Raw genomic sequence first — 64625 nt, forward strand, 5'->3', positions numbered from 1 at the left:
GCATGTTAAGTACACATTCTAGCACTGAGCTCCACCCCCAGGAAAATTCTGTTCCTCTGAGCCACTCTCAATACCAACTTCTGTGTCCGCAAAGCTTAATCTCAGCTGGCTCACACACACACACACAAAATACACAGACACATACACACTTAAATATGCACATATTTATGTGCGCACACCTATATATACATACATAAGTGTATATACATATACACACATAGATACGGGAGTGTGTATGCATGTATGTATGTATGTGTGTGTATATATATAATACACACAGACCACCCAACATATATACATTATACACACATACTCATAAATACACAGTATACAAATATACACACTGTACACACGGATATACACATACACACACGTGTATATACACACTCTACACACACATACACACAATTCAGCCTTGAACAGGGGCTGAAGCTAGTGAGGCTCTCTTTAAAGTCACGGTCCCTGGGCCTGATGCTGGAAGTCAAAGGCCAGGGGCAGATCGGGGTGGGTATGTAGAGGTGGGGTCAAGGACAGTTAAAAAATGACCAGACCCCAGAGGGCAGGCTGGAGCCAGCAGGACGAACAGAGCCCATCATTTGGGTGAGTTTGTGCTGCCTTCGACCTCGGGCTGTTGAAACAGGTCTGCTAATGCACCAGCTGTGGTTAGCATCAGAGGAGGCATCTGTTTCTCAGACATTCCCTTCTGCGCAATGGGTCTGGTGGGTCAACGGTCAGTGACTGGAATCAATATCCCCCCAGGCAGTGACCACATTCTTATGTTGAAAAGGTTACATATGTAACCTCGTAACTGCAAGACTCTTGTCAGGCTTCTGAGGACACTTGTGCTGGTGAACACTCTTGTCCTGGACCATTCATTATGTATTCCCCGCTGGTTTTCAGAGTCAGAAGCCAGACCTGATTCCTCTGGAGCCACGGTCGGGTCCCCGGCCTATGGCACTGATAACAGTGTGAGTGCCTTGCTGAAGCCCAGGTCCCTAATCAGAAGGCCCAGCACAAAAGTTACACTCAGAATTGGATAGGCTGAAGGAGGAGCAAGGGAAAGAACATCATGTGGGTGGAGGGAACTCTGGGGAATGTAGTTTTAAAAAAAGCAAGGTGAAGTGAATTCTGGGGAATGTAGTTAAAGTAGCCAAGTTAACACTCGGAAGCCGTCCCAGATTGGTTTCATTTGCTTGCTTGACTGCTTTTTGGGATGTGTATGTATGTGCATACACACACACACACACACACACACACACACACACACACACACATGCAGATATACAAGTGTATGTATGTGAGGATGAAGGTCAGGTCAGAGGACAGTTTTGTTTTATTTTTCAAGTACCCTCTACCCATTTTTGTTTTGTTTTACACTGTATCGTGATGTGAAAATCTTCCCCTTAACCATATCATGGAGCAGTCATGTATGTATGTGTGTGTATGTGTGTGTATAGTGTGTGTGTTTATGACTGTGTTTTTACTACTTCTCTATTACTGTGATGAAACAACACCAAGGCAACTTGGTTTATTTGGGCTTACAGTTCCAGAAGTTAGAGTCCATCACCATGACGACTGGGAAGTATGGCCCCAGGCAAGCTTGCGACTCCAGCCCCAAGCTGAGAGTTCATATCTTAAACCCCAAGCAGGAAGCAAAGAGAGCAACTTGAAATGATGTGTGGCTTTTGAAAGAACAAAGCCCTCCAATCACGTACTTCCTCCAACAAGGCCACACTTCCTCGACCTCCCCAAACAGGGCCATCAATACTTGGGGACCAAGTATTCACATGCCCACTCTCACCTACACGTGTGCCAATGGTGGCCAGAGGTAGGCTTTGGATATCTAACTCTATGGCTCTCGCTTTTTTTCTTTTAAAGAGGGTCTCTTGCTGAACCTGGAATTCACTATTTTAGCTGGGCTGGCTGGCCAGGAGCCCCAGGAGTCTCTAGCCTCCACCTGTCTGGTATAGGGTTTGCAAACACACCACCACCACGCCCATATTTTTCTTATGGGTTCTGGGTTTTGAACTCCTGTCCTAATACTTATGCGGTAAGCACTTCCCCAACTGAGCTGTCTCCCAGCCTAGGTGTGAGCCACCACACCCAGCTTACACTGCTTCCAATCCTGTTTAACCTATCTCCCATCCCTGAGAGCCAGAGCCATCCACTCACCAGCCTGCAGCACCCTTCACCAAAGTGGGCATGGGAGGTGCACACATACATACCCCACTGCAACATCAAGGCTCTTGTACCTGAGTCCTGAAAGCCCCCAGAGCCCACAGTGTCAAGAGCTACCTTTCCCTTTAAACGAATTATCTCCAGCTAATGCGATTTGACCTCGATTCTTCCAAAGCAAAAGTCTTGACAGCTCTGTGCAGGAGGTTGGCTGAATGACAAGACCAATTCCATTAACTTTTGGAATCTGTCCCATTCAACGTGCCTCATCTCAGAGTGGAGGAGGAGGACAGACCACAGGGCGACAGACATAAGAGGTGTCTTATATCCAGAAGCATTCAGGTAGCTGGTGAGCACCCTCTTGGGAGCCCAGGAAAGATTTCTGGAAGTTTTCCAAGTTGGAGATTCCCTGTGGCTGAGCCCTGAAGGTCCCAAGAGCTCACAGTGTTGAGTTACCTTTTCCTTTTGCATTTAATAAAAGGGTAGCCCCCATCTTTTACACATACAGATGAGCATATACATGGAAAGAGAAGGAGAAGGAGAAGGAGAAGGAGAAGGAGAAGGAGAAGGAGAAGGAGAAGGAGAAGGAGAAGGAGAAGGAGAAGGAGGGAGGGAGGGAGGGAGGGAGGGAGGGAACGAACATGTTTCTGCAGACCTGCACACCATACTTCAGTTTTTATGGTGTGGCAGAGAAATAAGGGGCCTCTCTAAGTCACTGTTATTTCTGCCTGAAGAGTTCTCCCATAACACGCTAGCTTCTCTTACGGTAAGCTGTACTATTGACCATCAAGGTCTGTTTTTCTACATACAAGAGAGTTCTATTTCCCTGCTGTTATGGTTTGAACCTGAGATGAGATGTCCCCACAGGCTCACCATTTGAAATGGTGGTGGGGCTATTCTGGGAGACTTTGGAACTTTTAGAAGGTGGAGCCTGGCTGGCAGAAGTAGGTCACTAGAGGGAGGACTTGGAGGATTATAGCCCGTGGAACATTTGCCTCGGGTCCCCTGGTGAGGGGCTGAGCAGCGGAGCTCTTGCCCAGCACCTGCAAGGCCCGAGGTCCATTCCCAGCAACACACACACACACGCGCGCACACACACACACACACACACATGCATACACACACATGCGCATGCACACACACACACATGCAAGCATGCGTGCACACACACACACGCACACACACACCCTCAACAATTCTAGCCTGGCCGCTTCTTCTGCAGCTGCTTTCTGCATCACCTCCCTGTGAACACTCACTGCACAGACCGAGCCACACTGCCATACTGACCCACCATGTGGGCAGAGATCCTCTGAAACCATGAACCCCAATAAAGCCCCCTGTCACTTCTGTCAGGACTTTTTTTTTTTTATCATAACCAAGAGAACATAGCTAATATCATGAGTCTTAACAAGAGAACCAGTCGTTAGAGCCACACTGAGGCCAAAAGACATTTTTATTTCCGATATGAACTGACAGGGTGCGCCAAGAAAAGGGAGAGCAGTCCTGCCAAAAAGGGGGAATTTGGGTTTATCGGATGGTTTAGACTGTGTGGGAGAGTGAGGGAGAGCATCAAGGAAAAGGACAGACAAAAGGGATTGCTGGTGGTACCCTGCGTGAGAACGAACCACAAGATATACAATGAGACCCACCTTAGAAGTTGGCATTAACAAAGAGGAAGGAAAGAGGGGGTGCACAGGCCTGTCTGAAGGAAACGTGGCAGAAGAGAGCGTGGGGCGGGCATGTCTGCTTTTTAGAGGTAGTTCAATGCATGCCTATAGGGGCTAGCACATGTATAGATTATGTGGCCACATTGCACATGCGCATAGATTACTCAGGGCTTAAGACCCAAGGCTGACTAGGCTGTTGGCCTGAATGCTGATGGTGCATGCGCAACCGTGGGCCCCTGGAAATGCTAGCCCCTAGGGTGACTAAGCTTTTTGCCTGAATGCTGATGGCTCTGGGGCCCCGGATGTGATGGAAATGACAACAACTACTGTGTATAACTTCCCAGGACCTCTGGCCATTAGGTAGCAGGAGGCTGTGGTCAAGCTGTTCTCCGGAGATAAGGGGTCAGCACACTTCTGAGATGTACAGAACGTTCAACTTCCATTCCCTGAAGGGACTGGGTCCCACACGGGCCACCATTTTAGTGTCTTATGCTGTGGAGTAATCTTTCTGTACACTGTGAATATGTATCACTCTCATTGGTTAATAAAGAAGCTGACTGGCCAATAGTGGAACAGGATAAGGGTAGGCAGGAGAGCCAAACTGAGAACGCTGGTAGCAAGAAGGGCAGAGTCTGGAGTCACCAGAAGATGCAGAGAGAGAGAAGCAAGATGGGTGTGCTGTACTGAGAAAAGGTACCAAGCAACATGGCAAAGCATAGATAAGAAATATGGGTTAATTTGTGAGAGCTAGTTAGTAATAAGCCTGAGCTATTGGCTGAACATTTATAATTAATATTAAGACTCTGAAGAGGTCATTTGAGAACAGCTGCCAGCACGGGAAAGCTGCGCTCACAGTCACCTAAGACCAATATTTGTTGGATCAGCCTAACAAATATTGAACTTGCATGTGGCCCCATGACTTGTGGCCACTGAAAGGGTGAGAGGAAATGAGGCATCTCTCTTCTTGGTGGAGGCTGTCTCCTTGTTCTTGATTTTCTCCATCACAATCATAAACATCTCTAATAGTGATGATCCTCTCAGCTCTGGTTCCATCGTAGCTCCTGGCTGCCCATGATGGACAGACAAGGTGTGTGGGAAACCAGCTTTGAGTATAAGTCATTAACATTGTGAGATGATTTCGTGGTTATCAGAGCAAGAATTGTCTGACCTATTAGTGGAATCTGGAGACTGACAAGGTCTCTGGGAAGGATAGTAGGAGCAGTGCCAAGCTGCAATGATTCCCAGGACTCCACCAAACCAACCCACTAAAAAAATCTTCTCTTCACCAAATGCTGGAGTACACAGGTCACCTTCAGAACCCCCATTATGTCTGCAAGCCAGGGTCTGGGAATTGCCCCCACCCAGAGAACTGACGTTGTACTGTGGCTTGCATGGGGATACAACATCTACAGAAAAAAAAAAACTTTAAGAATTTTAAATGTACACTTACATCTCTTCTAGCCAACACAGACAGTAACACACCCTGTTTCTTTGTTAGTTCCCCTGTCCTGAAATATCATCTCTTACAGGGAAGCACTTGAGTGTTCAGAAACAAAAGCAACTCAGAAGGCTCAGGAAGCTCCTAAAAACTTACCAGATTCACAGGGTCCCTCCCCAAGGTTAGAATGCCTATAAGAAGAGCTGGAGAAGGGTTTCCTCCAATGGCTGGAGCAGCCTACAAGTCAAGAGGGCAGCTTCAAGGATACAGCTTTCAGTAGTTGCACCAAGGTTGGAGTGGCTACATGAGACCCCAACTTGAAAAAAAGAAAAAAGAAAAGAAAAGTGACCGTTGTTTTATTTCTTAGGTCCCAACTTATCTTTTGCAGCCATCCCAGCCCTACAGACATAATACAGACTGATAGTGAACATAACTAATATTCTGAAGAGGGTTTTTGTTTTGTTTTTGTTTGAGACAAGAGTATCACTACATACCCCTGGCTATCCTGAAACTCATTATCTAGACCAGGCTGGCCTCGAACTCACAGAGATACAACTGCCTCTGCCTCCTGAGTGCTGGGATTAAAGGCGTGCACCACCACACCCAACACTTGCGGGTTCTGCTTCTGTTATTTCCCTATAACAAAGGTTACTCTAAGCACGTGTGTTATAAGGAATAAGCCCCTCGTGTTGCTCTTGGCAGCTGGACAACCATCTCTCAGCCCCTGGAAAACTCCACGTTAAGAATGTCCATGTCAGCTGGGAATGGTGGCCCACACTTCTAATCCCAGCCCTTAGGAGGCAGAGGCAGGTGGGTCTCTGTGAGTTCAAGGCCAGCCTGGTCTGTACAGAAAAACTCTGTCCTGAGAGAAGAAAGAATGTCCATGTTTCTGGTCATACTAGAGGGTGTATAACAGTGTGATTTGTGGTGAGTGTCACACAGTCTCAGTGCCAGCTCCTTGGCAGCTGGAAGCTAATGTCACCTATGGTGATGATATCAGACCATCAGATGTAAGGTATCCCCAGTTTGAAAAAAAAAAAAAAAAACCTCAGATACCAGGACAACAGTGGGTATCCCTGGTTCGTTAGTTTGTTCTGTTGCAAAATCAAGAGTACAGGAAGGATGATTTGGGATCATGTCATGATTTCAGAACATTCAGTCTATGGTCACTTGACCCAATGGGCTTGGACATTCTGATAGTGATAGCGTGTAAGAGAGGCTGTTCACTTCACGGTAGCCAGGAAGCAGAGAGATCAGGGAGGGACGAGAGAGCACATATGCATATCCTAGAACCTTTAAAGGTACACCTGCCCCTGGAACCAACTTCCTCCAGTGTGGCCCCATGAGTCTAGAGACATCCAAAGTTAGGACACCACTGGCTAGACAAGAACGATTCTGTGGAAGACAGACATCGAATATTGGGACCAAGACAGCTGGCAAAATTCCATGTTTCCTGTCGCATTCTGTTGCTTGAAGAAGTTAACACTGTCCACAGATAACCACACCAGGGAGGCGGGCCATTCAGAAGCATTGTACGTGGACCACTGGAGTCTTCCCCCAGGACTCTGTCTCTCTAGTGGGTTTTAAGAGGTTTCTTTTTTGCTGTAAGAAGCGATGACTCAGAGGTTAAAAGTGCTGGCTGCTCTTCCAGAGGACCAGGCTGAAATCCCACGTGGTGACTCACAATCTCCATACCAGGAGATCTGATGCTCTCTTCTGGCCTCTGGGGACACGGCACGCATGTGGTGCACAGACATATATGCAGGCAAAATACCCATCCATGTAAAACAATAAAATAAAAACATCTATGACCACGACACTCACAGCACCCAGTGGGTTTGGTGAGTCCTTCTGGGGGATGATTGGACCAAAGGAGGTCAGCATTCTGTTACTGGAACAAACTACCCAAGGGTAGCAACTCATGGGAGAAAGACTGATTTTGACTCACAATTTCAGAGGGTTCAACCCAGCATCCGCAGCCTCGCTGCTGTGGATCTGTGGCAAGGCAGAACACCATGGAAAACCCAGTACAAAGCTGCTCATATCTCTGCGGTCAGGATATGGAGAGTAACAGGGAGGATCCAAAGGCAAGCCACATCCTCAGTTATCTGCTTTCTCCAATCAGACCCCACCTCTTAACAGCCCTATCCAGCCCTGCGTACACCAATGGGCTAGCCCATCAGTGACAGCGCACCCTCGTGGTCCATTACCTCTCAGCAGTATCACTACCTGAGACCCAGCCTTCAACCCATGAGCTTTTTCGAGCGACACTTCAGATCCAAACCACAGAACCAAGAGTCACCTCAGACACCTTCAAACTTGCAACTGGTGTCAGAAATGTGGGTGTTCTTGAACCTCCAAAACTCTGCCGTCCCTTTGGGGGTCAGGGTGACAATCATGCCCCTGATATTTGATGGTCCTCATCCAACAGAGAAGAATGGCACTGGCTCAGAGCCCTTGGTCAGCAACTTGATACTCAGCTCCAAGGCAATATAATACTTCGTCCCCATGTGTTTTCACTGCAGTTATCGTAATGGCTATCTTCTATTTATATCAAATAGTATCGGCTTCCCACAGGACCGGCTTTTAGAGTAAATTTATTAAGTTAAAAGAAGTTGGTCCTTACATGAAAGTAGTGTATTGTACAGGTGGAGGAAGATGCGGCAAAGGCTGGAGGATGCTGTGTTTGAGAAAGAACACCCTAGGGACATCCTAGAGCGTCTGTATTCTGGTGTGACTGCCCAGCCAGGGGCAAAGACCAGCTATTTTTCCTATTCTAAAGGGCACTTTCCCTCCCTGCAACAGTCTTTTTGCTTCTTCCCCAGCGCTGTGCGATGTTTTATAGGATAGGCAGGGCTACATTTTGAGACCCTGTCTCAAAAATAAAATAAAATAAAATGAGTCATAGTTGCCAATAAACTTCCTATCATTGGCATTCTGTATTAATTTTTTTCAGGTTATACATATTTAAATCAGAAAGACATGGTTGGTGCACACCTATAATTCCAACAGCTGGGAAGTTGAAGCAGAGGGCATTGAGCATGAGGCCAGCCTGGGCTAAGTAATGAGTCTGTCTCAGAACTTTAAGAAGAGACAATAATACCATCAATGATAAGTAGGGCTGAGTAGGTAAAGTGATTGCTAAGCACGTGGGGGACCCTGGGTTCAATCCCTCGCACCATATGAAACTGAGTGTGGTAAGTGGCTGAAGTACATGTCTGTTATCATTCAGGAGGTGGAAACAGGACGGCCACAAGGGGCCAGCCNATAGAATAGTAACATTTTCAAATGATTTGATTGTGTGTGTGTGTGAGAGAGAGAGAGAGAGAGAGAGAGAGAGAGAGAAAGAGAGAGAGACAGAGAGAGAGAGAGAGAGAGAGAGACAGAGAGAGAGAGAGAGACAGAGAGAGAGAGAAATAGATTTCTTGCTGATTGGTAGATTTTGCTTGCTTTTCCCCTGAGATGTGAATAAGATATGTTTACACTGACATGTCACTCTGAGTCTTCCAAGGCTGCTTCAACTGTGAGGAAATAGCTCCCAGCAGTTGCTCCTGCTCTGATAAGGTGGTCAGTGTCAGTAAAGAGTTTGCAGCCCCCTCTCTTCAGACAGAGACCATCTATCTCCCTCTGTCTTCCGGAATGCCCCAGAACACCGAAACCCGTGGGTGTTCAGGTCCCTTATATGAATGATGTAGTCTCTGTACATAGCCCCTCCATACACCCAGAGCCTCTCTAGGTCGGTGTCCATGGAGACCAGAGGCATCTCATCCCTCTGGAGCTCGGGTTAGAGATGGAGACACCCAACATGGACTTCTTGGAATCGAACTGGAATCCCCTGCAAAAGGATTCCATTTTCTAACTGTTCTTAACTGATGAACCAGATCACCAACCCTTTTTATTTCAGGTGTGTGTGTGTGTGTGTGTGTGTTTGTGTGTGTGTGCAGGGACTACAGAGGCCAGAAGAGGGGGTCAAATTCTCTAGCAGCTAGTGTTACAACCAGTTGTGACTGGTGCCAGAAATCAGTATGTACTCTTAAAAACTGAGCCACCTTCCCAGCCCCTTCATCTTATTTTTTGAGACGGGATCTTCTTACTGAACCCAGGCTTCCTCCCTGCCTCCTGTAGACTAGCTTCCACCTCCTCCCCAGTGTTGGGCCTACAGGTGTGAGCTGCTACAACTGACTTTTTTGTTTGTTTGTTTTTCGAAAATAGGGTTTCTCTGTGTAACCCTGGCTGTCCTGGAACTCGCTCTAGACCAGGTTGTTCTCACACTCACAGAGATCTGCCTGCCTCTGCCTCTCCAGTGATGGGATTAAAGGCATACGCCACCATGCCAGGCTCACACATGGCTTCTTATGTGGGTGCTGGGGATCCAAATACAGGTGCTGCAAGCACTCTCTCACCTACTGGGCCATCTACCCGGTGTGATTTATTATATGAAACACTCTGGCATTTTCTCTTATATTATTTAGTTTTATTTGTTTTTGCCTGTCAGTGAGACAGGGTCTCACTATGTAGCTCTAGCTAGCCTAGAACTTGCTTTGCAGACCAGGTTGAATCTGAACTCACAGAGATTCTCTTGCCTCTGCCTCCCACCAGCTCTGGGATTACAGGTGCACACCACTGACACCCCACAACACCGTGAGCCTGAAAGGACCAGCCTGGCTGGTTTTGACAGAGCGCTCCTCTTAGGTAGAGTCCAAGGATCCCCAGGAAATGTCTGCCAGAGCCCACCCCTCCTCCACTGTTTACTCCTACCCTCTGCTCAGAGCCTATCCGACAGCCCCACAGCCTCCCTGGTGGGCATGGCCTAAGCAATGTCCTAAGGCCCCTCATGTGGTAGGAGACAAAGCTTGGGGATGCAGCATACTTATGCATGAGGTATCCTGAGGGGCAGAGGGACAGGGTTCCCCAGTTCATCCTTATTTGTGCTCTGACTGATAGCCAGGTATGCTGGTCCTAACCCAAGTTCTGAAAGTGGGCTGGACCAGGGTCCTGCCTCACCCCCAAGGACCCTGGCCATATCCTCCTTCCCTGCACATGCCAGGTTTTCCCTGTGGAGCGTGTGGCACCCTTGCCTACACCCAAGGACTCCGAGCCCAGGCCAGACTCTTCCTCCCACGTCTGTGTTACAAACTCACAGAAGACAGAGACCTTGGAAGAAAAACCACTTGGATTTATCTGAACAGATTAGATAGGGGGCAGGGCAGGGCAGGGCAGGGTATGCCTGGGGAGCCAGGCACCCTGGGGGGGGGCAGGGGGGGAAGCCACCAGTCTAAGGCCTGGCTCCCTCCAGTGGCCTCTTCCTTCGAGAATCATTTTGTGTTGGCCACTCTGTAGGCTCTTGGGGCAGAGGGAGGCGGCAGCGGGTGGTGAGCTGCTGTGGCGTGGAGGCTCCAGCTGGGCTGCCCATCGGGGTGTCAGTCCCCACTCACCTGTGGCGATTCAGGCATACTCGGGACAGCTGTCTACACTTCCCACCTGGAAGAAAAGAGACCAGTTCTCCCATGAGCTGGAAGCTATTGATTATCGCATGCACTCTGGGAAGCACCTGGGGGACAGGTAGGCCAGTCTTGGCCCACAGGAAGCTCCCAGTCCACTTCATAAACATGAGAAGGGGGCCCGGTGAGCTGGCTCAGCCAGTAAAGGTGCTTGCTGCTGAGCCAGCCGGCCTGAGCTCTATTCCTGGAACCTGTGTGGTAGGAAGAGAAAACCAGAGGCGGAGGAGATGGCTCAGCGCTCAAGAGCACAGGCTGCTCTTCAGGACGTCCTGAGTTCAATTCCTAGCACCCACGTGGAGGCTCACAGCCATCAATACCTGTGGTCCCCTGGGATCCGATGCCCTCTTCTGGTGTGCAGACTTACATACAGACAAAATGCCCATATACATAAAAAAAAAAAAAAAAACTTTGTAGTTTTTTGCTTGTTTTGTTTTTAGATAGGTTTTTCCTCTGTAGCCCTGGCTGTCCTGAAATTCGCTCTGTAGACCAGGCTGGCCTCAAACTCAGAGATCCACCTGCCTGTGCCTCCCGAGTGCTGGGATTAAAGGAGTGTGCCACCACCTGATTAATCTTCGTTTTAAGAGAGAGAAAGAGAAAACTAACTTGTGAAAGTTGCCCTCTGATCTCTGTATGTGTACTACATGCACACACACACACACACACACACACACACACACACACACACACACTGAAGTAAATAAATGCAGGCAGGAGTGGAAGGGCCTGGGCAAAGGCCCTGGGCTAGAAGGGCAGAGATGAGTTCAAAGAATAGGAGAGAGGCTGGGACCTGGATCAGAGTCAGCTGGGCATGGGGGAGCGATTTTAAGAAGCCCCAGGCACATGGGAATACAGCAGCCCACCTGCCTCTGGCCTCCTGTCCTGCCCTCCCTGCCTGCATCACCATGGCCTCGCCTCACTGTTACCTCAGTGCCCAGCTCTGTTCTGCCCCTGGACCTCTGCAGACGCTGCTCCTACTACTCAGAGAGGCTTTGTCACCTGGTCCTCAGGACAACCTGATTTCACCCCCACCTCTTGCTTCACCGACAGGGGTTCATCCAAGGCTCCACCAAGCTCTGAAGCCCCCAGAGCAAGCCAGCCTTGTCAAGGCCTTGCGCCAAGTGTCAAGTGGTTTGGTCGGTCCCTCCAAACGCTCCTCTTAGAGCTGGGTCCTCAGTACTCGGTCTGGGAGGCAGGGTATGGGCACCCAGGAAGTTATAGGTTTAATCTCTGTCAGTTAATCCTCAGGAGAAGGAGTTGTGGTCTCCTCCCTGTTCTCTCACTTCCTGTCTTGTCATGTGACCTCTTCTGCTACCCACCCTCCCCCACCAGAGGTGGACATGGAGTCCTCCATCACTCTCCACTTTATTTTCTTTGAAGGCGGAGTGTTTTGCTGAACCTGGCACACACCGATTCAGCTAGGCTGCTTGGCTCTTGCTCTTCAGCAAGGGGTGGGGGTGTCACGGACACATGCTGCTTCCCCTGAGGGGGGGGGCTGGGCATCTGAATTCAGGTTCTCATGAGCACTTCACCCACTGATTAGCTCCCAGGCCTCGTGGGTCCCTTCTTAAGTTATAAAGTAGAATAAGCACTACCACACATCGCTCCCAGTATTTGGTTACAGCAGAGCTTCCAGCGATGAATAAAGTCGGGGGAGGGGGCGGGGCGGAAGCGAGGCTGGGGGAGGGGTGGGGATGCGGTTTAGGTGGTACAAAGCTTGCTCAGCACACTCAAGTGATGGGTTTGATTCCCAGTGGGGCATTAACCAAGTGTGCCTATAAGCCTATAATCTAAGCACTTGGGAGGTGGAGGCAGGAGGATCAGAAGTTCGTTAGCCACTTCGCTTTTTGGGGGAGAGGATCCAAGTTTGTTTCCCAGTACCCATACCCATATAGGGAGGTTTACATCTCCTGCAACTCCAGCTCTAGGGGATCCAACACTCTCTTTTGACTGCCATGGGCATCGGCATTTACACACGCACACACGCACACAGACACACACCTATACACATAATTTTTGTTTGTTTGTTTGTTTGTTTGTTTGTTTTTCGAGACAGGGTTTCGCTGTAGCTATCAAGCCTGTCCTGGAAGTAGCTAATATAGACCAGGCTGGCCTCGAACTCACAGAGATCCGCCTGCCTCTGCCTCCCAAGTGCTGGGATTAAAGGCGTGCACCACCACCGCCCAGTTTACACATAACTTGAAAACAACAATAAACGCCCCCCCCCTTTTTAAAAAAAAAAACTATGTTCAAGGCCATTTTTGCTATGTAGAAAGATCAAAGCTAGCCTGGGCTACATGAGACCCTGTCTCAAAAAACAAACAAAAACAAAAACTGCTGAGCTGCGTGGCACACACACCTATCTCAACCCTCAGGAGGCTAAGGCGAGTTTGTGAGATTGAGGCCAGCCTGGGCAGCACAGTGAGATCCTGTTCAAAAAGAAAAAAGTAAAGTCTGTTTTCTCATCTCCCAAACGAAGCCGGCCCTTGGCTTGCAGTGAAGCAGAATGTGGTGGACATAGCCGCCAGCTGAGTCTGCTTGTCTTCTCTGTGTCCCCTTGCCTCTCTCAACCGGACACCATGAAAAGCCCAGAAAGACTAAGATGGTAAGGGGAAGCGACCAGCGCCCTGGGAACAGCGCCCCCTGCTGACTCAGTCCCATTGCAACCCAAAGAACGGGCCCCGTGGTGCTTGAGAGGAGCTGAGTCACAGCTGTGGGGGACCTGAGTTTGCACAGCCTCTCCCAAGGTGGTTTTAAGACCCTGACCCTCAACCTCCAGAGCACCCCGCCCCGAGTCCCGGTGCCCCGTCTGCCCAGGCCCCACTCTCACTGGTGAGGATGATAATGCCGGTGATGAACAGTACTGCTGCCACCAGGAGTCCCCGCTTCCTGAGAGTGAAATCATCTGTGGAGACAGAAGTGGACGAGTCAGGTCAGGAGGTCTTTGTCCCTCCTCCCCTTATCTCCAGTGGTATGCGCTTTGGAGTAGGGGGCTACTTACCATAGTAGAAGGGGTTGTTCTCATCCGAGGCTAGAGGGAACAGACAAATGTGAGTCAGAGCTGGGCGAGGACACCCGAGACTCAGGCTCTAAGGCCTTAGAACGAAAGTGGAAATCCTCCCTGTGGACGTGCCATGTGGCTCCCATGATCCTTCGCCACTCACTCTGCCTCACTATTGGCATCCGCTGGCCTTCCTGCTCTTGAGTCCAAGCAGACCATCCCACACCTTAGGTCCTTTATAGGAACAGCCTTCCCCTAGACACCCGCAAGGCGTCTCTGACACTTCCTGCACCAGGAAGCCTTCCTCGGTGCTGTGTATGAGACGCTCTGTTTTTCTTGATAACAGATGAAAACTTACCCGATATATAAGAACCCCAATTATTTTTTTTTAAAAATATCTATTTACTTATTATATTATGTGAATAGCATTCCTTCCACGTGTGCCTGTAAGCCAGAAGGGGGCGCCAGGTCTCATTATAAATGGCTGTAAGCCACCATGTGGTTGCTGGGAATTGAACTCAGGACCTCTGGAAGAGCAGTCAGTGCTCTTAACCTCTGAGCCATCTCTCCAGCCCAAGAACCCCAATTATTATATGCTGTCCTCTCCCACTAACGTGTCAGCTTCAAGGGGGGGGTCTCGCTATATAGCCCAGGCTGTCGTGGAACTTGCTGTGGAATCCAGGCTGGCCTCAAACTTGCAGGCATCTTTCTCCCCTGCTCTCCAGGTAAAGATTACAGGGCTGCACCACCATGCCCAGTAACAGCAGAGATATCTGTCTGTCTTGTTGGTGGCTGCCTGGCACACACATGACTCTGAGATGAATACACAGGTGAATGGGTGACCTGGGCATATGGCTTCTATGTCTTCCGTTGGGGGTTGGTAGACAGGAAGTGGAGATCAGGAGGGGAAGAATCAAGACTACCAAATGGAGTCCTTGCTGGTCCACGAGTGATCTTAGGTGTGTGAGCCAGTCTCTAGAGGCTAGAAGAGCCACCCAGCTACACCCAGCCTGAACTTCAATTTTCAGAATTCAGAGCTCAGAAAGCAGCCACCCAAACGTGCTGAGGTGGTGACCTGGCTTGTTCAGCCATTTAGGCACACGCTGCCATCTGTCCGGTCAGACATCACCGCCTTCCTGCCCTCTGTCAGCCTCCTCTGGGGCATGAGCCCTTCAGACTTCCCCACACAGAGCAGAAACTAAAGGACACCTGTGAATGGTCATGGCAAGGAGGTACTAACCGTGTGAATTGGAAAAGTAGAACCTCACTTCATCTTTGGTTGGGCTTGGAGACCCCATCCCAGGGGGTGCTGTTGTACCTTCGGGTGATAGGCAGAAAAAAACGGTTAGAAGACAAGGCAGGAAGGGCCGCAGGGGCAGAGACAGGAGTGTGGATGTAATAACAGGGCTACATCTGTGCATCTGGGGGACGGCGCCCAGGCACCTTCCACCGACACTCTGGCAACAAGCATCTGCTGGCACCCGGAGGCAGGACCAGCTGCTCAGCCCCAAGCGTACCCCTCTCCTTGAACGCCAGTCATAACCCAAGCGCAGAAGTCAGGATTTTATGGACTTGGTCCCCACTGTCCTGGAGACATACTTATTGAAAATATTGTGAGCATTCCCTCTGATTTGGGACTAAAAATAGCAGGGCATTCTCTTTTTAATATTAATTTAATTAAAAAATTTGGAGACAGTGATGTGGGAGTGTCATATATCAATCTGTTGATTTCATTGGTTAATTAAATAAAGAAACTGCTTGCCCTGATAGGTTAAAACATAGGTGGGAGGAGTAAACAGGAGGAAGAGGAAGTGAGGTATGACTCCTCAGACAGACGCGAGATAGCTCTGCTCTCAGAGACACACGCGATGAAGCTCTGACTCAGGATGGACGTAGGCTAGGATCTTCCCGGTAAGCGCACCTTGGGGTGCTTACACACATTATTAGAAATGGGCTGGTCCAGGTGCGAGAGTTAGCTGAGAAGAGGCTAGATATAATGGGCAAGCAGTGTTTAAAAGAATACAATTTGTGTGTTGTTATTTCGGGCATAAGCTAGCCAGGCGGCCAGGGTGCTGGAGACGAAGCCCCGCCGCTCCTATTTCAACAAGACAGGGTCCTCCATGCTGGCCTCATGCTCTCTCTTCCACCTCTGTCTCCCGAGTTCTGACATCACGTGAGGATTAGGGGGTCATCTCCGGCCTCAGTCTCAGCTTGGGGGGGGGACCTGCCAGTCTAGAGGAAACTACTTCCTGATTCCCGGCTGGGTGAACTTTTCCAGCCTCAAGGTAGGGGAAACAAGGCCCCCATTGACCAACCAGAATGGCCCACTTTTCAGGCTTCCGTTGGATCAAACAAGGACATGTGATCTCAACCAGGCGAATAGGAGTCCATTCCAGGCTTATGGGTTAAGTGTCTCCTAGCTGCCCAAGTATGGGACATCTTTGCCACCAAGAAGGAAAGAGAATGTTGACAGCAGAGACCCAGGGGTAGCAATTCAGACACTGACAGTTCCTGGTCCAGCTGTGCCTGATGCTTTATCTTCAGATTTTACAGAATTGAGCCAATAACATCTTTTTTAAGAGAGATATTTTGCAACTGAAAAGATTCTGCTGTAACAGAAAAAAAAGACTCAAAGGAAACCCACAACTCCATTTCTCAGCGCCAACCAGCCCAGAAATAGGGAACCAGACAGCCAGTCAGCTCGTCTATTGCACAGAGTTGCTTGCTACAGAATGGCTTCTCAAGGATCTGAGAAGGTCTTCCACACAGAGGCATTGCACTTTAATTCTGGACAGCTTCACATACACTCACACTTTCATACACAAACTCACACACGGAGAGACACACTCTCACACGCATACACTCATGCACAGACACACTCATACACACACATGCACTCACCCCCCTCTCTCACACACATGCACACACTCATGCACAGACACACTCATATACACACACATGGACTCACCCCCTCTCTCATACATACAGGCATACACTCATGCAGACACCCTCACACATACATGCACAGATACACTCAAACACATGCATGCACTCACCCCCTCACACACACACACACACACACACTCATGCACAGACACACTCATACACACACACGGACTCATTCCCTCTCTCTCACACATACAGGCACACACTCATGCACAGACACCCTCACACATACACACATGCACACACATGCACAGACACACTCAAACACATGCATGCACTCACCCCCTCTCACACACACGCACACACTCATGCACAGACACACTCATACACATGCATGAACTCACATCCCCCCCCCCCCCACACACACACACAGAGCTTATTAGCAATTCCCCAGGCAGGCACTTTAAGAAAGGCACTCGGGGGGAATGCTGACCCAGAACGGAGGAAATTAAACAAAACCTAGAGGCTGCTGCTGTCAGCCAAGGCTCTACCTTTCTCTCTGCTCATGTGTGTCCCTGGCTTTGTCGCCAGATTCATGGTGTCCATTCCTGTTGGGTGCTGGATCTCGGTTTTGGCCGCTGTCTGGCTTTGCGTGGTTTCTACTCCAGTGAGAAGACAAGGACAGAAGTGAGGGGACGAGATGGCCACAGAACTGCCGAGCGGGGCTCCCCCCACATTGTAGTACACACAGTCTAAAATACCAGGTCTTCCTTTATTTTGATGGAGTGGGGACCCTTTGACCACTGCAGGATAGTGAAATGTGTGTCCATATTACTACCAGGACAACTGTTCTTTAAAAACAAAACCATGTAGCCCAGGCTGACTTTAAGTTTTTGTCCTCTTGCTGCAACTTTCTGTGTGCTGGCATAAAACAATTTATACTTAATTTTGGGGGGGATACTAAGAATTGAACTCAGAGCCTCGTACATGACTGGCATGCTATCACACCGCCCCTCACTGGGGGATTCTAGGCAGGGGCTCTACCACTGAGTCACACCCCCAGCCCCACACTGGGGGATTCTAGGCAGGGGCTCTACCACTGAGCCAACTCCAGCCCCTCACTGGGGGATTCTAGGCAGGGGCTCTACCACTGAGCCATGTCTCCAGCATCATTAATTGTTAACTGAAGAAATGATAAAGAACACTCTAAATTATGTTATACTCCAAGAAAAAGTACAATAATTACTTGAAAAACAACTTTTAGGGAGATACAGAGCTGAGTGGAAGCCACGGCAGAGCAGGCACTGGGAGTGTCTGTAAAGTGCAAGTGTTCAACTTTGAAAATGGGTCAATTTAAAAAAATTATTTTGTTTTTAAGTCAATGGAATCAGATGCCAAATAGGCACAGGGAGCTTGTCATGCCAGCACTCCAGAGGCTGAGGAAGGAGGATTGCCCTGAGTTCAAGGCCTAACTGGGCTACAAGGCAGTGGTTTCGGGACAAGATAAACATGGAGTGGAGCTGGCAAGGGTCCAGAGCTGTGGTGGCTGGTGAGCAAGGAAACTTCAGATGTCAGAGGAGGGGGTGCATCGTGGGCCCTCTCACCTCACTCACCATCAGTTTCCCAGATCGGAATGGGAGGGGTAGGCTGGACTTCTGGGTTGGTTTCATCTGGAACTGAGGTTAAAAACAGGGTCAGAGAGAGAAGTGGGAAGGGAGCAGCAGAAAGTTTCCTCAGGTGGAGACTGAAGTGTTTCCATAGCAACTCCATCTTTTTTTTTTCAATGCATGTATGCGTGCGGGGGGGGGGGGCAGAGGCAATCTCCACTGTCTTTCTGTGAGAGCCACCCACCTTCTTTAAGACAGGCTTTCTCATTGGCTCGGAACTCACCAGGTAAGTTAGGCTGGCAAGCCCTAGGATCCATCTGCCCCTACCTGTCCACCTTGGGATTTGTAGGCATTATGCCTGGCCTTTCACATGCATTCTGGGGATTGAACTTGGGTCCTTATGTCTGTGAGGCGAGCCTTTCACTGGACTGCCTTCAGCTCCATTGTGAGGTGATGAGAAGAATTCAGGGCCTTTGATAAGCACTCAAACATGATGCCCAAGTCTCCCCTGCCTCCAGACCATGAGTGAGACTCAGAAGCCCTTCCCAGAAAAGAGGGTTTGACTCAGTTTCCCAAAGCTCCCTGACCACCAACCAGAATCAGCTGCTCTAGTAAGAGGCCTCGGGCTGGGCACTCAGGAGGTGGGCCGTGCTGGGAGCATCCTCTTCCTGGGATACAAATGCCCCTCCGCCCCCTGCCAGCGTTAGATTCTTTTAGATGAGAAGCTGACTAAGGATGGACTCAAAACAGAGGACCCAGGAGCAAGAGTTGGTTGTTAGGTCCCCGACCATAGCATTTAAGCTACTTCAGGCCATGCCTGAAGCTCAATCCCTGACTTTTTCTTTTTTTTAAATCTTTTTCAGTTACATGACTGTAAATTTCCCTGTTTGGTCCAAGTATGTGGCGTCGTTACCCGCAGTGAGAATTTTACAGACCTGTATCACTTTCCTTACCTGGGACTGGAGTATTGACGGAAGTCTGGTCCATCGCAGAACCTAGTGTGGCCTTTGCTGGAGTCTGCCCTGGGGAACCAAGGCTGAACCGTCAGAAGGGGCCTCATACTCCCCCCCTGGACCACCGTGCCTGACCTTATGAAGTCTCCTGGAAGATCTGAAGGTCCTGACTCCCAGGGAAAACAGCCTTGCTGGGTGACTCCATGATCCTAAGAATGCATCAAGCCTGGCTATCCGTGCAGGATAGCCTCGTGGAGAGGCCCAGTGGTAGAGCCAGCCAGGTCCATCCATGGCTTCAGATTCTGCTCCCAGCCACCTCCTCCTTGCTGTGTGTCCCGAACCACTGAAGCCCCCCCTCTTTGCCTCATCTGAAAAGTGTGTGATATTAACTGATTATGGCCCCTGCCCTGTAGGCAGCTCCTCACCTAGATCCTGTCACCTCCCACTGGAGTGCCCAGAAGCCTCTCTCTGACCTCCTGTAGCCAGAAGGAACCTGTGAGGACACCCAAGTCAGGACAGATCCTGAAGGCTCAGAGCCCAGGTCAGCTGCACCTCACTCTAGGAAAAGCCAAAATGTTTACCTGGACCCCAAGTTCTGCTTCCAGCCCCACCACCTCTTCTCATTGACTTCACCGCAACCCAGCCTGCCACTGCGTCTCATACTCCCACAGGCAGCTCCTGCCCCTTCCAGTATCCCCACACTTGCTCACTGAGCGTCAGCTTCCCATCCATACAATGATCATGTCACCATGTAGAATGGATCTAACTAAGCATAAGTGAGCTAAGGCGCCAGACACATTGGCAAGTGCCACCTGGCCTGTTCCTTTTGACAAGAGCTTTCCAGGTGAGGCTCAGGGTCTCCTACTCTGTCCAGTAGCCCCACCTGGACCCCTTTGCCTGACTATTGTGTCAGAAAACCCCCACAGTTCTGCTTTCCTGGGAGCCTGGGGTTTCCTGGCTGCCGAGGAGAAAACTGACACCAATCTGCCAGCCAAGTCAAACTCAACAAGTCCTTCTCAGAGGTGAAAGGGAGGGCACTCAGCAAGGCAGGCTCCAGCCAGACTCTCTGGAAACAGGCACCAGAGGTGTGAAGTGTCTGAAGAGGGTTCAACCTAGAGCCCGCCTCACCACCCCCACTTCCTGGTGCCAGCTCACTGCGGGCCAGGGGCATGAGAAGATGAAACTGAGCATTTAGTCTTCAGTTACCCCTACCTAGCTGCCCACTGAGGCTGGGGGTGGGGGCCGTCTTACCTCTGCTGGGCAGAATCAGGGCGACAAAGGTGAGCAGACACAAACAACAGGACGGTGACATCTGTGGGTGAGTGGAGGCGAAGGAGAGTGAGGCATGGTCCCTCGGCAGCCTCAACCCTTCCGTGGAGCAGCCCGGCTCCCCCTCACACCCGGCCTCAAGGACCCTCTGATACCTGCCTCTGGGAAGGGATGCTTTCTAGAGCCCCAAGCCACCATCCCCTTCTTCCAAAAGATGATCCCCAAAGAAAACCAGAAGCGTCAGCTGAGCCTGGTCTCCTGACACCCCTGAGGCCGAGAAGCCGCTCCCTGCTCCTGCAGCTGGAGCTCAGCCTCCTCGCCGGTGGTTCCCTGGCAAAGGAAGCCAGGGGCCCCGCTGTGTCTGCTCCCTCGGGGACAGGAGCCCAGAGCAGTGGGGCCCGGAGGGGAAGAGGAAGGGTGACTAATGCAAGGCTGCACTCAGAGGAAAAAGTGAGCTGGTGTCCGGCTGCCTTGCAGGCTCCACCGCACCCATGCTGAGAATATCTCTGAGGGACCGGTCTGCCCGGGACCAAGACTCCGCTCTGGGGAGACTGAGGCAGGAGGTGTGCCCACAGAGGAACCAGGGTGAATGCGAGGCAAAGAGGCATCGAGGCTCCCCCTCCACCAAGACCCCTAAGCTGTTTCCCACCTGCATGCGTGGCCCTCAGCAATAGGGTAGAGCAAAGAAAGGACTTACGTCGGCGCCCAGGGTCTCTAGCCTGGAGAGTGAGAGTCCCGCGTGGGAGCTGCCTCGGGGCGGAGGGTGTGGCCAGGGGCGCGGGCAAGGGCGGGCGGGGACCAGAGCAGCTCAGTCATTTCCTCTCCGGCTTCCAGGCCCCACAGGCAGGGGTGGGAGCAGGAGCGGTGGAGGGTGATGGGGGACTGAGGGCGGTGGCCTCCACTGGAGGGTCTGGGGGGACACAGATGGGGACAAGGGTAAAGAGAAGGGAAGGCCCCTTGGGAAGGTCTGGAGGAAAGGATGTGGTGAGAAGAGGAGGCTCTTGAGGAGGAGAAGGAGGAAAAGAAGAGGAGGAAGGAAGAAACAGCACAACCACCTCAGCCTCCCACCCAGTCTTGGGTGCCCACAGATGACAACACACAGACAGAACGGGGAAAAACGAATGCACATTTATTAAGCTTAACACGTGGACCCTGAGGGGACAGCCGGGAAGGTCCTGGAGAAGACCAGGAAATGCAGGAGGAAGGGAAATGAGGACCCCAGGGAACTGGGGACAGACTCCTGGATCCCAGGAGCTGGAGGCCTGAGTCTCTGAGTCTGGGGAGCAAATGGGCTCTTTGGGGGATCGTCGTTGCCAAGGCCTGGGGAAGGACAGCGGGGTGCAGTGGCTCCTGCCTTGGGGTGGGTGTGGCGGCTCATTGGGGGCATACTCCCCGGCGCCAGGCTGGGTCCCCACCGCCTTCGTCCCGGGCTCCTGTGCTCCGGGCAGGGACAGCAGTGGAGATCTGCAGAAGGTCCTACACGCCGCCACCTCCAGGCGCTGGGAACAGAAGAGAATTTACGTTAGTGACCCAAGTGAGGGAAAGAACCAGAGTCTAGGGATGGTCTCTCTCTGGCTAGGCTTGGGGAATCCACATATCTTCCCATTCCCTGATATCTGGTCACTATGGGGACATCTTCATTGATGCTGTCTGCTCCATCCCGGGCCACAGAGTAAGGGAACCTTGCTGTGGTTAACACCTAAGGCTAACCTGGGTATTCCTGGGGGCTTAAAATCTCCTTGGCAGAAAGAGGCCTCACCTCACGCTACACCCACAAGCTCCTTTTATACATAGGCTCTGGAGAACCCGTACATCTAGCAGGCATCCGCCAGGCCTCCACTTCCCTTCCAAGACAGGCCATCTTTGTTCTCCTGCCTAAGCTAAGGCTGGGCCAAACTCCTGCCCCAGCACCACAGAGACACTGCTGATGTTCCTAACTCTCATTAGGAAGACATGAAACCAGATCTAATTTCTCCCCCAGCCTCCCCCGTGTAACGTGTAACCTAACTCCTCAGAGCACCGCCCTTTGTCCGGAGATGATGGGAAGCTAGCCTAGTGGCTTACACCTGCAACCCCAGCACTTGGGAGGCTGAGGCAGGAGGACTGCTATAAGTTTGAGGTTGGCCTGGGCTACACAGTGAGTTCTTGGATAGCCAGGGCTAAGTAGACATTGTAAGAGGTGGAGAGTCCTGCCTCTGATATTTTGTTACTCTTCTAAAGTCCTTATAAAGGAGGTAATTCTACTAACAAACACCCCAAAGCCTCCCTCTGAACTGCTCACAGTCTGCAGCCTCCCTTCCCCTCCCCGCTCCGCAGCCACCCCATCACCTTCCAGCCCATCTTTATCATCTTCCTGTCCCCTGCACTGACTCGCCATGCCCTCCTCTCCTCTCCTGCACACCGGCTTCCTCTTCCCTCACTTCCTTCCAGGTGGAATCTATTTTGCTTCTTCTTGTTTTTGAGACACAGTCTCGTGTAGCCCAGGCTGCCCTCTAGCCTTCTCTATTACTGGGAATGGCCTCAAAGTCCTCCTGATTCTCCTGGACAGGTGCTGCGCCCAGTTGAGGCAGTGCTTGGCATTAGACCCAGGGCCTCACGCATGGAGGCCAGCATCCCCAGCAGCATGTCCTTCCAAACCTCATCTTTTATGTTGTTGTCGTTTGGGTGTTGCTGTTGTTTGTTTTGTTTTTACGAGGCAGGGTCTCACTCCGCAGCCCTGGCTGGCCTGGGATTCATAGAGATGCACCCTCTTTGCTCCCCACCCAAGCACTGGGATTAAAGGTATACACCACCATTCTTGCTTTCCCTCCATCTTTAAATCTGTATTCCTTTTTTTTTTCTTTTGGTTTTTTTTGAGACAGGGTTTCTCCATGTAGCTATGGAGCCTGTCCTGGAACTCACTCCATAGACCAGGCTGGCCTTGAACTCACAGAGATCCACCTGTCTCTGCTTCCTGAGGGTTGGGATTGAAGGCCTGTGCCACCACTGCCAGGCTAAATCTGTATCCCGTGCTTCTTCTGATTGCCTTTACTCAGAAGCCCAGTCTCTCTTCCTTCGCTCTCCTCTCTCTCCCGCCCTTCCTCTTCCCACGGGCTCACTGGAAGGTAGAGGTGCCTGTGTGGCTTTCCCAGGCACTAGCTGGATGCTTCCATTCTCGTAGACTTCCCCAGCTCCACCCCACCCACCAAGTTTTCTGACTCCTGCATTTTCTTGGGACCTCCTTGAGATATTGCTGGAATCCCCCCTCTGCAGCTTTGTCCCGCGAAGGACCTAGAATCAGCTGCAGCCTGGTGGGCCCTTGGCTCTGGTCCTCCCAGGTAGCCGTCTAAGGACCCTGCTAGTGTCCTCCAAAGCCATGCTCACCTGAGGAGGGCAGTTCCGACTTACAGGACTTGCATGTTGGGCTGTGGAGAGAGAGGAGAGGGAAGTTTAGCAAGGTGGCTAGGCTCCCTGGGCCCTATGTTAGGGGTCTCCATCCCAGTTCCCCAGGCTGCCCCACCTCTCAGACCTGGAGTCAGCCTTCCTGCACTTCACCTTCTTGCCTGTTAGGAAAGAAATAGCAGGGAACAATGCGGGTAGGGTAGGAAGGTCTGGGCAGGGCAAGCAGAGGACCTTCACAGGTAAGGATGGGGAGGGTGGGGCCAGCAGGGAACCCTCAAAGGTTGAAGAGAGGAACTTTTGCACATGGGGATAGGGTGGGGGTGGGCAGGAGAGCCTCTAAGGTGGGGACACACGCCACAAGTGGGGAGCACTTACTGAGGATGATGATGATACCCAGCACGAACATGATAGTGGCCAGGGTCATCCCCACAGTCTGCACGGTGGCATAGTCTAAGGGAGACAGGGGTACGTACCTCAGGGCACGGCAGCTCTCAGCCCAGCCTGGGGCTCAGGTCAGTGGCCCAACAGGACAGGAAAGCTGCCAGCTGAGCCCACCAACTCCACCAGGGACTGGGGAGGACCCAAATTACCTGAGCTACCTAAGACCTTTGTGTTTCTCTACCCTCCACCCTCATTCCCAATGCTGCTCTTCTGGATTCTCACACTAGATACTCAGCTCCGTCAGCTGCCCCTTCTTGGGTCCTCATCTTGTTCCTGTCCTGCATAGTCAGGGCCTAGACTATCCCAGCAGACCTCTCTGTGATCTTGCTGCCCTGCCTCCACTCTCCCTCCCGCAGCAACAAGAACCTTATTACTCCCAGTCAGACCAGGGGCCAGCAGAGGCCTCCCAAATGCCTCACCCCCAGTTTTCCAATCAAAAACCAATGTAAGGCAAGATTCAAACCTCAGAGTCGTCTTATGACTCTTCCCAAGATGCTTCTCTGATTATTTCAGGGCATGAGCCCATAGTCCTGGTCCTAACCCATGGAGATGTTGAGTACTAATTGTTACTGAGGCAGGCAGCAGCCTCGCCTGACTAACACAGTTCATTTAGCACTGATGTAGATGACTTAGCCCTGATTCTACTCAGGATTCGCCGCCCCCCATATTCTCATCAGTCCTCTGCTTAGCTGTATAAACCCCCTAATCCTAGAGCATGCCAGCCATCCTGCCTCAGGACCTTTGCACCACCTTGCCTCCTCTACCTGAAGGCTCCATGCACTTGACTTCCTCATCAACCTGTGGGTTTACTTGAAATGTCCCATTTAAAAGCCTCGTGGTCTCATGAGGTCCCAGCCCCTCTTTGAATTTCTTTCATAAGAATTTATTCCTTGGAGACCGGGTCTCACTGTATAGTGCAGACTGATCTCAAACTCACCGTCCCCCTGCCTCAACCTCCTGAATGCTGGGAAGAATTGTTCTTGTCTGGTATACATGTGTGGTGAGTAGGTGAGCAGGAGGCTGCCAGGGCCCCATGGTGTCTCCAGAGCCAGGTACGGGGCCTAGCAACCACCCAGGGCACACAGGCTTCTCAGGGAGGGGACAGGGGAGCACCTGCTGTGTACCCCTTGCGTCCGCCCTTCAGCGGCTGGCTCCGATGCTGTGATCAAGCATTCAGCAACCAACAAAAATTGCTAACAGAAACAAAGCCACACACAAATCCCCAAGTCACGGCAGGGTGTGGTGTGGCTGCTCCTGCTGGGGACTCAGGGAGAGCCTCCTAGGGAGCAGTCAATATCTGATCCGAGGCCAGCAAGGAGAGGAGCCTTAGCTCACTGTGTGGGGGAGGGGGAAGGGGCCATGTTCCTGGCAGAAGAAACAGTAAGTCCAAAGGCCCTGAGGTTGCTAGTAAGGACCTTGGCCTATGAGGGAGTCTGTATTCATGAGTAAAGATGGAGGGGCTCAGGAGACAAAATGGGGGGAATTCAGGCTAGATCTCTGATCTGCCAGAGCCAGGGCTTCAGTGTCTTACGGATGAGAGAAAGGTGTTATTATGGCAACTCTTCCCATGGTCCTCATAAGTGGGAACCATACTGCACCTATAAGTGCATACTGGACTTTAGGAGAGTCCAGAGAGGCAAAGTTGCTTGCCCTCGGCCACACAGCTAGAAGTGGGTAAATTAAGACTCAAACCTCAGCGCTCTTCACAAGTGGCCCCTCTGCTTATTTCAGCCCACGAGCCCATAATCCAGGGAGGCGCTGAGTATTATTTGCTATTGAGGCAGGCAGCAGCCTCCTTCAACTGATGGAGTTCGTCTAGCACTGATACAAGGATTCCTTTGCCCTTTCCAGGTCTCTTCCTAGTCTCCAAACAGGCAGCCTTAGGTGGGTGCTTGCTGACCCCAGTTAATCTCTATCCTGAACCCAAGAGAAAACAGGCTTTACAAGGCTCACAGTCCCCATTGGGGGCTGGACGGGTAGGAGACCACCTCCCTTCCCTCAACCTGGCTCTGCCCTCCACAGACCCCTTCAGTGAGCCATAGCCACGTGACCACACAGCTGATGGCCCATGTCCTGCAGTCCCCGCTGAAGCTTCCCAGCACAAGATCCAACACTCACCATAGTAAAATGGATCTGGTTCATCAGGAACTGTGGGGAAGAAGACAGAGAAGAGGGGGAGACATGTTTCAGTGCTGGCTTGCTGGACATCTTTGAGGACTAAGATGGGCAAGCTGTTTCTTTATGGGACTTGGAGTAGGAAGCCCCTCGATTGTGGATGATACCGCCTCTCAGTAGACACATGGGATGCTCTCCAGACCCAGTCACTCTATCAGTGCCACACCCTGTACAGTGTACCACCTGCCCAGCTGTGCATGACAGTTCTGGTCCTAGACCCCTCAGTTATTCTGTGAAACACACACGCATGTGCACACACATGCACACACACATACATATACGCACATGCACACGTACATGCACACACATGCATACACGCATATATATGCACACACTTGCACTCATGGACAGTCATACATGCATGCATACACATGCACACACACGTGCACACGCTGAGCCCACCAGAGCCCAGTCCCACAAGAGGACCACCAGATGGATGCATTGGCTTTCCTTGAGGACTCCCTCAACCCTCCCAGTCATCCCAGGGTCCCTGAGGTTGTGAGGCTGCCCCCTGCAGGGCTCTCCCATTGGCTTAGGCTGTCACCAAAGCCCATATGGGCAACCTGTGCTGCTGACATATCTGTCACCTAAGATACCAGCAGTTTGGAGAGTTGAGATCAATCTTGTGGTAACTTTGTGCTCTTCTGTAAATGGATCTTTCCCACCACGTGAAACAGAAGGCCCTTAGGTCTCGGAGGTTGGGTTCCTCCAACCTCAGATAGTGCACACACGTGTGTGTGCATGTGTGTGCCTTTTTCAGTCTCTCGCATTTGCCCTAATCCCCTTTCAGGAGGCTAGGAGAGGCAGGCATAGTGGTCCACACCCATACCCCAGCACATGGAAGAATGAGACAGGATAGAGACATCAAAGGCAGCCTGGGCTACAAGAAGACCCTGCCAGGTAGAGAGGGAGCTCAGACATCCTTCCAGTGTAAGATGTCCACCCTGGACAGTCATGGTAGCATACACCTTTAATCCCAACACTCGGGAGGCAGAGGAAGGTGGATCTCTCTCTGAAAGTCTAAGGCCAACCTGGTCTACATAGTGAGTTCCAGACCAGCTGAGGCCACATCGTGAAACCCTGTCTGTAAAGCTTAAATTAAAAGCTGTCCACCCTATAGTTGTCAGCCTCTCCCTGCAACTCTCACCACACTCTGCCCCGACTCCAGCAAATTCTGCAGCTTTTGAAAGAGGGGCGGTGATGGCACTGGTATTTCTCTCCCCTTTCTGGGTTCTCCTGGAACTGGGAAGGGCTGTGTCTTCAAAGCCGACCAATGAATACTCAAGATGACGAGTGCTTTAGTTGACTCTGGGGTGTGGAGACCTCCTGCCTCTGTCTACATGTCCACAAGTTAGCAATGCTTCCTAGTGGCCTTCCTCCACTGAGACTTTTGGGACTGTGTGTTACCAGTACTACCTGGAGCCTAAAACTGACCGATAGAGCTGGTTTATCTGGTGTATCCTTCCCGGGTCTCTGTTCCCCCTCTAAAGAAGTCCTGGCTTGGTGCCTACGTATCTTTAGCATTTGTCAACTGAATTGTTGTTTGGGAAATGTGGTTTAGTTTTGCCTTTTTTGGACAGGATCTCACTATGTAGTACAGGATGGTCCTAAGCTCATATTCCTCATGCTTCTGCCTTCAGGATGCTGAGATGTCCAGCATGCACCACCACACCTGCCTCCTATCTTTCAGGGCAATAGAAAAAACAAATAGTACAAATTTTCCATTTGTGGTGGTGACAAAAAGAAATAAAGCCCACTGACGTTTGTTTTTTAAGAAGTTAATTCTCTGAAGGAAAAAATCTTAAATAAACAGCAATAGAAGGAACTTTCTAATAGGGCAAAAGTCGGATGCATACAGCTGGGACCACTGGGCTGCATTTTAGCTTCACCACAGATTGGGCAGATTGGTCTCTGCAGTTCAGTCTGGTTTCAAGAAGTTTTCTGGAATTAATGAATGAGTAAATGAGTGCTGAGAGGACCTCCGAGCCTGCAGGTGATTGCATCAAAGGCTGAGGATCTTTCCATCTCCTAGTTTCTCATACATCCCTTCTCCAGGTGCCTGCCTATCCCAACATCTTCCTGGGCTCCTCCAAAGATCCCCTGCAGTCCCTGACCACGGCAGTTCCAGTCTTCAGGGTGTGGTTGGGTTAAGGGTGGAGCCAAGAGGCAGGAGAAGCGATGTTCACTACTCTTGGCCAGTTGCCAGGGAGAGATCAAGAAGGAGGTGGTTGCTATGGTAACCAGGGCATCTTGCGAGGTGATTGGGGTCCTGGCACTTTAGTCTGGGTGGGGTTCTGTGTGAGGTCTGGTGGCTGGGTCAATCTTACCTCCCCCCTTTACTTTACCCCTGCAGACCTGGCTTCTGGCCAAGCTGAGTGTCTTTGCTCCCAAAAATAGGGACCTAGACCCAGGTGTGCCCACATCGCCGCCGTTCTGCACATCCCTGATTCTCCCTCTTGTTCTCTGGCAAGAACCGCATCTCCCTTCCCTCCCTCAACAATTCATTAATTTGTTTCCGTAAGCTGCCTGCGAAGAATGCACCGGAGCTTTTCCTCCCCCGGGGTTTCCCAAGTCCTGCGGTCCCCTATCAGGCTGTGATAGGGAGAAGGGGATTGGCGAGGCATCTGCCCTCCCACCTCTACCCGTCTGCTGCCATCGATCCTGCTAACCACCACCTCTGCGAAAAAGAAACCCTGGGCTCCTGCCAGACCTGCTGGCTCAATCCTGCCCACCTCTCCCTGGGGTGGCTCCCAGACTCTGCAGCCCCTCACCCCCTCCCTGCCCGGAATTCTGCAGCTAGGGTTCTGCACAGAAGCCAGCCTCCAACCCACCCTCTGCCTGCTGGGAAAGAGGTTAGGGAAGGTGCCATGAGAGTGGAATTGGGGTTCCCTCTACCGCTAGGAGCTCCGCGGCACCCCGGATACTCTGCCTTACCCCCAGTCGGGTTCAGGCATCCTAACACTAGCTCCTCTGCAGGGAGAGATCAGGAAGCCACGGAGCCGGAGAATGTTTAAGCCGGTGCTCGCAGATCTGGGTTAATGGGTGCTAAGAGCAAATTCAGTGCGACTGAATGTGGGGAGACAAGTGTGTCTCCAAGATGAAGCCAAAGTACATGTGGGCTGGGAAGGGGGGGTCCCCGACATTCATTTCCCACCCTGCGCGCGTTCACTGCAGTGCAGCAGCCCCACCCGTTCCCCCTCCCTCCATACTTGTCTATATTCCTCTGTCTCAGTGTCTCTACGTCTGAAAATTGGCCTCTCTTCCTTTCTGTCTGTCTCTCTATCTCTCTGTCTCCTCCCAACTCTGCATCTCTGAGACTGTCACCTGGGTTTTTGTGCCTCTGGCTGTCCTGTTTCTCTTGGTCTCTATCTCTTTCAAGCTTTCTTAGCTCATCTCTTACCACACCACTACCACCCTCTTCCCCCTTCAACAGTCCCTCTGGTCCTTTAGCATTTGCCTGTCAGGGAGTTCAGGAAATATTTACACTATACTAGGCAGTCATGGGATAATGACCCCTTTAACTGGCCCACCTCAGGGTGCCAAAGTCTTCCAGAACCTCTCTGGCTGCAGGCAGGATCCATCAGCTCCCACCCTTAAATTCCCATCTCTTCCCTTTAGCTTCCACCGCTGTGCTGGACCAGGCACCCGGTTGCCATAGCAACCTGTCCGAGCATCCTTTCTCTTGGGACTGTCACTCTCTAATCATAGGTCCTGTACAGGGTGTCCAAGAAACCCCAAGAGGCGTCAAGGAATGTGCTCTTGGGCTTCTGCCCATGATAGGGGCAGACATTTCCCCTTCCTCTTCCTTTCAGTATGGGATTAACCCCACATCCTGTCCCCCCTAAGCTTTTAGATCCAGGGTCCCCCCACCTCCATCCTAGCACCCATTCCCTCGGCGACGCTCACCTTTTGTGGGGCTCTGTGTTGGGGTGGCCATGCTGAGCCGGAGCAGGGGGCTGCTGAATGCTGAGGCAGCGAAGGCGCGGCTGCAGCAGCTGGAAGCAGGACAGACTGATGTGGGGGGGTAAGGTGGGGGAGCCCTGGTAGGGCGGGGGGCCTGTAGCCAATGGGGGCCCAGAGAGCCCGCCCCCGTCCAGGCCATCCCCCCGCCCCCGCCCCCGCCCACTTCTGACGTCCCCGCCCCTTTCCCAAGGGTGGGGGCGCCCCCTGCCGGGGCCAAGGGGGCTCGGGGTTTTCGCACGAGAGGCACTGAGATCAACCAAGCGCTATCAAGAGGGAAAACCGAGTTTTATTGGAGGTCTTAGTAGTAAGGGGTGTCCGAGAGGCAGGGCTGAGGCAAGGGACACTGGAGGTGGCCACGGGCAAGCAGCTGGGTTGGGAGAGGAGTCAGGTGTCAAGGGAGTCCTGTGGGGGTGAAAAGAGTGAATGACAAGCAGAGACCCCGAGCTCTCCTCGCCACTCTCCCACCCTGGAACTGTGCCCCTCTGCCTCCCTCCCTCCCGGCTCAGTCCATCAGCTGCAGGACCTGGCTGAGTTTCCCGGAGCCAGGTGGAGGTTCTACCGCCTGCGGGTGGACAGACCTGAGGAGGACACAGAGTTCAGGGTGAGGGGGGGATTGGCAACCCGGGGTAACTCCCCGCCAAACCCATCGTGCTGCGCGCCCAGGAAGAGGGGTTCTTGGAAACAGCTGCCCCGCAACCCCCGCCCCCCGCAGTGTCCACGAACTTACGGCGGATGGAGCTGCGGAAAGTTCCCTCCTCTTCGTCGGGTTCCCCAGTTCTGGAAAGGGACAAACAGAAGAATTCGGATGGACCAGGAAAGGCTGTCACTTCCGAGAAGCCCCCAGTGCAGGCCTTATTTCCCAAACCGCACCGGGGACTTGGATATGGATACGGTCCATCCAAATCAAGAAGCCTCTGCTGCTGTTTCGGGGTGAGGCAGGAGGTGCTCCCAGCCGGCCATTCTGAAGGCCTCCGGGATGTTGGGGAAGGGATTTAATATTGTTGGGGAGAGGGACAGTTACACGGTCTTGGGAGACAGCCCTGATGGTACTTGGGTTTAGTGAATGGCCCTAAGTCCCCTTACCTCCCGTGCCTCAGTTTCCTTATCTGCAAAACGGGATTGATGGTGGTACCCACCTCATCCAGGTGGGGTGAGGGGTAGATAACAGGGAAGGAAGCGGCACCTGGCGCGTGGTGTGCACTCATGCATGCCAGAGGGTGGTATGGAGGCATCTGTGATCGTCTTAGCACGCAGAAGGCATGCCTACGTTGCCTGCGCTTTAAAGGTTTATTTCGAGAGGGATCCTGCGCGAGGATGGGGACTGGAGCTAAACTGGGCCGCCCTGTGAGGTGATCTCATTTCTGCCCAGCTACGCTTCACTATGCCTGAGTTTCCGTCTGCCGAGCTGGTGGGAGCCCAGCGCCCCCACTGGCTGGGAACTGGGCCAAGTAAAGAGAGGGCTTGACCATCGCTTGGGTCCAGGAGCTTGACTTGGAATTTGGCACACGCTAAGCGCTTAATACGTGGTTCGTGTTTGACTGCAGGATGGGTGCGCTTGCTGCCTCTCCCCCAACCGCCTCTCCACTGCGGGAGGAGCGAGGAAAGCCCGGAGGGAGCACTCACCTCTGCTGTTGGTTGAATTTGCACCGACATCTCTTGCCTGTGGAGTGGGAGGGTATAGGCTGAGCTTTCCTCGTGTTCCCGCATCCCCAGGCTCTCCTCCAAACTCGGGAGACCGCGGGGGTGGGGCGTGGGGCGGGGCTGGAGGAAGGGTAGGGTGTGGGGGCGTGGTCTTGAACGATGGGGCGGGAGACGAAGGGCGTGGCTTAAAGTGGGGTGTGGTCTGTGTGGGGCGAGGCTGGAGTCGGGGTGGGACGTGAGAGATGTGGTTGAAGGCTGAGCCTGAGTGGGTAGGACAAGTTGTGAGCGTTGTCGGGGGCGGGCTTGGGGAGGGAAGTCTGGAGGCGGGGTTGAGAATGCAGGTGCAGACACTCACTGAGGATGATAAGGATGCCCAGGATGAAGAGGATCCCAGCGATGGTGAGGCCGCCAATCCTCAGTGTGTGGTAATCTGTGGATAGCCCCGACCGTAGGGGAAGAGGGGTCCAATGGGGAAGAGTATGCAGGGCAAAGGGAAAGAGAGGAGGGGAAAGGGAAGGACAGATGTGTGAGAGAAGAGAAGGAGCAGATGTGTGAAAGGAAAGGGTAGGGCAGAGGAAAGAGGGAGAGAGGGAGAGAGGAAGAAGGGGGGGCTAGCCAGAAAAGGGAAGGTTGGAGAGGAGGATGTCACGAAAAGTGGAGGCAGTAGAGGATGGGGCCCCTGATGCTGAGAAACCAGTACAAATGAGACAAGGATATCAAAAGACAGGCAAAGGAGTCTAAGACAAGCAGGGCAGGAGAAAGCGAAGAATGAAAGAGAGACAGAGACAGAGAGAGACAGAGAGAGAGAGAGACAGAGAGAGAGCATGGAAACACCCAGTCCCTCTCTCCAAACCCCATAGTAGCTTTCCTCACCATAGGTGAATGGATCCGGTTCCTGTGGACCTTCTAGAGATAAAAATAAAAATGAACGTTTGAGTATCTCCTGGAGTCGGTGACTGGGAGAAGCATAACAGGACCCTCTGGGGGCTCTACCGACCTTCTTGGGCTGGGAGTTTGGGCGCTACAGGACCACAGGCAGACTGCCACTCTATTCTGTATCCTAGCAACCTTCTGCGGTGACCCAGTACCCTGATATCTTACAGGTTGTTCATGCTTCCGTCAACCAGAGACCCAGCTTCTATCCACTCCCTGTTCTGTGTAACTCGGGTATCCTCCTCTCTCCCCCACACGCCAGCCATGACCAGAGCCTCTGTGGTGATGCTTGATTTCCAGTTCCACGATTCCTTTAGTTTGGGGTCTCCCACCTGGTTTTCTCAGGAGCCTTCTCCTCCCTCTGACACCCACAGGGCTGAGGCAGAGGGCATCTCCTTAGGACTCACCTGCACTGGCCATGCTGAGGAGACACACGCAGAGAGCCAGGATGTGGCTGGGAGATGCCATTGCCCTAAGGAGTCAGCCAGGGTCAAGAAATGTCCTCTGCCCTGCTCACCTCCCCTCCTAGGAAGGGCCTGAACCCACAGGTTAGGTCAAGGACAGCCGAAGGACTTGAGGGAGGAGTGTCAGCCATTCAACTTAGTTCCCCGAGAAGCAGGGGCTCCCCAGCTTCACAGGAATCATGTCACTGAAACAACTCCATATGGGGATCAGGAGAAAGGCCACACAGCACACACAGCATCAAGGCAGGGTGGGGAGACACACAGCCCTCGGGCAGCCTCCCGCGGGCCACCCCCACCAACTGTTGGTCCCAGAGTCCCCAAACCTACCCTTGTAAGGGAAGCAAGCTGCCTCTGGACACAGGCGGAAACAGACAACAGGACACGCCAGGGCCCACCTGCCCCTTTACACCTCAGCCAGTGGTCTCTCTGGACCCTGACAGTCCCCGCTCTCCTTCCCTCGGCTGCCTGCCCGCTCTCTCCCTGACCCTGGGTATAAATATCTCCCACTTCACCCTGGAGGAATTCGTGACACACAGGCCACCATGGCAACAGACCCCCCCTCCTGAAGACTCGGGGGGTCCTGTATAACGCTGCTGGGGTGAGGCTCAGCCAGGAGCCCCATCCCCACAGGCCACCCCATCTCCTTTCCTGGAAGCTGTGAGAAAAGGGGACAGTGCCCCTCCTTTGGCCCTCCCCTGGATGACATCTTTCATAACAAGACAACATTAGGCAAGTGAGTGACAAGAGGTCCGTGCTAGTGGGCCTGAGAGAAGTTAGATGTCTGGTTTGGGGACACATATGAGCACACACACACACTTATATGTGGGTGCACACACACCCATACACACACCAAGAACAGGTGTGGCTGGAATGGAGTCAGACAACACCCTCTCCCCAAACTGCTGATTGGAGGAATACAGGGTGTAGACATAAGCGCATATTCCTCCGGGCCCTCTGGGCCCCAAACAGTGACAGAAACAGACCTACACAAATGAATACCCAAGCCTCAACCCCAGCCAGGGGTCTCACACAGCAGCCACTGAAAAAGGGAGGAGTCACCGGCTCTCCCGCCCCGTGCAACCCGTCCCCATGTTCTCCTCCCTCTTGGGTCAGGCCTGCCTGAGAAGCCACAGGCTGGCCACTCTTGTTCCCAAAATAGGCCTCCCAACTAGGGGAGCAGAGAGGCCTGGAGGGAGGGCTGGGCGATGCTCACCCCATTCACGCTGTCCCTGCTGACAGGAGACCCCCAAATGTCCAGCTGTGTACCCTGGGAGCTAAGCACTTTAGACCCCCTAGCCCAGAACTGGACGCTCCACCCCTGCAGGCTTCCCTCCTGGCCCCACCCCACTCTTGCCCTCCCCAACTAGCAACTGAAACTGGAGCCCAGGCTGGAGGGGGGCCAGGGGGCGGCCCCCAGCCCAGACCGCCCTGGCCCGCTAGATTAACTCTCTCAGCACAGCCTGGGAGCAGCATGTGGCCGCATGTGGACTGCCAAGTGTGTGTGTGTGCGCGCGAGCGTGTGCACACACACACACACACACACACACACACACCACAACACAAATACAAGCCTGCTTCTAGACCAAAGTCAGAGAATGTTTTCTGCTAGGATTCCTGGGAATTGGCCCAGCTGGGGCCTAAGGTCACACAACCTAAGTGCTTACGAGGGCACTGACCTCTGACCCAGTGTTCTGCCAGCCTTTGATAAGTAGCTTTTTATTTTAAATGTGTGGTGCTTCGATTTTGTATGTGTATTGTGTGTTGTTGACTCAGATTCACCAGGAGTAATACACACACTTACACCAAAGTCACAGACAACTAGCTAGCTCGCTAGCCCTCTAACACTAGACCCAAAGCGTGGCCAGCATATTTGTACACACAACAGCTTATCTGTACACACACACACACACACACACACACACACACACACACACTTGGGTATCTGGGCTGGGCAGATACAGCCAGGATCTAACCACTTGATGGGTCTGGTAGTACACTCAGGAAGCAGAGGCAGGAAGATCAGGAGTTCAAGGTCAGCCTGGCCTGCAGAGTGAGCTACAGAAAGAGCGACACAGAGAGACACACACTCCTTCTCATAAAAAGGACATTGCCGTGCCTCTGACTACTCTTACACACAACTGCACACTATCGCACACAGCCCACAGGAACACATTCAAAGACAGACTCACACCCAGCACTTCTGTTCCCACACCACAAGGAGATGAGGGCCGTGAACTCAAGCAGTCCATAGGAATGTGGGCACACCAGCGTATTGATAATGGGGGCTCCTTTTCCATACTGCCATCTCCAGCCCACACACTGTGCACAGACGAGTGGTATATACGGTCACAGATGACCCGTGGGCGTGTCACAGTCTATACAGTCACAGACACGCAGGGCCACATGCTCCAAAGCCACAGACATGCACTTGATCTTGAACTTCCCGTTCCCTGAGCTCATGTAATCCTGATGGTGCCATGGGGAAAACACTTTCGACATCTTCACAGGCCAGATAGCTTCACGGCCCTAGAGACAGAGAAACTGGCGCTGTAGGGGGGGGGGGGCAGGCATGGGTTCAAAACTCCTTGCTGTATGACCTTTGACCTTGGGAAGCTCTTGAGACCTCACTGTTGCTTGGCTGTCTTGGGCTACAGAATGGAGAAGCCTCTGACATACCTGCAACTCCTGGCCAGGCTCAGAGGGCCACGAACTTGATTTTTTTTTTCTTGTCATCTCCATTTTAGAGACTGGTAAACTGAGGTCTAGATAATTGATTTTCCTTATGCCTCCCTGCTGGTAGAAATGTCCCCAGCCTCAGGCAAACAGCAGCCCTGACCCTGTGCTCTACAGACAGGAGCTTAGCCCTGTCACGGACCCAGCCTAGCTTCATATATTCCGAGGTCTCACAGCCTCCTTCTACCCAGGCTGTCCCAGCATCCCTGGTTACAGATAACCCCCATGTTTACACAACACCGTGAGGGTGTTGGGGCGGGGGGGCAGTCAACCTGCCTGCCTAGCTTCTCTTGGTTACAGAGTGGCTCTGAAGTGCTCAGTGCCCCAGGACAGAACAGCTCTGTCCTTTCTATCCTTTGTTGCTGTGTGATGCTACAATGGTGGCAGCCTGTCTGAGGCTCAGTTGTCCCTTCTGTAAAATGGAAAGAACAGCAGGATTCCCCCACAGAGGGAGGCGGTGTGATTATCTAGAACAGTCCACACGAAGCAGTGAAAACTGGTGCGTGTCCTGCAAGGCCGGTGCACATGGTAAATGTTGGTTTTTACCAAGTTACCCCTGTCTTCGCTGTAAAAGCCGTCTTTCTCGTGATGTGCCGGAGGGAGAACCTGCCAGAATGGTTCAGGCTTGCCACTGTCCCCTTTGGATTCCTAGCAGAAACTTTTAAATTGCTCTCTTCTGTTTGTTTGTTTGTTTGTTTGTTTGTTTGTTTGAGACAGGCTCTTATTTCACATACCCAGGTTGGCCTGAACTCACTATGTAGCCTAGACTAGTCTCCAACCAGGATCCTCCTGCCTTCCCCTTCTGAGTGCTGCAGACACATGCGGTGTGCCCGCCACTCTGAGAAGCTGCGGATACGAGTGTGCCCCCCACTCTGAGATCTGCAGACACATGTGTGCCCCCCACTCTGAGATCTGCAGACACATGTGTGCCCCCCACTCTGAGATCTGCAGACATAGGTGTGCCCGCCACTCTGAGAGCTGCAGATACCGTGTGCCAGCCACTCTGAGCCTTTCTTAGTGCACTCTCCTGTAGGACTGAGGATGTGGCTCGGGTTAGCAGAGTGCTTCCTTAGTTCTCACGGTTCCTGGGCACAGTCCTCAGCACTGGAGGAGTGACCACACCTGGGAGTGAGCACACAGGCTGATTCCCAGAGGAGGAAGCAGGAGGGTTGGGAGATCAAGGTCATCCATGGACAGCCTGAGTTATGTGAGGCCCTGTCTAGAATAATTGCCCCCACGCCTGCCTGAACCCCAGAGACCAGAGCTGTTTCATTGTTTTGTTAGCCCACTGAGAGCAGTCTCCTCAGTAGGGGCATAGATGGCATGAATAATCCCATTGACAAATGAGGAGCAGAGAGGTTGAGTAACTTGACTGAGGCAACACAGCCTGGGCTGGACCCAGGATCTGTTTGGCTCCAGTACTCCAGGGCATCTTAGTGGCAAGAAGCTTGATGTTCCTCAACCTTTTGCCCTCAGGCAACTAAGTGGTTGTTTCTACTAAGCTAGATATAACTGGCCCTGTGAAGCTAATCATCTGAAAGTCTCGTGCCTCGGTTTCCCCATTTTGGAGCAGGGATTGTAAAGCAGGAACAGTACTGACCAACCTCCCCACTTCACAGAGCTGCTGTGACGTCAATGAGCTAACACGTGTAAAAGCTGGCACACAGTTGAGCATGGTGGCGCCCATCTGTCATCCCAGCACTTGGGAGGCGAAGCCAGGAGAAGTATGCATTTGAGGGCATCCTGGACTACAAAATAAGTCCCAGGCCGGTCTCAAAACAAGTAAGCAAACATAAAAGACTGGCATATAGCTTGAGGGGCATGGGAGGGACGTCCCACCAGGACCTTAGGTTGGGTTCTGTGTGATTTACATATTTTTCTCATTTAATGGAGAGAATCTGTCTCAGTTTCTAAAAGCTTAGCACAGGTGACAATACCCGGTTGTACATATGTCCGCACATCTCAGCCTCCAAAGAAAGCACACATAATAACACGAGGGCCCTGGAGCCGGCTTCCTGGGTTTGCATCCTGCTCTGCCTCCCCTGGGGCCAGCCACCCTGAGCCCCTGACCTGGCCTTTCTTCAGTTGTCAATTGGTCATGCAAATGACACTGGCCTGGGGGTCATGGGAAGAGTAGAACGCTGGTAGCCACGTTTTAGGACAAAGCTCGATAGATCTGACGTGGAAAAGAGAGGTGGCGCCATCACCTTGGTTCTTGCTTTCAGTCTTGGATCACATAGAGTTAATCCCAGGGACCTAGAGGGAGCTCTGACTTTGGGGTAGGGCAGCAGTCCTGCCAAAGCTGACCACCAGGGGGAGCAGCCAGACCAGTACTGGCCTGGTGAAGCTTTGGTGACCACACCCTTTAGGAAAAGGGGCTGGTGGGACAGCTAGAATATCCCCCATCCCCCAGGGACTTCTCCTCCTAGCCCCTCCCATCTGCAGTCCGCAGAGCCATCTGGTCTCCACCCTGGGGACATCCTTCCCACTCTCCCCAACTGGGGTTGAGTAGGGACTCTGATGAGGGGGTTGGTTGGGAGTGCCTAGGCTGGCTCAAGCTCTTGGCAGCCCCGCCCCCTCAAAGGCCATTCAGTCCCTTCCCTGAGCCTTTTCTTCCTATGGCCTCTGACCCCCTCCTTCCTACCCTTCTGCTGGGCGCATCCCAGGCCACAGCAAGTGGGACAAGAGTGTGGGAGGACACACAGAAAGTAATGGAAACTTGAAACAGGGCAGGGAGGTGAGAGTTACGGACATCAGGCAGAAGGACCAGGACAGACAGACAGACACACACACACACACACACACACACACACACACACACACACACCAGAGTTCTAGAGGCCAAATCAGAGACACAGAGAGACAAAGATAGAAATAGACAAGAGATTGCAGGGGTGGAAAATAGAGTAATAGAAAGATAGGGAGAGAAAGCTAGTGACAGAGAATCCCACACTCCGATACAGGGAGTCCCCAGGGAAGGGACCGAGAGAAAGCACAAGGCGAGGCAGTCACAGGCAGCATGGTCAGCAGCAGGGTGGAGGAGCATCCTACAAAGATGTAGCGGTCCGGGTCTGGCGGACTAGGGTCGGTGGGAGCCTGGGCAGGGGCCGGGGGCATGGGAGGGGCAGGCATTCTGTTGTTGCTGTTGGCCGGAGCTGGGGCAGGAGTGGCCTGGAGTCCCCCCAAAGGAAAGTGTCCTCCACGCTGTTCCTGCTCCAAGGAAAGTACTCTGTGTGAGGGCTCCAGCGAGCTGCCCGAGAGCTTCTCCACCACGCTCCTGTCACTGTGAGTGCCGGGCCCTCTGCGGGCCTAAAGGGAAGGAGGAGACCTGGAACTACACGGCTTGGGGTAGGAGGTTGGGGGTCTCTCTCAGAATCTTGGATACCAAAGAATTCTGGGATGTCTGAAAGAGGGATGCTGAGATTTGGAAAGGTGCCGATTGGAGGTGTCCCAAAGGGCAGTGGGAACAATGAGAACACTGCAAGTGCGGTATCCTGGGGCTGAGTACTGCCAAGGACCTTGTATATGTGTGGAGGGAATGGCAGAGGGCAGAGATAGAGGGTGGTAGGAGGCACCCCAGGCTCAACACGGGAGACCAGGGCCTCCAGAGCAGCCAAGACCTCTGACTTTAGAGAGGGAAGCTGAAATGGCTTCCTGCTCACTGATCTCATGCCCCCAGATCCCTTGTCAGGATGGGGGTCTCCCAGCTGAAGGCTGGCAGCTTCATGAAGATGCCATCATTGCACCTCCTGTGAGTATGTCCTGGCTGGGCCCACGACTCTCTGCTCAAGGGAATGGCTGTTCCTGTGTGTGTGGAGATGCGTGCGTGCATGTGTGTGTGTGTGTGTGTGTGTGTGTGTGTGTGCATGCATCTCATGCATGCTCATGCACGTGGACATTCATGGGGAGTGCTCAGACACCTGTGAGGACACGTGTACATTGGGTGTACTTATGGAAGCATCTGTGTCCATTCACATACGCCCACACTTGCATGTGTGTCTTTGAATTGGATGGAGGTTAAGGGTACAGCCATAGATACTGGTTTGCAACTCGGAAAACATCTGCCTTGCCCTCTTGCCAGGCTTTTCACATCCAATACCTTCTCCGTGATTGAGGACGATGCCTTCATCGGCCTGTCCTACCTTCAGTACCTGTGAGTATAGCCAGAGACTGGGGAAGTGGGTCTGGAGGGGCAGTGAGCCTCTCAGTGACTCCCAGTGTAAGAAGACAAAAGGAGGTTGCCTGGGGAAGGGGGCATCTGGCCAATGGCAGGTCCATAGGAGGAAGGATGCAGTGTGGACAGCTCAGGGGCTACTGGTCAGAACTGAATCCCACCTCTGTGTTCTTTAAGATTCACAATGGAAGCTGGGCCTGGTGGCTCAGGCCTGTAATCACAGCTATTCAAGAGGCTGAGGCAGGAGGATGGCTAATTCACGGCCTGCTTGGACTACAGAGTGAGTTCAAGGCTAACCTGAGCAACCCAGCGAGACCCTGTCTCATAATAAGAAATAATTAAAATATAATAAAGTAAAAAACTAGGGATACATCTTGGGGGTAGATATTTGCTTAGCATGTGTGAAACCCCAGGTTTCAGTCCCAGTCTTGGAAACCAAGAATTAGCAAAGGGTCTAGGTAGCAAAGGGACTCAGTTGTTCTGATGCAGGGGGATTCTAGGAAAGTGTATACAAAGAGGTCAGAGCCAGGAAACATTTTAAATGACCCAGAAGCCACTTGAAGCTATGCAGTGACCATGTGACAGTGTGGGTGGCAGTGCCAGTGTGCAGGAGTCAGGTTGCTGGAGGGCACGGCTGTATGATAGGTTTGCAGTGCCCCTGGCCGTGTGGTAATGCTGCTGTGGATGATGGGACATAGGGGGTGTCCCCTGTAACAAATGAAAGGGATGTGATTGTAGATGGACTGTCCTGCCCACCATTCCCAAATAACCAACACAGAGACTTAATATAAATTATAAATGGTCAGCCAATAGCTCAGGCTTGTTACTAACTAGCTCTTACGACTTAAGTTAACCCATTTCTAATCATCTACATTCTGCCACATGGCCTTATCTCTCTTTCAGTGACAATTATATTACTGCCAAAAGAGTAAGAGGGCTGATGACCAAAATGGCTGCAGTAATAGTGTTGGTGTTATTGGGGCTATGTATAAGGTGTGTGGGACTGGTGTTTGTGATGATTGTCAGTGTAGGGGCCCGTGCTTATGGTGTGTGTTGATGTTGGTCACAGCAATGGGTAGAATGTTGGTGGGGGTTTTCTAGTTTTGTATTTTCTATTTGTTTGTTTGTTTTGAAAACTGGGGTCTGTCAGGCATGCTAGGAAAGTAGTTCTTAACTCCTCACTGAGGGATTTTAGGCAGGAGCTCTACTACTGAGCCACACACCCCAGCCCCTCCCTGGGAGACTCTAGGCAGAGGCTCTACCACCAAGCCAAAACACATGCCCAGCCCTTTTCTGGGGTATTCTAAGTAAGCATCCTATCTCTGAGGCACACCTCAGCCCAGGTGCCATGTTTTTAAAAACTGTTGCATTTATTTGGAGGGGTGAGGTGACAGTGCATACTCGATGGCCCATATATGAAGTCAGACAAGAATTTGTGGGAACAGAGCCTCTCCTCCACCACATGGGTCCCAGGGATTGAACTTGGGTTGCCATGGTGGCAACCGCCTTTACCTGTTGAGTCATGCCCCAGCCCTGTTGTCAGTTTTGATGGTGGTGTTGGCTCTGGGTTTACCAATGATGATGAAGCGGCTGCTTTTCATGAAAAAAAAAAAAAAAACATCCTGGGGGTGGTGGTGAGTGGTGAGAATGTTGGTGGTGATGGTGATGCCGTTGGTACCAGCTGAGGTTTGTACAATGGTGGCAGCGGTGGCGTCATGGCGACAGTTTTGCTTCTGGTCATGAAGGTGTGATGTTGGTGCGGGGTTGGCAATGGGTGCTAATGGAAGGTGGTGAGGTGTTGCTGGAAGTGGGTGGAGATGACTAGCATGGTTCTGGGGTTAACGGCAGCTGCTGATGCCGAGTTCAGTGATGATAAGAGAGGCACACATGTTGGTGCCACTGGTGCCAGGGTGATGGTGGTAGCCATACTTATGATAAGCTTGTCGGTGACCATAGAGCCAAGACCTTGGCTCCTGTGAGAGCAGCCTGGTGAAGAATGGTTTCCTTGTGGTCATTCTAGGTGAGGGAGGAGAAAGAAGCCCTTCCAGTGGTTTCCTAGGGCCGGTTTCTCCAGCACTGGGGGCCTCTCCCTCACTCCACCCTCTTTCCACAGCTTCATAGAGGACAACAAGATTGGCTCCATCTCCAAGAATGCCCTGAGAGGACTCCGCTCGCTCACACACCTGTGTGTATCTCCACAGCCCAGTCCTCCACCATAGGCACCCGACCCATCCCTCAAGGTCATAGCATCTCCTGGCCACAGCTGACACTCTTTCTTCTCCTGCTCCATCAGAAGCCTGGCCAACAACCACCTCGAGGCTCTCCCCAGATTCCTGTTCCGAGGCCTGGAGACTCTGACTCATGTGTGAGCTCAGGCTCGGGGAGGGCAGAGGGCGGGGCCTGGGAATGTTGATAGGGAGGGAGAGGTGGGCCTCCTTGGGCTTGCTTTGCCAGTGTGCTTCGCCTGAACTTTTCTGTCACCTGAGGGTGCCATCCTAGACCCTCACTTGAGAAGGTTTCTCAGCCTCTAAGCCAGGGACACTGGGTCACAGCTTCTTCCTGGCTTCTCGCCCCAGGGACCTCCGTGGGAACCCATTTCAGTGTGACTGCCGAGTACTTTGGCTGCTTCAGTGGGTGCCTACGGTGAATGCCAGCGTGGGCCTGGGGGCCTGTGCAGGCCCCTCTGCCCTTGCCCAAATGCAACTCAACCACCTTGACCCGAAGAAGTTCAAGTGCAGGGCTACAGGTGAAGTCTTCCTGTCCCCTCCCAAACTCCTCAGCGGTGGGAGGGACAACAGGGCCTCCAAAGAAGAGCGGAAATCAGGGAGAAAGGGGGGCAGCCACAGGGCTGAGGCGTTATCCTCCCTGAGCCTCGGTTTCCTCACTTGTAAAGCAGGGATATATCCAGTGATCCCAGATCTCTGTGAGGACTGAACGCTGGGCAGTATTTCTCTTTCCTTTTTGACAGGCTCTCAGTTCACCAACAAGGCTGGCGCTGAACTTGCGACTCTTCTGCCTCCTCCACCTTCTGTGGGCACAGTTTCTGATGCCGGTCCCGGGACAAGAGACTTTTATATTATTATAATTGTTGTTGTTGCAATATGTATGTGTATCTGTGTGTGTATGGAAAGTGCATTCAAGTGCAAATGTGGGATTCCCTGGAATTGGAGTTAAAGGCGTTGTAAACTGTCCTACACGGGAGCTGGGAACCGGGACTCCAGTTCTCTGCAAGAGCAGCAAGCGCTCCTAACCTGAGCCATCTCTCATGTCCTTGTTTGTAGCTATTTTTGATTTGTTTTCTGAGACAAAGTTTCACTATGTAGCCAGAGCTGGCCTCAAACTTGTAGCAATCCTCTGGTCTCAGCCTCCCCAGTACGGAAGACAGGTGTGCAGCTCTATGCCTGGCTTGCAACCATTTTGTGAGTCTTTGCTGGTCTTGTTAAGAGGAGGCCTTTAAATGTCCCTCTTATGCACCTGTTCGGTCCTGGTAGCTGCAGGTACATCCCTCCTCCCTGGAGCTTGTCTTCTTTTAGCTCTTTCACGAATATATAGAATATATCGTGACATTTTCTGAGTTCTGGGTCATGCAGAAGGACCAGGAGATGAGTGGCCCTGGATCTCACCCTTCCTGAGGTGACAGAAGTCAGGCAATCCCACACAGTCCGGGATGCTTCCCCCAAAATGAGAAGACACAGACAGGGGGTAGGAACAGAGTTGGGAGGAACAGGCAGAGTCCGGGGTAGGAGTGAGGAGGTCAGGACTGGAGAAGAAATTAGCATCTGAGGAAGCCCGGAGCCGGGACCAGGGAAGCCAAGGAAGGGTGCAAACACCAGTTATAGGGTTTTGTTTGCAGTTTTTTTGTTGTTGCTTTTTGAAACAGGGTTTCTCTATGTAGCCCTGGCTATCCTGGAACTCACTCTATAGACCAGATTGGCCTCAAACTCACGGAGACCCACCTGCCTCTGCCTCCCTCAGTGCTGGGATGAAAGGCATACACTACCACCAACCGGCTTTGTTTGTTTCAAAATATGTGTGTGAGGGAGTAGTGGCCCCATGTGTACCATGGCACACATGCGGAGATCAGAGGACAAGCGGGAACTGATTCTCTCATTGTACCATATGGGTTCTGGGGCTGAACTCAGCTCCATCAGACTTGGTGGCAAGTGTCCTGAGCCATCTCCCCAGCCCAGGAAGAGCTGATTTAAAGGACTCTGAGTTTTCAAAGATTCTTCAGGGCATGGTAGCGCATGCCTTCAATCCCAGCACTGGAATGGCTGAGGCTGGGGGATTATAAACTTGAGGCCAGTGTAGGTTACATGGTAAAGGCCTACCTAAAAACAAAGATTCCTTTGTTGGACATCCTCGGTTTTAGCTTATTATTCCAACCTTGCTACCTAGGAACAGGGCCTGGCATATAGGGTGGCACACCGCCGATGGAGTTACAGCCTGGGTCTCTCACTGACAACCTGGAGAGTGAAATAAAGAGATTCCTGGGCTGGTGAGATGGCTCAGTGGGTAAGGGCACTTATCACCAAGCCTGGTGACCTGGGTTCAATCCCCAGAACCCATTTGATGGAAGGAGAGAACCAACTCTCACACTTGCCCTCTGGCCCCCAGGCACGTGTCATGCATCTGTACACATAAAAACACAAGTGGGGAGCTGGGTGGTGGTGGCGCACGCCTTTAATCCCAGCATTCGGGAGGCAGAGGCAGGCGGATATCTGTGAGTTCGAGGCCAGCCTGGTCTACCAGAGCTAGTTCCAGGACAGGAACCAAAAGCTACGGAGAAACCCTATCTCGAAAAATCAAAAAAAAAAAAAAAACCACCACAAGTGGGAGCAGGTAACCCATCTTCTGCATGAGTGGGGTAGCCCCTAGCTGCTGCCTTGTTTTTATGGTTCAGACCAGGTTGTGACACACTGTGTGATTTGGGGTATGGGAAAAACGGATTGAAAGAGGCCAGATCCAGGACACGTTCACACAGTGATGTGAATGTCGCACTTCTTGTCCGTTGTGAACTTGATCATGATATCTGGGGAGCGTGTTAGCAGGGGTGCTGGAACATTCTGGTGGGGCTGCCTGATGGTCATCTCCATGCTTCATGGAAAAAGTGGTGTGTGTGTGTGTGTGTCTCTCTGTGTTTGTGCGTCTGTGTGTTGCACGTGCGTGTGTGTGTTACTAGGGATTAAATCTTTCACATGTTAGGCAAGCATTCTGCCACTGAGCCACACCCCAGCCCCTCACTGGGGGATTCTAGGCAGGGGCTCTACCACTGAGCCACATACATCCCAGCCCTCTTTTTACTGCTTTTGATTTTGAGATAGTGTCTGCTATTAAGTTGCAGAGACTATCCTGAACTCTTGCATCCCCGACAGGCCTTGAACTTTCAATCATCCTGGCTCATTCTTCTGAATAGCTGTGCTGACAGGCCTGTCTTCTATGTCCCAGCTCCAGCTGGGGAGAATGAATGTCATTGGCTAGCTGGCTGCCCAGGCCACTTATCCTCAAGTTCTCGTGGTAACAGAGTGTAGCTCACGGGATTGCTGTGGAGTTAATTGAGTAACTAAATGTGCTGTTTGATTTGTTTTCTGTTTTTGAAACAGGATCACAATATATAGCATGTTATTTTTGCTTGCATTATATTGTTAGCCCAGACTGGCCAGCAACCAGAGATCCTCCTGCCTCAGCTTCCTCAAGGCTGCGATCACAAGCGTGTCCTATAACATCTGTCTAAGACAGTTTCCAAGGGATTGATGATGCCACACGGCCTTGAAAAAAAGATGTTCATGTTTCTGAGAGTTAACACATCTATAGACAAAAAGGTTCCATTCTGTAGGTCCCTATGTGGTAAACTCTGTGAAGTCTCTTTTCAAAAACGTGCTAACCAAGGCTCAGCAATGAGGTCTCCTCCCCACTCCCAGGCACCCCTGACTCTCTTGCTGCCTCTAGAACTGTCCTGGCTCCAGACTGTTGGGGAGTCGGCACTGAGCGTGGAGTCCTTCTCCTATCAGGGGGAACCTCACGTGATCCTGGCACAGCCCTTTGCTGGCCGCTGCTTGATCCTGGTCTGGGACTACAGCGTGCACCGCTTCCGGACAGAGGAAGAGGTGTCTGGTGAGCTCCCCTCCTCTCCTGGCCCCTTCCCTCCTGTCCCCAGATTGCCACTGAGCCTGACTGTGTCCCACTCTCCCTACAGCGCCCTCCGTGGTGTCCTGCAAACCTCTGGTGCTGGGCCCACGCCTCTTCATACTGGCTGCCCGTTTGTGGGGAGGCTCATATCTGTGGTCTCGGCCCAGCGCCGACCTGCATCTGGCCCCAATACAGGTCCTAGCCCCTCAACGCCTACTGCGACCCAATGATGCCGAACTCCTGTGGTTGGATGGGCAGCCCTGCTTCGTGGTGGCTGATGCCTCCAAAGCTGGTAGCACCACCCTGCTGTGCCGAGACGGGTCCGGCTTCTACCCACGCCAGAGCCTGCACGCCTGGCACCGCGACACCGACGCTGAGGTCCTGGAGCTGGATGGCCGACCGCATCTGCTGCTTGCTTCAGCCTCCCAGAGGCCAGTGCTCTTCCACTGGTTTGGTGGCCGCTTCGAAAGGCGCACAGACATCCCAGAGGCCGAAGATGTCTATGCCACGAAACACTTTCAGGCCGGTGGAGATGTGTTCCTCTGCCTGACACGATACATTGGGGACTCTATGGTGAGACTGGGGGCAGGCAGTGGGGTCCAGGCCTGATCACAGCAGTTGACAGGGGGCTGGACCGCTATTTCAGCACAGCCCCTCGGGGTGAATTCCAGGCATGGGTTCTACCACTGAGCCTCACCCACAACCAATCCCTGACGAATTCTAGGCAAGCAAGCCACACCCCCAGCCCCTTTCTAGTGGATTCCAGGCATAAGCTCTACCACGGAGCTGCACTCCCGACCCTCAACTGATGAACTAGAGGCCGAGGCAGAGAATCAGATAGGGTCTTAACATGCAGTCCAGGCTGGCCTCAATCTCGTGGTTCAGCCCTGTGCTGTTGTAACAGGAATGTGCCAACATGATCTGCTCTGCTAAGCTTGTTCTCCTCTGCTAAGCTTGGCTCTGTAACGCTAGAACATTCCAGGATGACAGTTAACTCCAACCACACCCTGCCCATTGGGAGACTACCCCCTCAAGGTTGAGCTGGTGTTAGGCCCCGCTCACTGTCTCCAGGATTCTCTTTTCAGAATGAGGTACAGTCGGGGACAGACCCCCCCAACTCAGTTATTTGAGGGGTCTCCAAGGGAAAACAGTGGAGATAAGAACAGGAGTCAGGGACGAGTAGGAGACTAGAAGCTGGGTCAGGATGCAGCCAGAACAGATTGGATAAATGTAACGCATGACAGTAAGATCAATAGACCCTTGCTGGGCACTCTGTAGCATGCAAGGGAGAAAGAAAGGTCTAGAACAATTAATTATCTGCTCTGAGAAGGTGAATGTTATCTATATATTAAGGAAGCTGTTGGCACAGTGTTGGTGTCACAGGCCTGTCGCCTCACTACTAGGAAGGTTTGAGACAGTCAGTTACTGCCAGCAAGTCTCAAAAAAAAATCTACAGAGAAACTGAGGACCCACAGGCTCATGTTGCAAGTCCTCCAGAGCCTTGAGGATGACGGGCATGCCCAGCGCCTCTTGACCCAAGCTCTAACTAGATTCCACACCTTGCAGGTCATGCGCTGGGATGGCTCCATGTTCCGCCTGGTACAGCAGCTTCCATCTCGAGGTTCCCATGTCTTCCAGCCAATGCTAATCGCCCGAGACCAGTTGGCCATCCTGGGCAGCGACTTCGCCTTCAGCCAGGTCTTCCGCCTTGAGCCTGACAAAGGGATCTTGGAGCCGCTACAGGAACTGGGTCCCCCGGCCTTGGTAGCCCCCCGAGCCTTTGCCCAAGTCACCGTGGCGGGAAGACGCTTTCTATTCGCAGCGTGCTTCAAGGGCCCCACGCAGATCTACCAGCACCATGAGCTGGATCTCAGTGCCTGAGGCTGGGCAGAACCCCGGAAGTGGTTGAGGGGCTGGCAAGGGCGTCCTGCGACATCGGGGTACCCTCTGGGTATATGATACAGACCACTCACTATCCAAATGCATCAGCCTGGGTCAGGCTTAGCCCACACTCTGGAGGATCTGCAGCTTAGGGGCAAATGAAAAGAGGTCTCTCTGCTCCCAACAACGTTTGGATCCCATGCAGTCTGAGGCCACATTTTGACTGAGGACAGATGCTCCCACAGACAATGACTTGGGTGCTCAGCCTGGGACACAGCAGGGAGCTGGGATACAGAAAACCAAAAGGGCAATCTGCTGAGCTCCAAGAGGTCTAAATATTCTGCCCTCAATGATCCCTTGGTCTTGCTCCATATAAAGTACCGAAAGAAAGCTTTCTTTTCCACTCAAACCCAATCTGGCCATTGGCTTTAGTGGAGGAGTATGTATGTCTGTGAATTCAGTGACATCACAGCTGCTGGGCAGTTTCTGGGCCTGGTACTTTGCTGCATGTAGGCACGTCTGGTGCCAAAGACTGACTGCTGGCATCTTGTTGTTTTTACGCGTGTGCAGAAACGGTGAAGCAGTAATGATGAGTCTGGGGGTATTAGAGAAAGCCCTGGGCACCCTGTTCCCAGAATGTGACAGGGGCAAGAGCAGAAATAAATGCCCTGTGCTCCCCACGACCTGCCCTGTCTGCGGGCTCACAGCAGGAAGGTCTTGTGAATGTTGCTGAGTGGCAGTTGAAGGTCCTGGATGGGACCCTGGGCAAGAATTTTGTTTTGAAAGGTTTTAGGCATTTTCCAGGGTGTCACATGACATCTTTCTGGAGGCCCTGATATCAGGATGCTGGGGGGTCTCAAAAAAACCTGGGGTCAACCCGGGCGGTGGTGGTGTACGCCTTTAATCCCAGCACTCGGGAGGCAGAGGCAAGCGGATCTCTGTGAGTTCGAGACCAGCCTGGTCTACAGAGCTAGTTCCAGGACAGGCTCCAAAACCACAGAGAAACCCTGTCTCGAAAAACCAAAAAAAAAAAAAAAGAAAGAAAGAAAGAAAGAAAGAAAGAAAGAAAGAAAGAAAGAAAGAAAGAAACAAACCTGGGGTCAGTGGAGGGTCTCACTCTATGTGACCGCTGTATACATAGGGACACTTGGTGTATGGGAAGGTCTCATGATAAAGTGAGGTCTCAGAATGAGCGGGAAGGCCACTGCAGGGGTGGAGGTGGGACTAAGTTATCTGAGTGGCCCCAGCATAGCAGGATGGCCCTATTTATTTATAACCCTAGTTATTCTCAACGACACTGCTTGTGATTAGGGCTCCTTTTCACTCCCAGAAGTGTCCTTAGTTGACCAGTGGACAGGAGGCTGCTGGACAGAGAGGGACGTCTCATGTCCACCATCAGGTCATGACACGCAGGCCTAATCAAGATTCAGCCACTTGCTGCACACAAGTGCCCATATCATCAAGGCCCCCCAGGCCCACTCCAACATCCGCGCACCTCCTAACTGCCCACAGCCACACTCCAGAACACAGAGTCTCTAACTCACATGAGCACAATGTAAAATTATTTTAGATTAAAAACTGAACAACGAGCCTGCTACCATGAGAGAGGTAAGAATGAGGCCCGGACAAGGCAGTGCCAGGAGAGGATGGGACAGTCATCTTAGAGTTCAGGCCACCTCCAAAACCAGGACCTGGGCTCAGAGGCGCTCTGTGCTCGTCAGCGGGTCCATCTTCAGCAGTTGTGAGCAGAGCCTGGTGGGGGGATGGGGTCAGTTTGCAAGGATCTCTCCAGCCCCTTCTCCCCAGTGCAGGCATAATCCCTCTCCAACTGCCACTTGTGACCCTAACCCCATCCCTTGCCATCATCCCCTGAGTGTCTTACCTGGTGTGATGAGAGGCGGCCCGTCCCCTGGGCGGTGACTAGGGAAATAAAAATGATAACATACAAATAAATCCCTTATTTGTTCTCTCCTGCAGGGCTAAGGGATTCTCAGCTTGCCCAGACACTTTCTTGGCTGGTTCTCCCTGTAGGGTTGTACAAAGCTAGGGACCAAAGCCTTCTAGGGGATGATTTGTGTGAAACAAAGCCCAAGAGACCATAAGGCAGAGTACCCAGGCCTGTTCTCTTTGCACAAGGCTTAGCCTTTCGGGCATGCCCAGAACCCATCTCACCTGGGCTTCTGTCTGAACTTGCACTTGCACTTTCCACCTGTTGCAGAGGGATATGGTCAGAGGAAGGACCACGCAGTCCCTTCCCCATTCATTCCGCCCCTCCCAAAGCTCCTGTCCCTTCCCCCGTTCATTCCGCTCCCCCCTCCCCAAAGCTCCTGTACTCACTCATAAGGACGATGATGCCCACAGCACAGAGAATCCCTGCACAGATCAGCCCGCCGACTCTGAGTCGGTACCAATCTGAGAAACAGAGAAAAAAGCAAAGCTAGCTCCCCTGCCCCTTCTACCCCCAACATCTATCTCCCAACTCACTCCGCTGCAGTAAAAGGGAAAAAGCAAAACCCCAGCCCCGTTGTGCACACATTGCAGTTCATATCCAAGCAAGCAAGATGCTTCAGGGGCAGAGAAGCCGTCTGAAGAGAAAGCATCAGTGTGGGGGAAAGATAGAAAGTCAAGATGTGGGTCTTTAGAGAGCACTGTCAAGCAAGGCTCTCTGAGGAGGCCCCATTGGAACAGAGATCTGCAGGGAGACAGAGTGGCCCTGAAGACACATGGAAGACAGTGGTCCAGGCAGAAGGACAAGCACGTGTATAGGTCGTGTGATTGGCAGATGCCTTCTGTATCTGAGGACAATAGCTGGAGCAGGGGTGAAGGTCAGTGGAGAAGGAGAGAGCAGGGGGCAAGGGGCAGCTCACCGTGGAAGCTGGAAGTGGAGAAGAGGGGGGGTAGAATTACCTACCTTCTTTGGGGAGATTTTCATGACCAACTTTCTGGAGGTCGATCTGAACCTAATGCAGCTTGCAGACTGGACTCAGTCCCGTGTCTGTCTTGCATTACCCCTCACAACTGATTCCTTTAATCTGCCTGGATGCTCAGTGACCCATTTCAAACCGTCTCCTATCCTGATGCCTGGGTCACTGTGAACTGTCAGGCACCCTTGTGTGGGACCCTTGATACAAAATAATGTGTAGGATTGGGAAGAAGCAAAAAGGGATGCTGTTCTTACCGTAGTAGAAAGGACTATTTTTATCTGCAAAGAGAAAGGGCACACACACATGAGTCTGAGACAATAGCAGGGGTCTCGGGTAAGTGGGCTGGAGGGATGGGCTCTGACTCACCCTCAGGGTCATTGGCATCTAGAGCAGGAAGGCCTGTGGAAACAAGTAATAACAAGTGGTGACTATGGTGGCCCTAGAAGAGCCGTGGAAGTTTGCTGCCTGAGGGAAATGTTCTGGGGGGAGGGGGGAGACAACCCCACCTCTGAAGTGCACAGGATTCAGCCGCTGGCTTGTCCCACCTGGACATGGAGATTTTGTTTCACCCACCCACCCACCCACCCCCAGCTGTGAGTCATGCCAGCATTTTGCCACCGGAAACAGATCCTATTCTGGGTACGTTTTGGCCTCTGTCTGAGTGAATGTTTCCAGACACGCGGCCTGGCCACGCCTCCTGCTGGAGAAGCTTTGTTCTCCAAGGTGGCAGATGGTTTCTGTTCCCAGGACTGTTTCCTCCACACCAGCGATGCCCCCAGTCCTCTACAGTACTAGCCCGCCATTATCGGGGTTGCCGACCACCCCCTTTGAAACGACTCTCAGTTGGCAACTTCAATTAATTCTTACACCCCTATTCCACTTGTACCCAAAGAATGTTAAAGTAAAAAGTAGTTTAAAAAAAAAAGGTTTGGGTGCAGCTGGAGACAGATGACTCCAACTGCTCTTGCAGAAGACCCAAGTTCGGTTCCCAGCACCCACATGATGGTTCCCAAACATCTGTAACTCCAGTTCCGGGGGACCTGACACCTTCTTCTGACCTCCGCAGTTGCCAAGCACTCAAATGGCAAAAGCCACACATATAAAATAGTTAATAAAATACAAGAAAAGATGGTTGAATCCTAAGAAATGATGGCCAAAGTTGTCCTCTGGCTGCCACAGGCACAGCCACACCCACACATATGCACGCACACACACACACACACACACACACACGCACAGCTGCACACACACGAGCACGCACAGTCATGCACACACAAAAGAGGCAGAGGGAGGAAGGAAGGGGAAGCCACAACACGAGCGCAGGGTGAGGATTAAATCCTGGCAGAAAGCTTGCTTGGCTTCAGCCTGGGCCTGAGTTCTGCTACAGGGACAAAAACAATGCTTAATTATATTTGAGGCATGAATGCTTGAGATTACTCCACCCAGGCCCCGTCTCACGCTGTTCAAACATTCATGCATTGAAGCCTTACAAAGCCACTATGACTAAGTGCTGTTCTTGTGTTTTCAGAGATGGGGAAACTGAGGCACGAGGTACTCCAGTTATCTGCTCCATCACTGCTAGGCTCCTAGATGCATCTAGGAAGGCGATGTAGAGAGGCCATGACAGTAATCATGACACACAAGATTACTGGGCCGATCCCTCGGCTTGCTGTCACGGAAAATTTAATGGCATCTCCCCACTGGAAACACACCACATATTCCACACATGCATGAACACACACGCACACGCACGCACGTGTGCACACCCATACACACACACATGCACACAGCTCGTCACCACCCAGCTGAGAGGCCTAGGGGAAAGGGCAGTTTGGTGGCCAGACACTCACCTGCTAGGAGGACCAGCAGGCTCAGAACGACCTCTTGCATGGCACAGCGTTGATCTAGAGGAGTCCAGAGAACAGGACCAGTCTTAGCAGAGTGACCAGGACACAAGGCCCTGCGCCGCTGGTTCCCTGTCCCACCTGTTGCTCACACAGGAGCACAGCCCAAGGTACACATAGGAAGGCTGGTAGTGAGCCTGAAGCTGGCTGGGCTGGAGATAAGAAACTCCAAAGTCAAGTGGGGGCTGGGTGAGCATTCAAGCTCCAGGAAGGAGCAGCCATTGCATTGCCTGAACAGTGACTTTAGGTTTTACCATAATGAATCTTTTTTTTTTTTTTTTTTTTTTTTTTCTTTAGAGACAGGGTTTTTATGTGTTCCTGGTTGTCCTGGAACCTGCTCTCTAGACCAGGCTGGCCTCAAACTCACAGAGATCCGCCTGCCTCTGCCTCCAGAGTGCTGGGATTAAAGGTGTGCGCTACCACGGCCCAGCATGAATCTTTTCTTGGAGAGAAGAGGTGGAGTGGTATTTTGCTATGTCCAGGCTGGCATTAAATCTGTCATCCTCCTGCCTTCAGCTCTCCAAGTGCTAGGATTACAGCACCACATCCAGCTTGTTATCCCTGTCTGTATGATGGGGAAACTGAGGTTCTGAGAGGTGAAAGTCGATGTCCAAGATCACTTGGTCCTGAAAACAAGGTTTAAACAATGCCTTTTCCCCCACTAGAGGTTTATAACACAGAACAGTGAGGGCCTCAGGGTGTTTTGGGGAGTAGGGTGTCAGGAGCCAGGTGGCATGAGGCCCGGGTTCTGGGAGTGGCTCCCACAGACAGCTTGGAGCCTGCCCGGCTCTGCCCACACGCTGCAGGCTTCTAGCTGGAGTCTGAGCTGACTCCCTGGGCTCCTGGGTGGGAGTATGGCAGAAATAATGCCAGGTCGGTGGGGCATGTGCAGAGGGGGTTCCTAGCTTCTGCCCCACCCTTGGGTCTGCCCTTCAGACCCCACTGAGCATTCTCCCCTGCCCCAGCTCAAATCCAGTCTTTGCCCCCTACCCTAGCCTTCGCCCCTGACTCAGCCTCTGAGCTTGCTCCTCACCCCAGTCCCTGGCCCTTTGGAGCTTCACTTAGCAGCAACCTCCCCAGCCCCTAGTTCCCCAGTGAGGCTCGCTCAGCACAGAGCCCCTTTTCCATACAGCTCTGGCCATAACAGTCTGCCTTTCTGTCTCCCTGGAGGCCTGCAATAAACTCCTGGTCTCTGTGCACCTCCTGCACTTGCCCTGTCCAGCTATTAGAAGCTCACGTGCACACACACACACACACACACACACACACACACACACACACACACATCAAGATAGTAAATGCGAACACTTGTCCCCATTCCCCAGATGCTGGACACTGCCCAGTGACCTTGCAGCTTCCTTTCTCAATCCCTAGCAGCCCTGATGTCACCCTTCAGAACTAACCCTTTTTACCCACCAAAGCACACATTTAGAAGGAATGGAGCCAGCCACCGATGGTGCAGGGGTGTCCCATATGCTCACACAGACATCTCCATCTCCCTGGGTCCACCCCCAGAGGCCTGGGAAATCCTTCAGCTTCTCTATCCACCTAAATTGGTCCAGACCTGTGATGTAAGCTACCAGGGAAGCTGAGGCAGGAGAAATGCTAACTCAAGGCCAACCTGGAATACAGAGTGCAAGGCCAGACTGAATAACTTAGTGAGATGTCACAAAACAAAAGGTAAAAAGAGGATGTGAGATGCAGCTCAATGATAGAGCTCTTCCCTAGGATCTCCCAGTGAGGACATGATAGAGCCCCTGCCTAGAATCCCCCAGTGAGGGGCTGGGGGGTGTATCAGTGGTAGAGCCCCTGCCTAGAATCCCCCAGTGAGGGGTTGGGGTGTGGCTCAGTGGTAGAGCCCCTGCCTAGAATTCCTCCATGAGGGCCCAGGAGAGTGGCCCTGCACTGGAGGCTTGCTTAGCCTACTCTCCAGGCCCTGGATTTAATATCACACACACACACACACACACACACACACACCCCACATACAACTCATTATTTTAGATTTAGCTTCTATTTTTTTCTGTAGTAGATTTGGGGACTATATCTCATATGTCTAGGACCCCAGCAAGCACTTTGGGGAGCTGGAGTGGTGTTTAGGGGTACATGCTGCAGATGTCTGTGGTCGAAGGCTGCCTCCTAATATTCTGTTGCCCACGTGTGTAAGACACTAGCTGTGGCAGCCGGCTCCGCCTGAGTGCCCAGCCCATGAATTTCTCTCAGTTTGACCCTGCCTCCCTCAGATCATCCTCACAGCTGGATGAAGCCGGCGGCGCTGCCATCACGGCTGTCACTTCTGAACTCCCCTAACACCATACGCTGTTGTCACACTGCTGGATTTCGCCTCTTACCTCTCTCCCTACAGACCCCTCTGAGGCCCCGAAAGGCCCGCACTCTCCCATCCTCACAAAACACCCAAAATCTGAGAGCCTGGGCAGGGGTGGGGGAAGACAGAGATTCCATCTGCAGCCCTGCCACTGTACAGTCTCGACCCTGGCATTTGCAGGGCTTCAGGGGGCTGGAAACCGCCATCTCCCCTCACTGTGTTCTGAAGAGAGCTGCCTGCTTGCCTGAGACACTACCTACCCTCATCTACTTCCTGGCTGTGCAAGCCGGAGGACAGCTGCAACCACTGCCTCCTGCGTCTCGCCTCCTCCACGACGGTGCAGGATGGCCACATCTGCCGGGGTATCCTGCATAAACCCTAGTCATCCGAGTCCCCCACATCTCCTACCCAAGTCCCACTTTACAGCCTCCAGAGAGGAGAGCACCCCTCTTTCCTGGCATCCATCATCATCCGCGTGCCCCTCTATCACATGCATGTCCATACAGGCACAGCCCCCATCCGCGTCATCCCTCTGCACTTAAATTACTTCTTGTTTACTGAGTTACCCCCAGGTACCCCTCCCCGACCTTACCCCCAAGAAAATCCCCAATCGTGATACCATGTTGTAATCACTTCCTGTCTACCCTGACACCCCCACCGGTTAAACCCAGACTTCCCATCCACTCAGGACCCCCCACCCCAGTCTTCCCTGATCCCCACTGTAAATGCCAGGTGGGTTACCCCAGTTGTCTAATCTAGACCCACAGAGTCGAGCCGTGAGAAGCAGTCAACTGAGGCAGGAGAGGATAGTCTCCTGCCCCCAGAAAAGAAATCTTGAAGCTGGAAGACTGTTGGGATCTTTAACCCCAGTTCTACGTAGCGAGGACAGTCAGAGGAGAGCCAGGGAGAGGAGGGGGACAGAGGCAAAGGGCTCGGAGAGGAAGGGGCCCCCAGGGCCGCTCACCTGAGTAGCTCAACAGGCTGAGAGGCGGTTCCGGGAGAAAGCAGAAAGCGGACTGCCAAGCCTGGGCAGCCCTTTATCCACAACTGCCACGCCCTGAGCAAACCTGGGCAGGCAGGCACAAGTCAGGTCTCCCTGAGGCCAGGGACGCCCCCACCCCATTCCTCCCTTAAAGGGACAGTCCTACCCATTTTCTAGCTATAGCAGTCTCTGGTGAAGAGGAAGGGGATCAAGGTGGGCTGGGGATTAGCATCGTAAAGGAGGGAAGATGTTTTATCCAGTCTCCTGAACTCCAAAGGAGACCCAGAATGGGGAAGGTTCCCGTCTCCTTAGTGTCAAACCATCCTTTTGGAGGGACATGGTTAAAGCAGAACATCTATGAGATCCTTCTCTGATTTAGCTTCAAAAGGACTTTTGTTTGTTTGTTTGTTTGTTTGTTTGTTTGTTTGTGAGACAGGGTCTCACTATGTAGCCCTGGCTGGCCTGGAACTCACATTGCAAACCATGCTGACCTTGGTGTCATCAGGATCCACCTGTCTCTGCCCTCCAAATGCTGGGATTAAAAGTGTGCAGCACCAGCTCTAGTTTTGTTTGGGGGTGGCATTGCTGGCATTTTTAGGAGTTAAAAACCCTCTGTCCATCCTAGATTCTTTGTCGGCAGGGCGGAGGGGTTAATAGAAGATACTGATATGGCCGCAGTTGTCATATGAATGAGACTCTTGCATGGTGGGCAGAGGTGGGGGCTGTGGTTCTTGGGGCTCATAGACCAGGCCCTAGAAGACTGAGAATGGAACTTGCACTTGGGCACCAGACTGTAGACCCTGAGCCGTGTTTCTCCCAGGAACGCACAGCCGATGGGAGGATGCTATGGAGAGGGTGTGGGTGTGGATGTCAGAAAGACCTTCCTCCACTGCAGATAAGCCCCCCCCCCTACCCTCCTTCCTCTCCTGCCCTCCTCTTTCTGCACTCCTTCCGCCTGAGGTCTGTACAAGCCCCCACATGGTCCCTGTTGGGGGTGCCCCCTCCCCCCAAATTCCGCCTTTTTTACACAGAAGGACTTTTGTCTGGGAGCTGGATGGAGAACAAGGCATCATTGAGCGGCTGGCAGAGGATTGGGGTCACTGGGAGGGGCAGGACCAGGAAAGGGGTGGCTTCTATTCGGCTACAAGCTGGACTCCAGACGACCCCCAACACTATGGTGGGGGTGGTGGGGTGGAGCCCCAGAGGCACCAGGCTAGGGAGAGGCTGCTGTTGTGGGTGTGGATTGGAGAATTAAAGGGGACTCAGGGTCAAGGATCTGGGGGGTAAGGGAAAAAACACAGACCCCTCCACCCACTTGCCATCATGGCCTCCCTCCTTGATGTAGCTCATTGGTCTGTATTCCCTGGGGCAGCTCCTGAGCCCCAAACCTAGGGAAAAGTTTTCTGCCTCCCATAAATGAGCAGACTTCTCCCTGAGGGTAGGAGGCATACACAGAGATAGAAACAGAGGAAGGAGAGGCCTGGCAGAGGTCTGGCCAGGGATAGAATGAAGAGGATCCCAGATCCGCTTAGGAGTTCTTTGTACCTAGACACATCCTTCCCCAAGCCACTAGCTTGACTGCCCCTTGGGAAACCCACCAAAGCCCTTGGTGGTCCCAAGAATAGGATGGTGTTTCCCTCTGCTGGTCAATGTAGGAACTACAAGCATCGGAGAGCAGGGGGTCGGGGTGGAGGGTGGGGGGCTTGGGTCTCTGCCCTTCTTGGGTGCAAGAGGAACCAGGTGAGAATCATGAGTAAATTGTGAGGCGGGAGACCGTGAGACCATCGAGCACAGTAAGATTGATTGTCTTGAATGGTGCCCTGTGGTCAGATGTAAGTGGATCTCCAGGCCCCTTATAAAAAGACCAAAGTTAGGTGTGGGAGGGGGAGGGCAGAGCGGGGCGTGATGTCACTATGGTGGAGATGTGTGTGTGTGTGTGTGTGTGTGTGTGTGTGTGTGTGTGTGTGTGTGTGTGTGTACCTGTATAGGGACGAACTATCTCTGGAGAGTCATATCTACCGGTGTGGGGACAGGACCTGGGAGAAAGTGGTGGAGAGACTGGTACTTTCACTTATACTTTGGAATTTTACATCCTAAAAATATACTGTCTTTTTAAAAAAGCTTAATCGAGGGGGCTGTAGAAATGGTTCAGCAGTTAAGAGTGCTAGCGGCTCTTGAAGAGGACTTGGATTCCGTTCCTGGAACCCACGGCTCACAACCCCCAGAGATCCAATGCCTCTGGCCTCCAACGATACTGCACACGCATACACATACCCACCTGCCCAAGGGCACATAATTAAAAATAAACTAAGTATTTTTTAAGCTTGATTGAAACTGTTAAGGGTAGGGCAGTCTGGTGTACTTACAGTCCTAACATTTGGAAGACTGAGGCCAGAAGAATTCGAGTTTGAGACCAGCCTGGGCTACACAGCAAGTCCTAGGTTAGCCCAGGATGTGTTGTAAGATCCTGTCTCAGTTGTTAAAAATATTAAATAAAACAAAACAACAAACTAAAATGTGCACGCATTGTTCAGGGTTTACACTTATTGCCGGGATGCCCTTATGCCAATGGCTTCTCTGTTCAGGTTTCTTGTTTACATTGCTGTAGTATTGGCCCAGAATCTAGACATGTCTGCTGTAGATTTAAAAATCACCCTCAGAGTGCCTGTAATACTCAGTGTAGTGGAAATGTCAGGTTGTTACTCTGTATTTTGGCCATTGTGTCCACCCCAGAGAGTGATGAATGCTGCCAGAAGCAGTTGTAGAGGACATCACGTGGTAAGGTCCAAGGTCAGACATCCTCAGGAAAACACAGTTCTGTCTTGTTTTTTTCTCCTGAGTACTTCTCGGAAGTGAATGAACTCTCCCACAAAGAACTGGCAGGTGCAGAGGGATGATTGATACACAATATATTTTATAACTACATATATTAATACAGTTGATAAGGTTATTGGAAGTATCTTTCCTTCTTGTTGCTTTATTTCATTTTTATTATTATTTGTGTGTCTGTGTGTGTGTCTATGTGTGTGTCTGTGTGTCTGTACGTATGTACGGAGGCCAGAAGAGGGCATTGGATCCCTCTGAAGTTTCAGGATCCAATGAAGATCCAGCTGAAGTTTCAGGAGTTTGTGAGCAGACCACCATGGGTGATGGGAACGGAACTGGGGTCTTCTGCAAGAGCAGGGAGAGCTCTTAGCCTCTAAGCCAGCTGTCCAGCGCCCTCACGTTGGTTTTTGTGGATCATTTGGCCCAAAGCAAACTGTGGACCCTGGGGCAGGCTGTGGTTTCTCAGCACTGTGGGTGTTCTTACTTAATACAAAAAGGCAGCCCTCTGTGTGGTCTCTGAGCATCGCAACATTTTCAGGAATGCACTGAGAGCAGAGGCAAAGGGTTAGCAAGACGGCCTCTGGGGGCATGGAGGATAGGTCAAAAGGCTCTGTTCCAGCCTTTTAAGACAAAGCTGGGTCCTCCAGGTCAAAAGGATGGAATTTACCTCTGGCCTGGGTGGAGACAAGACTTTCTGATCTGCTCCAAAGATTAGAACATTACTCACCGCAGTCTCCTACTCTCTAGCTTGCTTGCTTTCACTGCCGTCACTCTGACCAAAAATTGACTTAGGGAAGGCAACAGGTTCTTTCGGCTTGCAGATCAAGGTGGCGGGAAGTCAAGGCAGGAAGCTGAGGCAGAAACCATGGAGGAACACTGCTGGCTTGTCCTGTTCACACCCTCACACTGAGCTAGTCTTCCTATACAACCAAAGATCACCTGCCCAGGGAATGGTGCCCCCCACAATGGACTGAACTCCCTGCATCATTAAACAGCCAGGACGTGTCCACAGGTCAGTCTGAGCTAGGCAAGTCCTCCACTGGGATTCCATTCTCAGGTTCTAGGCTGCAGCTGATTGGCAGTTAAAGTTAACTGGGACACTCCCCTTAAGAGTTAATCCAGCTAGGCCTGTCAATCACCTGGCTAGATCATCCTCCAAAAGGGAATTCGCTAAAGCCATGCTAAGGAGATGGGAGGAATAGTTATCCTCTTAATGCGATAATGTATTTATCCTTCTCCAAAGCCCCTCCTGGTGCAGATGTTGTAACACTGTAGCCTAACAGTCTCTCCCTCCCCAAGAGCATGCTTTTTCCTTTCTTTTCTATCATTTTCTTTCATGTACCTGCCAAAAGTCCTAAGCATGCTTTCCCTGGCATTCTGGTTTTTTTTTTTTTACTCTTCTCTGAAGCCCCCCCCTTTCTACCATGCAGCTGCTTACAGACCTCCGTTGCCAAGGACATGCCTTTCTCTCTCCCTCTTCTCCATCTCCTTCCTCGGGCAGCTGCTGAGATCAAGTTTGCCTGGCCTGATGTTTGTTGCTTCACCTCTAATAAAAATGCCCTTGAACTTCTTGCGGTATTTTAAATAAAATGGTGCCCGTAGGCTCATAGGAAAAAGACACTAATAGAAGATGTGGCCTTGTTAGAGTGGGTGTGACTTGGCTGGAGGAAGTGTGTCACTAGGGGGTGGGCTTTGAGGTCTCGGATGCTCAAGCCAGTTCACTTCCTGCTGCCTGAGGATCCAGATGCAGGATTCCCAGTCTCCTCTCCAGTTCCAGCATCATGCCTGTCTGTGTGCGATCATGCTTCCCGCCACGATGAGAGTGGACTAAACCTATAAACTATTAGCCAGCCCCAGTTAAATGTTGTCTCTTCACAGCACAAAACAAACCAAACAAATACTAATACAACACTTCCTTTTGAGTCTGTTTTAAAATTCTTTTATTTTTGAGTCTATGAACACCAGGAAAGGAGAGTTCAGGTCCTTGGGCTGTGTGAACATGCTAACCGTCTGAGCAATCTCTCCAGCCCCTAAAAGTGTGTTTTTAGCATGTATTTTTTAATATGGATGTTTTGTCTGCATGTATGTGTATGAGTCATATGCTTGCAGTGCCCACAGAAGTCAGAAGAGGTCTCGAACCCCTGGAACTGGAGTTACAGATGGTTGTGAGCCACCATGTGGTTGCTGGGAATTGAACTCAGGACCTTTGGAAGAGCAGGCAATGCTTTTAACCACTGAGCCATCTCTCCAGTCCCAAGAAGCTGGTTTTTAACATTTTAAAATTTTGTGTTTGGTTTTTGAGGCAGGGGCTTACTGTTCAACCCAGGCTGGTTTTGAACTCATGACCCGCTTGCCTCCACTGGGACTACAGGCGTGCCACCACCACACCTGCTGATGCTTAACAGGTTATAGACCAAACAAATGCTTCCTGTGGCTGAATATTGGGGCTTCCACTGTGAGCTCTCCAGCTGAGAGGACCAGGCAAACTGAGGAGAGACTCAGCCCACGCCAGCTGTCAATCATCCCACTGTAGTTACTACGAATCCCAGAATGCTCTAGGGGAGGTTGGCCCGGAGCTTTCCCAGCAGCCATTCCATCTGCTTGAGATCACTTGCCCATTAAGTGCCCAGCTCTTTCCTTCACCCTTGACCTTCGCAACCTGGAGGTCCTTGGCCTGGATCCAACCACTGTATGTTTCCTTTACTTTACATAGTGTTACCAAAAATGTAACAGTTGCTGTTGTGGCTACAGTGTTGGTCTATTGGGGAACTGATTCTTAGGAGAAGGATGTTGAGGGGTGGGGCCTTAGATTTTGATGGACGGGTGGGATGGTTCTCGCTAGTGGGCTGTCCTAAAAGCAAGCCACTTGCTTCTTTCCTTCATTTGCTCTTACGTCTTCTGCCAAGGGGTTATGAGACCAGAAAGCCCACCAGAAGCTCGCACCACACTCATTGAACTTCCTGGTCTCCAGAATCAACGAGCCAAACACAGAGCAGTTCATTCTAAGTGTCCCCGCTCCTGGTATCCTGTTAGGATGGCAGAAAATGGAGCAAGACAGATGCTAACATTTAAAGACCGGGCTATTTCAACACAGTGAGCTGTATTTCCTGCTTCTCCTGCCTGGTCTACCCGGACCCAAGCATCACCTGGCAGCAACAGTGTAGTAGTAGGAGTGGCGGGGCTGCGTCCCCAGCACCCTGGCCGCCTGCTAGCTTATGCCCCGAAATAATTACACGGACACTGTATTCTTGGTTTTTTTGTTTTGTTTTGTTTTTTTGTTTTTTGAGACAGGGTTTCTCTGTGGCTTTGGAGCCTGTCCTGGAACTAGCTCTGTAGACCAGGCTGGTCTCGAACTCACAGAGATCCGTCTGCCTCTGCCTCCCAAGTGCTGGGATTAAAGGCGTGTGCCACCATCGCCCGGTGACACTGTATTCTTTTAAACACTGCTTGGCCCATTAGCTCTAGCCCTTACTGGCTAATTCTGATATCCCGATCAACCCATCTCTAATAGACTGTGTAGCACCGGTCTTACCGGGAAAGATTCAGCATGTCTGACCTGGCGGCTTGCTTCATCGTGTGCGTCTGCCAGGGAGAGGGGAGCATGGCCTCTCTCTGAGGCGTCTGCCCCCGAGAGGAGAGCTATCCAGTCTGAGCTCACTTCCTCTTCCTCCCAGCATTCTGTTCTGCCTACTCCACCCACCTATGTTTTAACCTATGAGACCAAGCAGTTTCTTTATTACTTAACCAATGACTTTCCTCCATCACAACAGTTAGAGTGGGGTTTGTCTCCACAGGGTGACCAGGCCCCATCTGTCCTCCGTTTTCACTGAGGATTGCTCTAGGTCCAGGCTGGCTCCTGACCCCAGACGGGGTTTTCTTCAGGGATGTCTGTGCAGCCAAGACCCCCACAGGATGTCTGGAGCCATGAAAAACAGGGTATATCAATGTAGTGAGGAGGGGCCGCTTGTTCATACAGGCTTCCCAGAACCAAAACAACCACACAGAAACTATATTATTTAAAACACTGTTTGGTCCATTAGCTCTAACTTCTTATTGGCTAACTTGTACATCTTAATTTAACCCATTTCCAGTAATCTGTGTATCACCATGTAGCTGTGGCTTACTGGCAAGGTTCCATCCTGCATCTGTCTCTGGCTGAGGTACATGGCTTCTCTCTGACTCTGCCCTTCTTTCTCCCAGCGTTCAGTTTAGTTTTCCCTTCCCCCAGCTTTGTTCTACCCTATCAGGCCAAGCCAGTTTTCTTTATTCTTTAACCATTTGTATTGACAGCATACAAAGGGGAATCCCACATCACCCAAAGGCTTTGGCAAGTTAACCGACAAAAATACCTGGGGCTGGACATGACTTTTAGAGGCCTGTTATCCCAGCATTGGGAAGACAGACAGGAAGATGAGGTGTTCAAGGCCAGCCTGTGCTACCCAAGATGGTTCTGTGAGTAAAGGGGCTTGCTGCCAAGCCTGATGACCTGAGTTAGATTCCTAGGCCCTACATGATGAAAGATGAGAAGAGATTCCTGCAAGTTGGCCTCTGGCCTCTCGTGTGCACTGTGGCATATCCACACGATTATAGAAACACATGAAAGATCAAATCTTCCTGTAAAGCCAACAAAAGGGGAGAGTGACTTGACCACAGCAAAGACTTTTTTGGGGGGCACCCTAAGAGGGGGAGCTTGTGGTGTAAAACCAAAGCCTGCCACCCACTTATGGGCTGGGTATAGTTAAAGAGCAAAGGGGGAGAAGAGAACCAGACATTTCTCTCTTTAGGCCTTCAGTTGGCCTTTGTTGGGTGACGGCAGAGAAAAGAATTAAAGAATTCCATGTAACCAGGTGATGATGGTGCACGCCTTTAATCCCAGCACTTGGGAGGCAGAGGCAGGCAGATCTCTAAGTTCGAGACCAGTCTGGTCTACAGAGTGAGTTCCAGGATGGCCAGAGCTACACAGAGAAACCCTGTCTTGAAACTACCCCCCCTAAAAAAAAAAACAAAGAGCTCCATGTGACTGGTAAGCACCTCTCAAGATCAGCCCTTACCCAGGACCCACAGCGTAGAAAAAGCAAAGATTTAGAAAAATGAGGGCAGGTATGATGAAATACACCTTAAATCCCAACACTCAGGGTAGAAAGGCTGGTGGATCTTTGTGAGTTTGAGGCTGGCCTGGTCTAAACAGCAAGTTTAGGATAGCTAGGGCTACATAGTGAGAGCCTATCTCAAAAAGGGGGGGGGGAGAAAGAAA

General features: G+C 51.9%; 4 protein-coding genes across 13 annotated transcripts; 1 reads left to right on the forward strand and 3 right to left on the reverse strand.

Moving 5' to 3' along the window:
• Positions 1-10435: 10435 nt before the first annotated feature.
• Positions 10436-30605, reverse strand: Fxyd7 (FXYD domain containing ion transport regulator 7). 6 transcript variants are annotated; one of them, XM_050119015.1, is made up of 9 exons: positions 21192-21362; positions 20477-20537; positions 19226-19294; positions 18279-18341; positions 17217-17324; positions 15020-15097; positions 13780-13809; positions 13609-13683; positions 10436-10761 (listed from the first exon to the last, which is right to left on the reverse strand). In XM_050119015.1, exons 2-9 carry the CDS (start codon positions 20535-20537, stop codon positions 10712-10714), a joined length of 534 nt encoding a protein of 177 aa, XP_049974972.1. In that variant the 5' UTR covers positions 21192-21362; the 3' UTR covers positions 10436-10711. The 6 variants fall into 6 exon arrangements, with proteins under 6 accessions (XP_049974972.1, XP_049974968.1, XP_049974971.1 ...); XM_050119011.1 differs by lacking the exon at positions 21192-21362 and adding an exon at positions 20650-21117; XM_050119014.1 differs by lacking the exon at positions 21192-21362 and adding an exon at positions 20654-20833.
• A 115-nt stretch (positions 30606-30720) lies between these two features.
• Positions 30721-34848, reverse strand: Fxyd1 (FXYD domain containing ion transport regulator 1). Of its 3 annotated transcripts, none has more exons than XM_050119035.1 (8): positions 34706-34848; positions 33436-33500; positions 32969-33001; positions 32451-32525; positions 32078-32114; positions 31182-31231; positions 30978-31032; positions 30721-30856 (listed from the first exon to the last, which is right to left on the reverse strand). In XM_050119035.1, the coding sequence occupies exons 1-7, from the start codon at positions 34708-34710 to the stop codon at positions 31010-31012; spliced, it is 288 nt and encodes a 95-aa protein (XP_049974992.1). In that variant the 5' UTR covers positions 34711-34848; the 3' UTR covers positions 30721-30856; positions 30978-31009. The 3 variants fall into 3 exon arrangements, with proteins under 3 accessions (XP_049974992.1, XP_049974994.1, XP_049974993.1); XM_050119037.1 differs by having other exon boundaries at positions 33436-33564; positions 34706-34834; XM_050119036.1 differs by lacking the exon at positions 34706-34848 and adding an exon at positions 33820-34098.
• A 3844-nt stretch (positions 34849-38692) lies between these two features.
• On the forward strand, positions 38693-49092 carry Lgi4 (leucine rich repeat LGI family member 4). Of its 3 annotated transcripts, none has more exons than XM_050118981.1 (9): positions 38695-39510; positions 39905-39976; positions 40307-40378; positions 42513-42584; positions 42693-42764; positions 42976-43145; positions 46349-46513; positions 46596-47101; positions 48095-49092. In XM_050118981.1, exons 1-9 carry the CDS (start codon positions 39341-39343, stop codon positions 48407-48409), a joined length of 1614 nt encoding a protein of 537 aa, XP_049974938.1. In that variant the 5' UTR covers positions 38695-39340; the 3' UTR covers positions 48410-49092. The 3 variants fall into 3 exon arrangements, with proteins under 3 accessions (XP_049974939.1, XP_049974938.1, XP_049974940.1); XM_050118983.1 differs by lacking the exon at positions 38695-39510 and adding an exon at positions 40577-40679 and having other exon boundaries at positions 39921-39976; XM_050118982.1 differs by lacking the exon at positions 40307-40378 and having other exon boundaries at positions 38693-39510.
• Positions 49093-49949: 857 nt separating this feature from the next.
• On the reverse strand, positions 49950-56632 carry Fxyd3 (FXYD domain containing ion transport regulator 3). Its single transcript, XM_050119040.1, has 8 exons — positions 56528-56632; positions 53184-53237; positions 51700-51732; positions 51588-51611; positions 50747-50821; positions 50582-50618; positions 50292-50329; positions 49950-50161 (listed from the first exon to the last, which is right to left on the reverse strand). Exons 2-8 carry the CDS (start codon positions 53221-53223, stop codon positions 50142-50144), a joined length of 267 nt encoding a protein of 88 aa, XP_049974997.1. The 5' UTR covers positions 53224-53237; positions 56528-56632; the 3' UTR covers positions 49950-50141.
• Positions 56633-64625: the final 7993 nt, after the last annotated feature.

The sequence above is a fragment of the Alexandromys fortis genome, unplaced genomic scaffold (assembly GCF_014885135.2).
Source record: "Alexandromys fortis isolate MF-2015 unplaced genomic scaffold, M_Fortis_MF-2015_v1.1 scaffold_140, whole genome shotgun sequence".
Classification (NCBI taxonomy): Eukaryota; Metazoa; Chordata; class Mammalia; order Rodentia; family Cricetidae; genus Alexandromys; species Alexandromys fortis.

Coding starts and splice junctions, on each gene's coding strand:
- Fxyd7 (XM_050119011.1), bottom strand. CDS start 21,102: ATGCCTCTTTGCCTCGCATTCACCCTGGTTCCTCTGTGGGCACACCTC. Junction 19,295..20,476: donor CCTGATTCTGCCCAGCAGAG/GTAAGACGGCCC, acceptor TTGGTTCCCCAG/GGCAGACTCCAGCAAAGGCC. Junction 13,810..15,019: donor CTACTTTTCCAATTCACACG/GTTAGTACCTCC, acceptor TGTTCCCTCTAG/CCTCGGATGAGAACAACCCC.
- Fxyd1 (XM_050119035.1), bottom strand. Junction 32,526..32,968: donor ACCGGATCCATTCACCTATG/GTGAGGAAAGCT, acceptor GGCTATCCACAG/ATTACCACACACTGAGGATT. Junction 31,232..32,077: donor AAATTCAACCAACAGCAGAG/GTGAGTGCTCCC, acceptor GTCCCTTTCCAG/AACTGGGGAACCCGACGAAG.
- Lgi4 (XM_050118981.1), top strand. CDS start 39,341: ATGGGAGGGGCAGGCATTCTGTTGTTGCTGTTGGCCGGAGCTGGGGCA. Junction 40,379..42,512: donor CTGTCCTACCTTCAGTACCT/GTGAGTATAGCC, acceptor CTCTTTCCACAG/CTTCATAGAGGACAACAAGA. Junction 43,146..46,348: donor GTTCAAGTGCAGGGCTACAG/GTGAAGTCTTCC, acceptor TGCTGCCTCTAG/AACTGTCCTGGCTCCAGACT.
- Fxyd3 (XM_050119040.1), bottom strand. CDS start 53,223: ATGCAAGAGGTCGTTCTGAGCCTGCTGGTCCTCCTAGCAG. Junction 50,619..50,746: donor GGGCATCATCGTCCTTATGA/GTGAGTACAGGA, acceptor CCTCTGCAACAG/GTGGAAAGTGCAAGTGCAAG. Junction 50,330..50,581: donor AAGTTCAGACAGAAGCCCAG/GTGAGATGGGTT, acceptor TTATTTCCCTAG/TCACCGCCCAGGGGACGGGC.